A 51,314-nucleotide genomic window follows, 5' to 3' on the forward strand; every position below is an offset into this window, starting at 1 on the left:
GGTTATTTTGGCAAAACCTCTAAAATGTGGTTATTTTGTGGCAAAGGGTTGTGTAAACCGGTTATTTTTATAAATTTCCCTATTAAATAATAAATAATAAATTTAATAAAAATAGGGTGTGGAGGAAATGGAGGGAGTCAAACAAGCGGCTGTCTCCTGCACATGCGACACTGACGTCATTTATGTATCATCCACGTGGGAGCATCTGACACACACGATTTAACCCTCATACACTCTTCCATTAATTTCCATATACATCTAAATACCTTTCTTTTTTTTTTCTTTTTTTTTAAATCTAAATCATTAAATTACACAAACTGTTCACATTCGACCATATATTAAATAATATTATTATAATTAATATAAATAAATAAATAAAAAACCTAACATAATTTTTTATTTTAAAAGATTAAGTTATTAAAATATTTTTTAAATTAAAAATCCATATAATTTTCTAATTTTGGTTAAGATAAAAATGAGATGAAAAAGTAACGTATTTTAACTTGATTTATATTTTAAGAAATGAACTTTTAAAACTTTCATTCTGGTATCTGATATGTAATGTTTTAAATATGTAGGTACCTGGGTAACCGGTTGAAGTATTAATCGGTTAACATGGTGATGTGGTATCTAACTCAATATTATTTGTCAACATGAATAAGTTACTCTAAAGTTAGTTTTTATGTATTGTGATTTACTAGAAAAAAAGAGTTAATTCTTCAACCGGTTATCTGAGTACTTAAATGTTTAAAACTTTACATTTTAGGTATCAAAATATAAATTTTAAAAGTACGTTACCTAAAATAAAAATAAAATTAAAGTACGCTACTTTTCCATACAATTTGTCATTGATTTATTAAGTCTGCGAACATACTTTTAATAAATAAATCTTTAAAAATTGATTATTTACATCATTTTAACCCAAAAAAGCTAGATTAACCAATTACTAAAAGTTCAATAGTTTATTTATTTATTTTAAAAAATTCAACGTCTTTATCATTGAAAATATAAAAGTTTAATATTTTTTATTTAAAAAAATAGTTTAAAAATTAATTATTTCAAATAAAAAAAATTATTGGTTTTATAATTTAAGAAAATTGAAATAAATAAAACATTTATTCATTTCTTGTAACAGAGAGAGAATATTTAAGATGAAAAAGGGTCTACAGAGACGGCAATAAGTGCAGCCAATTAGCAACTGACACACACAACTTTTGGTGACGTTAGCTAGGCCCCACTCCTACTTATGCTGTCCTTGCACTTGTATACCATATAAATTTATTATGGAAGTGTCGTTTACCAAGCGTTTATCTGAGTAATTGTTTACCAAGTCACATTATTTCATCGAATGAATATAATAAGAACCAAGAATCTTACTTCGTAAAAGCGAGACAAGGACCAAGAGTCTTACCCTGTTAAGTGATGACGGCGACTCTTGCCACGGTAAACACTTATTGGGTAAATTGTTGCATACAATATCGTTTTGATGGACTAAAATCTTACCCGATAAGTAATTGATAGTGTTAAATTTTACTGGTAATCGCTTACTTGATAAATGTTTGGTAAACGGCCCCGAAGTGAATTACACTTTTAGGTCTTGTGGATGTCACCGACTATCAACTTCCGTTTCTCTTTTATTACTAGATCCGTTACAATAGACCATCGAGGAAGAAACCTTAACGTCTTTTTTCATCGGAGATTTTGCTACTTTATCGAAGACTATGAATCAACGTCGGCTAAACCCTTAGCCGGCAGTTGAAGCTCTGCAAACCGAACTAGGTCCATTAAGGATCTCAATGTCTTGTTTACTATGGCACAAACCCCCCATTCGAACTTCTTGAAGTGCAACACGGATGCAACCGCCTTCGAGAACAGCAACTCTGTTGGGCTAGCTGCGATTTTTTGACACACAAATAGGTCTTTTAGTGCTGCTCGTAGATATACCCTAACAGGGATTCCGTTTGTAAAGGAATTTGAGACCGTTGACCTCTTTGAAGTTGTGTCATGGGCAATCGACCTTGGGTATCACAGAGTTATCTTTGACTTTGACGCCTAACAAGTTGTTGTCGCTTCCAATTCCACCGGAGACGATGAAACAGAGTTCAAAGATATTGTCTCGAGATGTCGTGGATTATTTCTTCAACATGATTCTTATTCAGTTTGTTTTACCTGATGACAAACTAATGGAGTTGCTCATGTGTCAGCACAGACAGCTCGGTTATCTTCTTATCCCATCTCGTACTTTAATACGCCCCTCACGTCAATTCGCAACGATTTTGATCCCTCTAATTAACTGTCCTTGGTTTTTCTGGTAAATCTTGTTAAATGAGGGGTATCTTAGCCATTTTTACTATTTTTTGATATTATTTCATTAAAATAAAATAAAAACATATTATATATTAGGTATATAAAAATAATATTGTAAAGAGGGGAAGGAGAGGGGGTTGGTTATCTTTTTTTTTAATTACAATATTTTTAGTATACTCAATATATATTATTTTTTAATTTAATATAAAATTAAAAAAATTGTAAAAATGATTAAAATATTTTTTTATTTAACTGTAGTTAACAGAAAAAAGTTAATTATTACTTCATGCAGGGACCAAAATCATCAAAAAATTGACAAACATCAGACCAAATCCAAAAAATGTAACTTTAAAACGATATCCGTTAAAAATTATAAACATCGAGGTAAAATCCGAAATTTAATTTTTTTTCTATAATATTTATTACCCCATTTGTCTTAAAATAATGTATGTATTATTATTTTAATTTTTTAATAAATATATATTAATTTTTAAAAATAAACCATTTTTTTATTTTTATCTTTAATTACTAAGTGAAGAAAGCTTATTTCTCTAAAATTAAAGGTAAAATTATATTTTTATTATTTAAAAATTATAATAATTACGTATCTATACTATATTATAAAACATTTTATAAAAACTCTCAAAACCATTTTTATGCATGAAGTACTATTTATTGATGTATATATATTACTTAAAATTGAAGATTACAAGTAATTTTACGTAAGTACAACTTATTAAAGCTCTATTTTTAAATTCGTATAATTAACTACAGATAAATATAATCAAATACAGGATAAACATCCATTTTAAATATAAAAAATCTAAAATATAATTAGAATAATCATTGAATTTTAACAGAATCAATATATTTATAAAAATTTGATTGTTAAAGCAAAAAATAAACCACTTCACTATTTAAACTAAATTAAATTATAAAAAAAATTAAATTATAAAAATTATAAAAAACAAAAACTTTTAAACAGTTAATTTAATAATAATACCGATATATTTTTTAAAATTTATTTTTATTTAAAAATAAAAATATTATTTTATCTAAAATCAAATAAACCATATCATATCAACAGAAACAAAAAATAAAATTAAAAATTAAAAATTAAAAAAGATATATCTAGTTATATTATACGAATAGTTTATTATGAAAATATATTATTTTGGGGGAGAAGTAAAGTATAATAATAAATGGGGAAGGCGCCGTACAACAGGGTTACGCGGCTTACGTAAGGGACTGAGCAAAGACTGCGTGTGGTAGAAGTCACGGGACGTTAAGACTGCACACCATCTTTGACAAGTCCTATCACCCGGCGGCTGCCCCCTCCTCCATTCACTAAACTCAAATCTAATTCACATTTATTGCTTTTTTTTTTTAATATAAATTAGTATTTTAATTATTATTTTCCACGGTTTATTTACGTATTATTATGTCCGCGACTTTCACTTCCGTCACTTGCATACCTAGTTAAAATACAAAATAAATTTATCAGATTTGACTCAGGTCTACAATGTGATAAAAGACTTTTATCTACCTTCGTAAGTGGTAGACGTGAGATTTTTGGATGTAGTGATATTTGGGTAAATCATGGAGAAAAATGACTGGGAGACCAATTTATGTCTGATGAATGATTAGTTAGACCAATTTTACCTTTTTTTAATCAAATATCTACTTTTTTATTTCACATATATCTAAGCTTCGTAAGGTTGAGTTCCTGTGATTGAGGTTAAGGTGAGAAACGTAAAAAATGGTCTCTATCAATGGATGCACAATACGATGAGATGTACTGGAATTGATTATAAACTCCTTATACGATATCAATGTATACGGTTTTGATTATATAATAGTAGGAAGCTTCTGCTTGTATACACACATATATGGAATGGTTCAAACGAGAATGAAAGAAAACGTGTTTTTGGAGCCGGGTTTCGTATAGGGCCGGTTGGGTTGCCGGTAATCAACTTTTGCTCAAATACCCTTTTAATATAATCAATTAAATGTGATACTGAGTTAGAGATATTGGCGTCTTAGGCCATAGGCCAAGTTGTCCGTACACCATCAAGTCCCTCGATATGTAGCATTACATTTGAGAGGAGTGTTATTGTGTTTTCATAAACTGAATGTGTTCTGGTTTGAACCCCTAACTACACACATAACATAGAAACATGTTTTCTTAAGTCAGGCCTTGCAAAACATCGTGTGTAAGGTTTAAGACTCAACCACACCACACCTTATTGGTTATCAATAGATATCGTATGAACTATGAAGAATTGTACGTCTTGTTATCATTGATTGTTGCATTTGTCACGTAATTGTTCTTTGCCATTAACACCCTCTGTCACTTGTGTCCGTTATGTCATGTGCCTATCGCATGATGGGTTGTAAGTCAACATGAAACACAACCCGAATTTTATCCTCATTTTCCCAATGGCAATGGTGATGATGGTGTGTTGAGTATACATGCTAAGCAAAAGCTAAACGAGAAGATATGTGTGGTCGTTCGGTTGATGAGATGTGTATTCAACTCAAAGGGAACATGTTTTATTGGGGAAATTCGAGATCCTTGATGAAATGGTGTGGTGTATGACTGTTGACAAAAAAAATCAACAGTGAAGAACTTTGGTTGTAATCTATCATATACAAGAGAGACAACGAGAAAGTAACACGCAGAGACTTTAACGAGAACTTTGGTGATTTTGTTGTTATAGCCCGACGAACACCACCATAGTTATCCATCCATCCTCAGCACAGTCTCTTGTTGTAACTTTCCTCTCATGTGATTTTTCTTAAATCACACGTTACCCTGGACCATCTATTGGATTTTATAGGTTTTAGCGTTTACACCTATCTTTGTCAATAAATCTTTGTGCCTTCAGGGTTCTACAAAAAGTTATAATTATTTAACTTTCGGGGGTCAATTCTTTTTTGTTGGGGTTTGTTTTCAAATCTTTCAAGATGCAAAGGATTTTAGACTTCAAGATGAGTTGAAATTTGCTGCAAACTTTAAATTGACGTAATTCAAGATGAGTTGTTAGATCATAATCATGTCTTGATCGATTCATAGCTTTCCCGATGACAATATTCTTCTTCGAGATGAGCTGATGCAATGGGTTTATGTGGGGCGGGGNGGGAAGGGGGGGGGGGACCGAAAGAAGACAACAACCCTAAAGAGTACGAATAATTATTAGTGAAAACTCTCTTTGGTAAGCTATAAACTAGATGCACCTTTTGTACCAAAAACTCACATACTTGTCCTTAGAGTCTAGGTTTTGGTCCTTTTGCACCAACAACTCTCGTTCTCTTTTGGATTCTTTTTTGTGTATGTTTCGTAAGAAAATAAAGTGTTATTGAGATATTTGCACCATAAATTTGGAGTTTTAGTTCGAAGATTTCATCTCTTCACCAAATGAAACTCAAGATTCGGGGTAAAACCTATATTTAGATTAAATCTAGCAGGTTAAGTTCAAGTTGTTTTGTGAAAACTTTATACATGCCAAAAATGTATGTTTTGAAGTCTTAAAGTGCTTCCTTAATATTTATCAAGTGTGGGTTGATTACTTGGTGAAATTGCATCTTTCACACACTTGGTTTATAACATCACGAGAAATGCATATTTTTGAAGAGTTTGGACGGTTTAATAATAAATTATAAAGTGTGTGCAAAGTTTTTGATGTTAATGCACTTTTGATTTTATAAATCATACAAAAATTACACAGAGTTGAATTGTTGGATACATTTTGGGTGTCGGTGTTTATTTCTTAAATGTTTCCTTCAATTTGTGGTGTTGTAGTCAAAGACCTTCCAGCCTAGTGGTAAAGACTTGGGCATGACATAGTCATGAACCCGAGTTCGAGCCCTGGGAGGGGAATGTTGGCGACATTTAAGTGGGGCCATGTTTAGCCTCCAAATTTGTCGGGGATTAGTCGGGCTTTGGCCCGGACACCCTTACAAAAAAAAAAAAATTGTGGTGTTGTATTGGGACTTTAACCAACCTTTGAATTGATGATGATAATTATAGCCACATCTTTTGGGGTGTAACTGGTGTAAACATTGCGTAACTGTGTTTTTTTGGCTCTATACCAACTTTTATTGTACAGTCAATATAGTATAGATATATATTGATTAAAAAGTTTAATATATTAACATTTTTATTATTATTACTATCTATACTATATTATAAAGCATTTCACAAAAACTTTTAAAAACAAATTTGTATGCATGAAGTACTGTTTATTGATACATATTACTTAAAATTCAATAGTACAAGTAAATTGTGCGTAAGTACAACGTATTAAAACTTTATTTTTCAATTCGTGTAACTAACTGCAGATAAACATAATCAAATACATGATAAACATCTCATATTCAATATAAAAAAATTAAAATATAATTAGAATATAATTGAGTTTTAACAGAATACTTAATTATCATCCTTAAAAAATTTATATTATTAAACAAAAATAAATTACTTTGTTATTAGATCTAAATTAAATTTATAATATAAAAATTGAATTAAAGAAATTACACATAAAATGAGAACTTTTAGATAATTAATTTAACATTAATATCAATTTTTTTTTTCTTTCAATCGTTTTTTAAAATCACGTAAAATCGTATTATATCAACAGAGAAATGAATAAAATTAAAATTTAAAATATAGATATCTCATTGTATTGTATGAATACCCTTCTAATAATATTAAAGATGTTTTTTCAGTTTACGGTTGAAGTTTATTTTTGTACGTATTTAGCAAAACCATTTTTTGTATATTTTTAATTTTATTAATTAATAGTTGGAAAAAGCAATGTTTGTTTTAAGGATATACATACATAGGATTTGTTTTAAAAAAAGCATATCTGTGGTTAGTAGTTTGGTTCCACTCTTGTAATTTAAAATAAAACCGAGGCCAATTAAACAGCCGGTGAACCTCCACGTAAGCATGATCAACGCACTACAAACACCCTGTCAGAATAATCAACGGTCAACCTCAACCCGACCCCACTTCCTCCTCTTGTTTGTTCGCCGTCCAGCCGACGATTACGGGTGACTTCGTGGGTCCCACCTACCACTGCCGCTTTTCCACACACATCACTTTACCGTTTCAACCCTTTTTGGTTTATTCGCTATTTCTTTCTAGTTTTTTAATCTTTATTAAAAAATATATTTATTTTGGATAATTTAAGAACTGTTTGTTTGTAATTTTGGTCAGTTATATATGATTGTAGTTAAACGATATAAAATATGATTTATTCAGTAAATTTCTAAGGAGAAATTTGTATATATAAAGTCAAGTTTTTTTCAAACATGTCTGTCTCAATTAAAAAACACGTTCATTCCATTTGTGGAAAAACACAGGGCTTATTTGGCAGTTGCTGAATGATTTGGTGCAGAATGATTAAGAGACTTTCATGATATAGTGCAAAATTAAATATAATTATTTACAATGAAATTAGAACACTTAATGGTTAAGAGAGGCTCAGGATACAAAATCATTCAGAGAGTTTTAGAACCATTAAGAGAGATTTTTTTTTGCCAAACAAGATTCACATTTTAATGATTCAGATGTTGTTTCTTAATGAAACTATTAAGAGGTAAATAAACAATCCTCAATTAAAAAACACGTTCACTCCATCGTAAATTTGCAAAATGGTTTGATAGTTGCTGAATGGTTTGATATGATTCTACATCAACCCATTCAACAACTACCACACAGCCCCTAAAATATTTCAAAAGAAAATGGAATACAATTTAAAACATGTACATTAATTTAACTTTTAAAATAACTAAATGACACTTTTATTCTTAATAATAAAAAAATAAATTTTTATTCGTTTCATACTTAAAAGTAAAATGAAAAAATGAAAATTTATTCTTAATAATAAATATTTTATTTTAAACGAAAATAAAAATATATATAATTAATTTAAAAAGAAATAAATATTATTATTTAGGATTTATTAAATATATTTTACCTATATATTTTACACACACCATCCACCCCCTACCCTCCCTTCACACTCTCTTTCTTCTTCCCACATTTTCATCTCTCCAAAAAAGCTTTACTTTTTTCGTCCATGGCGTCGCCGGCGCACTACAGGGGCGTTAGAAAGAGGCCGTGGGGGCGTTACGCGGCGGAGATACGTGATCCCTGGAAGAAAACCCGTGTTTGGTTAGGAACATTTGACACACCGGAGGAAGCTGCTTTAGCCTACGACGGCGCCGCCCGTTCTCTCCGTGGCCCCAAAGCCAAGACCAACTTCCCTTCTCCACCGCCGTCTCCGCCATCTCTATCACTTGACCTCAACAACTTTCCGTCCATCCACCACCACCACCAACATATCAGGTGGGTGGCTGCACCGCCAAGCCGGCAAGTGATGGTTGGAAGGGAGTTGGAGTTATTTCATACCGGCGTGGTTAGAGATCGCCACCACGGTGGCGGTGGGTGTTGCTCCGCCGTTGTGGTGGGCAATGGTGGTGAGCGTGCGGTGGAGGAGGGTGGTTCAGATGGTGGGAAAACGGCGGGTTTTTTGGGGATTGTGAGACGTGGATTGGGTATAGATTTGAACGAGCCTCCACCCATGTGGCTGTGAGACGCATCGTAGGCTAACTTTTTCACCGTACGGCGTCGTCTGGTCACTTTTCCACCATGTTTATGGTTTTCCATTTTCCAATTTTCCTTTTACTAGTGTATGAGAGAGAGACCCATCAATCTCTTTTGTTAATATGAAATTTGATTTGATGATTAAGGGCATTTTTGGAATATACAGTTTTTGTATCAAAATTCCTTCTAATAATTGGGTAAATTAGCAACGGGTTAGTTTGCTTTTTAATTAGGCTTATTGGTCTATCTGATTTATTCGTACAACTCATTTGGGTTGTTTATTTACGCCTTATTCGCACAGAACATGACTTAATCGTACATATAGAAATGGTGCGTTGTCCCCATTCAGTCACAAAAATGACGCCCCTACCCCTTATTTAAAAACATTACCTCTTTCCCATATGAGACACCTCATCTTCGGTCTCTTTATGATTTTTTGTATTGTTGTACAAATAATTAATATTGGGGAATAAATCGGTCATTTATATTATTCAGATGGTTGGTTCAGATAAAAAAAGTAAACAACAACATCCATTTATCCGGATATGAATAAAGTCTTACCGAATAAGATGTTTTTCTATATTATTAAGCTAATATCAAACATACATGTATGGACCGACGGAATAAGCTCTAAGTCATGTTACTTCACTAATAATCAAACCTTTATATTCGATATTGCCATTTTGGCTCAACGACTTAATGATTAAGCCGTAAAAATCACTTGTATATAACTGAATGAATAAGTAATTCAAACATTTAACTCATTATGCCTTAATACACATCCCATGAATGTATTTGTATGTACTTCCAAAGTCTTTATTTTTTTAAAAATTATTTGTAAAAATAACCTTTCTAAATTATTTATATAATATTAAATGACCATCATGCCCTACCTTGTGGGTTACCTTGGATGCTCGTACATACGTGGTTATCAGGTGTTGTTTGTTTCTTGTGGAAGTGTACAATTGTACCCGAAATTAACATTAAAAAAAAAGTAACACTTAAAATTGGATTTTGGAAGATATGGTGAATGCCAAGGGCAAAAAGGTCATTTTGTTTGAGATAACTTAGATCGGGTGTCAACTTATGTTGTGATTCACGTTGCTTAAATATGAATCATTTAGACTGTCGATCCATCAAAAAAAGGAAAAACACTAAAATACATCAGACGATGGGATCTTTTGATGATGTGTTCGTGTGTGACAACATGGTGTATAAACGGGAATATGAATTTCAAGATATATGGTTATTTTCGCTTTTACATTTTTTTTTTGTGAAATTGGTTTTAAATTATCAAAAAGATGTTCTAAAATCATTATAGATGCGTAGAGTGTTTAACTTGAGTTTGATGTAATTGGTGAACCGGGATTTAATGTATTCGGCCATCACAAATTGTGGTACAACCTTTAAACTTGGTGGCACTGCCAATGGCTTCGTCTAAACAATTTACAGGGTCTAGTTGCAGTAATTGACATGTTTTAATGAGAAGAAACTATAAGGTTACGAGTTATATTTCTAAACGGCCGTTTATTGAACACTTATGGGGTAAACGCTTACTGGATATTAGTTATTGTTTATGGCAAAAATACTTTACATAAATAACTTAAGGTTGTTGTGGAGCTTTAACAACTGAAGATCATATTCTTCGATAAACACACGACAATCAAAAGAAAGTAAATAAAACACAAGGATTTGGTGACGCTATTAATCCATATCGAGGGTAAAACCGCGGACGACACTTAGGGGTGTTTGGTTTGCAAAATGATTTATGAAGGAATATAATCTGTCAAAGGAATTGGAATCTGAAAGAAATTGGAATTGAATGTTATCAAGTTTGACCAAGTGTTTGGTTGACAGGAATGAAATGTAATATGTTTAATGAATAGGAATCTGCATGTTTGGTTTGCAACATAATTGGAATTGAATGATAAAAATGGACAAAAATACCCTTTCTGGGGATTTCTTCACCTTTTTGTGAGTTTTTTTTTGGATTTTGATTCTAGGGTTTTTTCTTTCTATTTTGAAAAAATCAAACGAAAGCATCCAACTGAACCCTAATTTCATCATTTTCATCACAAGTGTTTTGATTTTTCACTAGCCTCTCTTCTCCGGCGTCGGTCACCCCTCCTACAACTTCGATGCTTACTTCTCTCACTCACAACACCTCTATCTTCAGTATCTTTTTGTTTTGTTGAAGCTCAACCCGAGTCGGCCTCTTCTTGGTTGTCTCTATCGATAGCAAAAAAGTGGTTGTATCTGTCGGCCAGGATATGGTGGATTTCGATAGCCGGAGTTCATCGGTTCTTCATTTGGTGGGTTAAGGTTTTGATTTCTCTAGCCCTTCTTCATTTGGGGGAAGCTTTGTCGATCTCATACTGATAGATCCAGGATTTTTCTAAAACAGAAATGGTGAAAGAGAAAACAATAGCGGGTTTGGATTACAATAGAGAAGAATGAAACCGACGAGTTCTCAGAACTGGTTCCATTCTAATAATAAAATGATGTGGTCTGATCAATCAGATTCCATAGCCAGAAATTAAGAAGGGAAACAGAGAGAAATTAAGGAAGAGGATTTGGGACAATTTTCTGAATAATCCATTAATAATCCAAACGAATACATATAAAGTAAATTGCAATTAACCACTACTCACATGGAGGAGATCATGGATCACCACTCCTTTATTTTAGGAACAACTCCTTGACACACAAGCTAAACATAAACTGAAAGAATAGGAAATAACTTAATTAATTTAGCATAAGGTCCCCTTTGTAACGTTGGCTCCGGTACACATCAATATCCCCATCGCTTGAATTCGCCTTGTCCTCAAGGCGAAAGTCGGGATACGCCTTCTGAAAACGCCTTTTAGTCTCCCAAGTAGCATCTTCGCGAGGAAACCCCTTCCATTTAACCAAAACTTCCGTCTTTGGCCTATACTTTCCCTTTTTTACCACCCTTTCCTCTAAGACAGCCTCAGTAGTGGCCTGGTTGGTGGCAGGACCGCTGGACTGGCTTCGGATGAAACTGGAATGGGAGGATCACCTTTGCATTCTTTAAATAAACTCACATGGAACACATTATGGATAAGGGCCTCGGGTGGAAGCTCTAACCGGTACACAACAGGCCCCACACGTTGAATAATTTTATATGGACCAAAAAACTTAGGGCCTACTTTGGCCGATAAACGGACTGCTACTGTCGACTGCCTGTACGGTTGAAGCTTCAATAAACCATGTCTCCCACAGAAAACTCCACTTCACGTCTCTTTGAATCAGCTTTAGACTTCATTCGGTCCCTAGCTACCAACAAATTGGAACGTAAGTCACACAATAACTTGTCCCGATCAATCAAAAACTCCTCAACAGCTTGAACTTTAGAAGTTCCTGGAACATACGTAAGAACCTGAGGAGGTGGGTGGCCATACACAACCTCGAAAGGGGTCATTTTGGTGGTCGAATGAACTGATGTGTTATAACTAAATTCTACCCATGAGAGCCAATCTGCCCATTTTTTTGGTCGGTCTCCCGCAAAACAACGTAGGTACTGCTCAAGGGTTCGGTTGACTACTTCCGTTTGACCATCCGTTTGGGGATGGTAGCTAGAACTTAAACATAAATCTGTTCCCTGTAGTTTAAAAAGTGCTTACCAGAATGAACTAATAAAGACTTTATCTCGGTCACTTACTATTGTGGAAGGAATGCCATGCAACTTGACAACAAGTGATACAAACTCTTTAGCGATCGTAGCTGCAGTAAATGGGTGTTTGATCAGCACAAAATGAGCATACTTAGATAGGCGGTCAACAACTACCATGATGGTAGTGAACCCGTTAGAAGGAGGCAACCCTTCTATAAAATCCATACTAATATCTTCCCAAATTCGAGATGGAATCGGCAGCGGTTGGAGCAAACCAGCGGGTCGGCAACTTTCTGTTTTGAATCTTTGCCATATATGACAAACTTGAATAAACCTTTTCACCCCTTCTTTGATCCCGGACCACCAAAAACTCTCCTTTACCCGAGCCAAAGTTTTGTGGAATCCAAAATGTCCTCCTTCAGGAGAAGCATGACAATGTTGCAATACTTTAGAAATAAGAGATGAGGTTGGGATCAACAAAATTACATCCCCACGAAACCAAACCCCGTCCCGTTGCACCAAGTGAGATCTGGCGTTTGTAGGAAAACACCCCGGTAAATTATGATAGTAAGTATCCCGCTTTACATCATGTTGCAACTCTACCCACCAGCCCGCTGTAACATGTGAAACGGCCAAGAAACTAAACTCGGGTTGCCTCGCTAATGCATCTGCCCCTATATTAGTCACCCCCTTTTTATACTCAACCCGGAAATCATAACCCATTAGCTTCGGAAGCCATCGAGCTTGGGCCGATGTGGAAACTCGCTGATCTAATAAATACTTAAGGCTAATGTGGTCCGTCTTGACCACAAAAGGCTGCCCTAACAAATACGATTTCCATTTCCTGACCGCCCTGACTATTGCCAACATTTCTTTTTCATAAGTGGACCAAGCCAACATGGACCCTTTTAGTGGGGCACTATAATACGCGATTGGACGACCCTGCTGAGTAAGGATGTCCCCAATACCCACCCCACTAGCATCACATTCCACAGTAAAAGACTTAGACCAATCCGGTAACCCCAACGTTGGAGTGGTCGTGAGAGATTGCTTGAGCTGTTGAAAAGCTTTTTCGGGTACTGAATTCCAATAAAATGGCGTTTTTCCCACCAATTTATGAAGAAGGGCTGCCATGGTACCAAAATGTTTAATAAACTTCTGATAATACCCCGCAAGGCCTAAAAACCCACGTACCCCTTTAGCATTTTTCGGGGTCGGCCAATCTAACACAGCTTGGACCTTGGAATGGTCAACTGCCACCCCAGAAGAGGAGATGACATAGCCCAAATAATTGACTTTGGATACCCCAAAACAACATTTGGTAATTTTGGCATAAAGCCTGTTAGTAGCCAAAATCTCCAAAACAGTAGACAAATGTTGCAAGTGATCATCTAAGGTTCTTGAATAGACCAATATATCATCGAAAAACACAAGTACAAACTTACGTAAGTGGGGCCGGAAGAGGTCATTCATTAAACTCTGGAAGGTTGCCGGTGCGTTCGTAAGCCCGAAAGGCATCACTACAAACTCATAATGCCCTTCATGAGTCTGGAAAGCTGTTTTACAAATATCTTGCTCACGTACTCGTATCTGATAGTATCCGGACCAAAGGTCCAATTTTGAAAAAAATAGTGGCTCCATATAATTCATCCAGTAGCTCGTTAATGACCGGAATTGGATACTTATCTTTGATGGTTATATCATTCAAGGCCCGATAATCTACACAGAATCGCCAAGTCCCATCACTTTTTTTAACTAGTAGCACCGGTGATGCGAACGGACTATGGCTAGGTCTGATTAAACCTTGGTGAAGCAATTCCCGTACTTGTTTCTCAATTTCTGATTTCTGGTAATAAGGCTGGCGGTAAGGACGAGAGCTCACCGGTCGGGCATTAGGCAATAAAGGTATTTGGTGGTCGTGGGAACGAATCAGCAGAAGACCCTGGGGATCCTGAAAAACGCGATCGTACTGTTTTAGTAATTCCTGGATGGCCAAACAAGGAACATGACCCGTCGGCTCGGTCACACCAAAAGGCTCAATCTATAAGAGATAAGCTAACCCATGCAAGGCTACTAGTTCATGGTCGGGTACCGCCTGTAGTTCGGTGGCCTTGAGTCCCTGAAGGGTATGTGTTGCACTAGCTAACTTGAACCCAATTGTGAGTTTCTGATAGTCTGTTTCCACCGGACCCAAAGTCTTGAGCCATTGAACCCCCAAAACAACAGGGCAAGCGGCTACAGGTAAAACCCAAAAGTCTGTCGAAATTGTATACCCCTGTATAATGAGTAAAAGTTCTTTAACACGGCCTGGGCATAGCTCCTTTTCCCGATTTCCTACTATAACCTCAAAAGTGATATCCCGATCAATAATTAGGCCAAATCGGTCGACCAATGTCTGGTCAATGAAGTTATGGGTACTACCTCCATCAATTAGGACCACTACATCTTTGTTCTTAATCTTGCTGAGCAACCGTAACGTTTGACGATGAATAGTACCTGTAATTGCGTGGAAGGAGACTTCGGCCTGGGGTTCACTGTAATCGGCAGCTGCTGACTCGGTGGTCGGAGGCGTTTCTTCGCCTTCCCCAACATCGTGTATCATGAAGAATTGAGGTTTGGTGCATCGATGGCCGGGTAAGTACTTTTCATCGCAATGGTAACACAAACCCTTCTCACGACGTGCTTTAGCTTCTGTGTTTGAGATTATGCGAGTAGGAGAAGGGATAGGTAAAACTAAAGTGGTGGTTGGGCCTGGGCCTAATATCCCAGCGAAATCGGTGGGAGTTAAACGGCCCACAGAAGAAGTGATGGAGAAACGGATGGGCTGGGACTGTTTTCTAGCGAGGCCCACTTTCTCTTATGCCATTCTTGACGACCCCATCGCATCGATAAGGGATAGAGGCTTCTTCATCTTGACTTCCAATCTGACCTCATCCTTGAGACCCCCAATGTAACATGCCATTAAAAAGTCTTCGGGAAGTCCATCCACCTGATGAGACAACTTCTCGAATGACTCCTGATACTGTGCTACCGTTGTCGTATGTTTTAGTCGGGAAAGAGCTTCGACCGAATTTTCATAATCCGTCGTCTCAAAGCATGCCAACAACGCCTGAGAAAACTCCGCCAAGTCACTGGTCCTTTAAGTTTTGTGAACCAACGGTGCCATTGTAGGGCAATACCGTCGAGATGGATCGAAGCCAAATTGACCTGTTCCTCCGGAGCAACACTCTGAAATTCAAAGTATTGGGAGGCCTGGTACAACCAACCAGTTGGGTCTCCTCCGCTGAAACGAGGAAACTGAAGCTTGTGGTACGGTTTGGCCGTATCACCCGAGGGGATAGCTTGCCACTTGAACTACCCTCACCGTGCTGTTCATGCTTGATGGTCTGGAATTCGTTCATTAACTGCTGGGACATGTCGTTAACTTTTGCGAATCGATCGTGCGTCTCCTGCTGGAACTACTCGAGCGTTTTCTTGTTACGGGTTTCCATTGGATCACGACTGCTTTGATACCACTAATGTGGTCCGATCAATCAGATTCCATAGCCAGAAATTAAGAAGGGAAACAAAGAGAAATTAAGGAAGAGGATTTTGGACAATTTTCTGAATAATCCATTAATAATCCAAACGAATATATATAAAGGAAATTGCAATTAACCACTACTCACATGGTGGAGATCATGGATCACCACTCCTTTATTTTAGGAACAACTCCTTGACACACAATCTAAACATAAACTGAAAGAATAGGAAATAACTTAATTAATTTAGCATAAGGTCCCCTTTGTAACGTTGGCTTCGGTACACATCATAAAATTTTGGAGAATGATTGAACCAAGCTTTTTTTGATTAATTTTATCGCTATTGGTTGTATTTTCCCTTTCTCCATCTCCGATGATGCTTCAACCAGAAAGGGAAGCTTCTTGGTTGCTGCTTCACAAGCCACAAATGGTTTAATATAGAGAGTTTGATTTTGGTTTTGCATTTACATTGGGTTTGATATTGAATCGAGAGTTTGGAGGGAGAGCATCATAAGCAGAAATTGGAAACAAGCAGTAATCGATCGATCGATGATGAAACTGGAAGCATCATGAGGGTATTTTTTTTGTCGTTTACACAATTTTGGATGGAATTGATTTCAATTCCATCATTTTTAGGAAGGAATGATGAAATCCTCAAATGATGGAATCTTTGGAATTCAATTCCATTCCATGGGTAGCCAAACGTTTGAATGGAATTTGGTCAACGGAATTGACCATTCCAATTTCACCAGATTCCGACGAACGAAACGCTCCCTTAAGATTGTCAAGTCACCAGTGACGTCAAACAGGGACGTCGTCCTTTGTATGACAATGGTCGTAAGTATTAAGATTATAATATGACTGTAAGTAAAGAAAACTCGAGTTTGCTTGAGAGCTCCAAGTGTGCTTTGAGTGAACTTCATATGTTGCATGTATGCTTCAAATGTAGCTTATGTCTTTCTTTATGAGCCTTGATATCAGCAACGGTCTTTGTCTTTAATGGTCTTAATGCTTGCTTTCAGTTATGTCCGTCATTGTTAAATATGGGAAGACATGTATTAAACACTATAGAACGTTGTTTGTCGATAGTTAATGGCGACAAATGTAAGAAACATGCAATCATCGTTACTTAATGGCGACCAATAATATAAGTATCTTTAGTCGTACATTTTGTCATACATTTATTGTCAATAGTGACGATCACTAGTCTCAATGTATTTGATCGACATTTTTTATCCACGATATATACTTGGTCGTTAGTTTTAATGTCGGCCGTGACTTTGATAATTTTTACCTAAACAGTTACTTTAGTAGATGAGCATGACACAGGCTAGGAATCTTAGCCATTAAAAGGCATAGCAAGGACCAAGAACTTTGCCCGGTAAATGAGGGAAAATACTCTTACCCAGGAAGCGCTTACGGGGTAAAAAAACGCTTCCCAACAATTCATTTTCATAAATGATAATGTTACCTAATAAGGTAAGTAAGAATGGTAACTTTTATCGATAAACAGTTACTGGTAAACATTTGGTAAACGGTCCTAGTGTACACTGTTTGGGAGATATAGATAGAATCATGGTATGTTCTCAATAGCATGAACCATGGTGTGATGTGTGTGATGCAGACAAACGCATTCGCGAACGCGTGCTTGTGTGCCAATACGTTCGTGAATCTATATGTGTGTAAGAGAGAGAGAGAGAGAGAGTTCCCCTGATATATATATATATATATATATATATATATATATTCATGTTTTATGGATGAACTTAATAAAACACGAAAATCACGTACGTGAAATATTTAGTATTAAGAAAATTTATTCTAATATTTTCCGTTGAATTTAATCCAACATAAAGTAAGTACATGATCGATATGCCGTGTGAACGTTATCATGCACCAATTCACTGTGATTTGGAAACACGTATTTGCTGACCACTTAGGTTTCGTCGCACCAAATGAAATCTTGAAACACGTGGAGGAAACACAAATAGTTTCTTGAAGTGCCAACGATCCGTTCAATGATGGGATCATTTGTTTTTTCCAGTTTTCTCTCTCAGATCTCGGTGAGAGAATAAAAGGGTATATGATTAGTTATATGGTTATCATCCTCCATCAAAAATTTATTGTATATTTTTGGCACTTAATCATAAATAATACAGTGTGATTCTAACTTTTAATGATATACAGTTAGAAAAATGTAAAATTAAGGGTCTACAGTTTGAAAAATATTTATTTTTCAAAACAACCTCCAAAAGACATTAAAATATACACTGTTAAATAGACAATGTTCAAACTATACACCGTTAAACATGACTTTTGAAAATATACGTTTGGTTATATTACGTGTAACGACAGATCAAAATCATCAATTAAATAAAGTCAGAGGCTATATATAATAGTACGTTAAATGATGTATGATGTGACAAATAAATGGTCATGCTGCGTTGTTGCATATTATATAAAACAGACGTATGTGGCTTTATGTGTGGGGCTTGTACTGAGACGCACGTAGTGGACAACGATAAATTGCAACTCACGAATGATATTTAATACATGCATCGAGAATGTACTCTGATGGTAGTCAAGACATGTGATGGAGAACACTTATGCACTTGACCAACTTGGACAACGTGACGAAACTGTGGCTAGGCCAAATGGATGTATGAGATCTCATATATGATGTCGCATTTATGCATGTTATGACTTAATATGCAGGATGGTTGAGTCGATGATTGTAATTAATGTTGTCAACATATCAAGTACATGTCTGTTATGTTTAGTTACGATGAATTACAACCATAAACTCAGTAAAGGCGACGTTAGCGTGTATCTCACAGTTAAGCAAAGGTCTAGTGTGAGGACATCTTGTACACTGTGTTAGCAATAGATCTTGTTTATATTCATACAAGGTGTTTCAATACAAACCCTGTAATTAGTACAAATCATACAAACCAATCAATTGAGATATTTATGGAAACAATAAGAGTTTATCTATTATGATCTGAAAATTATGGAAGATGATTAGAGTTCATTCATTATGATTAACGCTTTAGATCAAGAAATAAACAAGATATTTATGAAACCAAATATTAATCAGATTAGATGGACGGTTGAGATAGATTTATACTAATTAGAGAGTTTGTATGTGAAACTCACCCCGTATATTATGTTATGTTAGTAGAATCATTATTCATATTTACGAGGTTAATTGTAACGTTTGTTAAGACTTCCGCTATAATGTTTTACGATGAACAGACGTTTTAGGCTGAACGTATGTTTTAAGGTTGAAATGACCGTTATACCCTTAGCACATTTGTTTTTTAAAGAGTTTTTTCAAAAAGGAAATCTAATTACAAATACACCTTTGAGGGGCTTCTCATTAGAGTTTTCCCTCAAACCCTCTTTCCAATTCCGCCCACAATCTTTCAACCTCGAAAATGCCGACCTCCACCGCTGTTTCTCCGACCGCCGTGACGGCCGATGATCAATCTCCAACCGCATCGGACTCTGAAGAATACGAGTACGAAGAAATAGAAGTTGAAGAAGAGATAGAGGTTGAAGAAGAAGTCTCCGAGGAAGATGATGAAGAAGGAGTAGAAAGCGATGAAGTGATAGAAACCGGAGACGGTTTATCGCCGCCGATTGAAGACCGAGATCATGAAAAAAGTGAGCATCTTTCTATCTGAAGATCATAGCTTTAATTTACCTTTCTTGTTTCGGTTAAAGTTCGAATTATTTAGCGGTTCAAGTTATGGCATCGTATGCTACTTCAATTGGTGAACAATGCATGTTACTGTTTGTGTAAGTTGTGACCCCTTTTGATGTGTTTCCCCAATTTTGGTATTCTAGGGTTACATAATATGTCAATTGATCATGCATTCATCTAGGTCTTCAGTCTATGTTTCTCAACAATTAATCTGTTTCAACAAAAGGGCTGCACTTTGATTTGTGAAGTCAAATGGCTATTTTCAAATCTGAAGATGTCGACAATTAGAAAGTTCTGAAGAAAAAATGATGACCGGGTTAATTCTGTAACAAGATAAAAGTTGTTGATGTTCTCTCCAAAGAAAATTTTGTTGATTTAGAAGCATAAACACCCTAATCCAAATAAGTTATGTACTAGATTTGACATCAAGAGAATCAAGTGTAGCTCTTTTCTTTTTTGGATATTTGCAATGATCATATGTTTGCAATATGTTTCTGTTCTATGTATGTTTGATTGAGCAAACATTATGTTTAAGTTGGTTATGTAGACTTGTTGTATGTTGGGATGTTGTCAAGTACTGAACTTAGTTATACATGCTTTTATATAATTTCTAGCAAGAGTGCTGGAAAAGGATTATTCTCTTATGTGGCTCAATGGTGAGGGTTACAAGTACCTTCGTGTCCAGATTGGAGCTAAGCCGCACCAACATAGGCTTTTCATGGATCCTTTTTTTTGGTTATATCCTTGCTGTGTATTGTAGTGAACAACTTTAAGTAAAGAAAGACAAAGTGAAGGGATGGTTAGCTTCTTTGGTGGATGCTTTGAGGAATAGGCATAAACACTACTTTTCCTAGTGAAATATTAGAAAAAGGACATACGGGTTTAATCTAGCTTAAAGTTAGATCACCTTTTGTTATCCTAATTTTTGTTGGATATTCTGAAGTGTGGTCTAGTATATTAGACTTCACAGTATTGATTGCATGCATCTGATTTTATATATAGAAACCAAATTGCAATAGAAAATCCGGTTTGCTTTAATGACCAAAGAAGAAAACTGAAGGAATTAAAAAAAGAAGAAAAAGTTAATATTCCATAAACGGGAGTGATACCTTTCAACATAAATAATGACTCAACCGAGTCTCTGGTTCAAGAAATTGACATTGTTTACAAAATTAAGCTACATGTGTAGAACTAATTATGTATGTTGAAAATAGAAGGAGATAAAAAAGAGAGGAAAAAGCTAATATTCCATAAATGGGAGTGACACCTCTTAAAATAAAAAAATGACCCAACTGAGTCTTTGGTTCACGAAAAATGACATTGTTTACAGGATTAACTACCTATGCAGAACCAATTATGTATTTCTGAACTGAAATGATCTGATTGACATGATTGATTCTGAACTTAATCTCAGCTACGAATATCCATAAGAAACTCTGATGAACGCGAGGTGGTTAAACTAGCTAAAACAACCAACGGAACTACAACTCATTGAGGGTGATAAATATGACGATGACAACCCAAGTACCAAACTTTAAAATACATAGATACATTATAAGGTTTGATAGGGAAGCCAAAGAGCCGAAGTAAATGAGGATTAAAACCAAGGATGGAGAACATCTTAACCAAGCTTCATGAAGATGCACCATAATCCACCATAATTAAAAAACTAATACTGTTATTTAATAGATCTACCAAACATCTAAATAAACTTATAGAAAACATATTAATTCAACACGATTAAAACCTTGGGTTACATCCTTATATACAATAAAGTTACTATACTTAATAATAATGAACTATTAGTAATAGATTTTTGTTGCTTTAAAGCCTTTTTTATTTGCCACTAAGTGAATCACGTTTGTGCATGTTATGAATAACTTAGCTCTATAAAGTTAGGAGCATCACCTAGGATGCCATTGGATGGAGGAAAATATTGAATCAAGAAGTATTTCTCTTATACCTCTGATGTGGGTGTATGCGGAGCACAAAAAAGAGTGCACTAGATGTTGCACTTCACAAATGATTTAGTTGTTAGGGTGTCAAATGTTGTGCGTTTAGTTCATTTCCAAGTGTATGCACAACAACTATTTTCCTTAGGCGTCCTAATAACAAACATCACTGGACGCCTCTTATGTATTGGCAAGTTGCTTTCGTAATCCATGGCTGATACATGGCTTTGAGGAATTGGCTCTACTTTCATACCAAGATTCTTTATGGATTCTATTGGAATAACATCTTTGCTACTTCCAATTTCACTTGTTCGATAATTTAATTAACGAACATCCTTGTCTTCTATTTGGATGAAATTCCCAAAGGCACTTGTTTATCATTCTTTTTGCTGCTGGCTACAAGTAGTTGAAGAAAGATGTGTTATTAGCTCTTAGGTTGATCATCAACCACAATCTGGTCATAAAGTACCTCATTTAAGCCCAATTCTTCATCCACAATAGCATTTTTAAGTTTCTTAAAAATACCAACATGGTGGTGCCCATGGAGGTTATTCTAATGTCCATATCCATGAAAATTGAATCATCTTGTTGGAGAAATATGCTCTAGTTACCACTGAGGGATGTGTTTGATGACAAGGATTACTAATTTTACAAGAACAAAAACCTCTTATATCCCAAAATTTGTTTGAGTAGGCTAAAATTCCAAGTCTAAGTCCTTTGGTATATTTCATTTATTCGAATCTCTCCACTATCCTCCATGTTGCTAACATGAGGACATATTGAGCTTTGCATGCTACTATGGTCTTTCTAAATGGTTTATTTTGAATAGGCTTCACCATGAATGGTCTGAACTTTGACTTTAGTTGCACTCTTCTATTTGTTGTCGTCATTATCTTTGGAAAGATGAAATTTGTCTTCAATTTGATATGCTAGTAAAAAGGCATCTCTAGTGGTCACAAGCCTGCTAAGTGCAAACAAATTGGAATATTTTGATTCAAACCATTTCAAATACATGGAGATCATTCTTTTCTCAACCTAAGAAGACTTGGTACATGGGCATTAAATAAAACATTGAAGATGCTTACACCATCGTGCACAAATTTGCAATCACAAGGTTGCTTATAACAGATGGCACAAAGTGGCAACACGACTTCTTTCATGCCCACCATCTTCTCAACTCGCATATACAATTGGCTTCTTCTGTTAACTTTATCAGTCTCCTTTCTTTTGATGAGTTAGCGCAAATAAAACTCTCCATACTATGTTAACAAATTAGCTGTCTTGATTGCATTGATCATGATAGTTTACGACAAAGCTTACCATAGAGAGATTAATCGAGCCTGAAGCTGAGCTTTTTGTATGCTGTTTTGAGCATATCATTTCTATCTATATAATTGGTGTGGGAATATTAACATGAAAGGTGAGTATAGTAGTCACCAAGATGAAACTAGGTCATCAAACCTTTTATTGATCGTCTCTTGTACTACACAAAGGGCATGGGAACTTGGAATTCTAGATATTTTTTTGGTGAACTTGACCAGAAGACCCAAACAAAAGAGTTAAAATAGAATTTGATCATAACAAAGAGAGAAGGACATCGATATATACGTGATTTCTGGTTGAAGACAATTAAAATATTTGAAGTTTAGTAGGTTGCAACGAGCATAATGAAGTAAACAAGTACAGGTTAATGGCATAGGGAGATATGCGGCTATTGGCAATATGATGGTAGCTATTGGCATTTTGATGACTATTGTACAAAGGTGATGACTGAGTTTGGTGGCATGGCCTTTTGCCAGACACTAGGTTAATGGCGGATGGCAGTTTTTGTTGTGAAACCGCTTGATGGGGAGGTGGATAGAAAATAGGAACAATGAGAAGAAAAGAAATAAATTAGAATAATATATATTAGGGACATAATTTAAGCATAACTGAAAGCTCAAATCAAATTGCTTTATATCATAATGTCCATGAAAATGTAAGCAACCTAGGATTCTAGTAGCACATATAAATCTTCTCTCAAAAAGTAAGGAAACAATATGGGCTTTGTTTGTATGGGTGTTTTTTGTTATTTACTACCTGTGTTTCGAAATGTGTTTGTTTGCATATGTTGAAAACAAAGTCTACTCGCTGTGTGTTATAAAAGGAATCATGGGAAGTGAAAAAGTAAATAGTGATTTTGGGAAGAGAAGGAAGATGAGGTGGAAAGCCTGTCGTATGAATGAACCTTGCTATAAAATTTTCTAAGTTCACTTGTAGCCATAGGCAGAGTAATTCTAATGATGTTTGGTGCTCCTAGAAAAAGAGAAAGGAAGTCCATCATGTCGTTTTGCATCAAAACATGAGGTAAATGACCTTTGTGTGTCCAAGGCAATTGATAGGTAAATAGTTACTAGTTTGACACTTGTCTTCTTATAGGCAAAGTCTTGGATTGACATTCGACATTTGGTTATTCGAGAGGTATACTTGTTGGTTACATAATGACTAATACAGAAGCTAAATGCAGTTGATCCGTGTGATGTACTTGAAATTGATTTTTGAGTATCTTCTATGCAACATCATACTAATGTCATATTCTAAGTACACTTCACCCATTTTACGCAATTTCTGTAGACACATTTAGTTTCTCTACTTATTTGGAAAGCTTATATCGTTACTCTGTTGAATTAAAGTGCCAACCTTGAGAGTCAACAAGATGCTTGGTTTAATATGCCAACTTATTCACTTGTCGAAACCCTTTCTTCATGGTTGAAGACCGGCATGGAGTCTCCAAAATCATGCTTCTTGTTCATTAAGGAATACCGAGTAAAAAGGGAAGGCTGTTCGTTGGAAGGGAGTGACCTTTACGAGTTGTCAAAATCTATAGCCAGATATGCTTTTGGCTCACTTGGAAACGAGATCATTTGTCTTGCATAAACATGGAAACGAGATCATTTGTCGTGCATAGACTTGGAATTCGTACTTGTGGAGTGTCATGACATAATAATGTAATGCAAGCTCTTGATAGAAGAAAAATGCAATATTATGATGTTACATAAAGTAATGGTGTTATAAACCCTCGAAGCATGTGGTGAAGCCAAATGGTGATAATCTAAGTATGTTAAACAACTCAAGGGATGAAGGCATATCTTGTGATATTAGAGGGAAGTTAGTAAGATGTGGGAAAGGATGGCAATGTATGTTCAAACTTGCAAGAGTATTGGTAAGCAAAAGCAGATGAAGCATATGTCAAACTAAAAACACGGGTGGTACAAGGAGGTACAAACAACTATCAAAGAGAATGGATTGGAATTATATAATATTTATATACAACAAATACTCGCATGCACTCCTCGCCTTTGGTGGGGTTTGAATCTTTGAGTCTTTGACCTCTTGGGCGCTTGCGTTCTATCGGTAACCCATGTACCATTTGTCAATGCCCTTTTTGGTGTAAGGAGTATTACATGGTTGTAAAAATGCATAAAACATAGAGAAGTAGAAACTAGCTGCTGGAAAAAGCTATTGGAAGTGTAAAAGAAGCTAAAGTTTAAACATATGAGGAACTTAACAAATATTAGGAACAAGTATGACAAAATGTATACAAGTTGGTTGGCAGTAAGGAAAGAAAAGCCTAATGACCTAAGAGTAACATTTGATGAAGTGTCAAGTTGAGTTAGGGATTAAGTGACCTTCTAATGCTTAATTGTCCAAGGAGGCACTAAGGGGCTGTTTGGCAGTTGCTGAATGATTTAGTGCAGAATAGTTAAGAGGTCAGAATGGTTAAGAGGGTCAGAATGGTTAAGTGCTGAATGAAATAATGTTGTTTGGTAACTGTTCACTGAATGACAGTAAAATTACCATTTTAACCCTCTGAATGATTTAGTACTGAATGAAATAAAGCTGTTTGGTTGATATCTGAATGGAACAATAATTTTACAAAAATAACTACATATTTCATATTAATTCAAACAAACGTAACATTATTAGTTCGAAACAAGATTTCATATTAGTCCAACCAAACATAAATTTTCAAATTCATGAATAAACAATAACATAACAATCCAAATTCCAACATGTACAAGTTCCTACTGTATAGTGTACAACCCAGTTCAGCCTAACTATTCTGCATTTGGAGATTTTAGCTCTGCATTTTTTCTGGAGAAAAATAAACCTAACTTTACCATTTCCCTTCTCTCTTTCTCTGTAACCCACCTCCAGCTCCACCATTGTTTCTTCAGAACATGATAATGGCTGCATTCTTTCTTGAACCCTTTGTTTTTTCCTCTATGAAAACCCCCCAAAGGATTATTTTCTTCTAAAGTCTGTAAAACCATCCACTGATTCCTTTCAAAACTCATTCTTTATACTTGTTTTTTTGGGTGCATTATGGGTTGTGTTGCTACAAAGTTAGAAGAAGAAGAGGAGGTGGTGACTATTTGCAGAGAGAGGAAGCATTTCTTGAAGTTAGCTGTAGACAGAAGGGGCAGTGGCTTGTTTACCCCACACATTGTAAACAGATAGTGATAAACAAGCTAAACATCAATTGACATCAATAGTGAAAGCAAATACCAAAAAATATATAAAACCTAGGAAGATGTATAACACACGATCGATGAAGATGAGGAAAGAAAAAACATAGGATCTATAAAGTACAAACCTGATACAATCGAGACCCACGATGGTGAAGAAACCGGCGACYGACGAGTAGCTGAGGCAACCGGCCACCGACGAGGCTGTGGAATCGGCGACTGAAGACACCTTCGCCGGAGAAGAGGGAGGCGCCGACTTGGGTTGCTGAAAAATGTGCGGCTGTTTTGTGTGGAAGGGTAAAGATGGAAAAAGGATGATCTGAATGGTTTAGTGAGCTCATACCCTCAAAATGGTTAAGAGGTTTGTGTAACCATTAAGAGGGGTTTTTTTTTTGCCAAACACATCACACCTCTTACCGATTAAGAGGCAGCCTCTTAATGTCGCCATTAAGAGGCAAACAAACAGCCCCTAAACCGCCCTAGTTAAGACATGACTAGAAGGGAAAGAGTGAGGTAGGCGGATGAAAGAATTGTGCAAGGTTTTATGGTTTTAATTAACATGAGTAGTTTAATAATCTACCAATCTTTTTCATCTTCCTGATTTTGTTCCACCTATTTTGGTGGGACATAAAAAATGCGTTTTTGGCGCACTCAATCTTGTCCTATCTAAGTCTATTTGTCGCACCAAATGAGGGACAAGTTATTGTTCTGTCTTGTCCCATCTGTCCCATGTACCAAACACACCCTCAGAGTGACATGGAGATGCTTAACGCCAAGGTAGACACATAGTTGGTCTTAATCTATGAATTTTAGAACGTTGGCCAAGACACGTCAAATGCATAAAGGTTGAAAATAAAAAGATTGGAGGATGACGAGATGCAAGTGTTATTTTGGTCAGAGCTTTAATGGATGGAAGCTTGTAGGAATTGTACTAGTTATTTGATGGCTTTTGAACAAGGTTTCTATGTAGTTTGAGAGTATTTAAGACAAAGGAAAAGGTGAAACAAATTTTAAGGTCCGATAATATTTATATAGAACTTGGTTGACATTTCGATAGGCGGCCAAAATATTTCTTACTATTTCGTTTGATGTTATCCATAAAACTAAGAAGATGCCAAATAAATGAAGGAAGAGATATTCTATGTTATACGAGTTATGGATTGATGAATTTTATGACTAATGAGGTGTATCAAAGAAACTTTCATATTAATGGTTTAAACTAGGGTGTTGAAAATGCAAACTAATTGTTATGCCTAAGACGTTATTAGAGACACCGACACTTCATGGAATATACAGAGAGAAAAGGATTGCAAATTGTGTTTGCCAATATGGAGAAGACATATAATAGACCGTCAAGTGAAGTGATGGGTTGGTTGAACAAGGTACAATATATGTGAATTGATTTAGTGAACTGATGACATGATAATGAGAGTGATGGCTGTAAAGAACGGTTGAGGTGCCCAAAACTGTACTTGAGGAGTTGCCTCTTAATGTCTGATTGAGTCATACGCCTTGCTTGGGTGACTGGTGGTGAAACGGTGAGGCGGTGGTCTATAAAGAGGCGTACACCTCTGTCTTTGTGATGTGCATGCGAGTGTCTCTTTTATTTAAATAAAAGACTAAAAAGTCAAACACTGAACTTACGTAAAAAAGAAAGGCTAATTCTTATCTCTCTCTTAGCTGGATTTCTCGATCACTCTATAAAACCTCCTTTCTTCTCTTACACGTATGGCTTGTGAAAACGTATACCTAGTTTGTTTATAAATATATATAATATTGTATATTTTTTTTAGCCTTCTACAAGTACTTTCTTTCAACTACAGAGTGTATTATATTTTTTCTTGGTTAGTATTATATATATATATATATATATTCTTTGTTAGTATATTTATATTTGTCTGTGTGTTTTATATATTTTCATTGTCGGTACATTTGTAATTTCTATCCGGTGTATATTTCTCTTCAATATATTTTATGAATTATGTTGGATATGTTTTTGCCTCGAGGCTTACACCACGGACCGCCTAGAGGCTTATGCCTCTTCTCACGTTTCAGTACTTTAAAACCTTGATTGTGACAACTAGACATACTTTCCATATCACTTATACAATGCACATAGGGTGCATGAGCACTTTTTTTTTTGTGCTTTAGCATGGTGAGTTGACTAAAGGACATACTTGTCGATACATAATTGTCTACTTGTGTCCATCTTATTGATTATTGAGGTTAAACGTGTTAATTGAAAGTTGAAGACAAAAGACATATAACATGTATGTTAGTGACATGTAAGAGTGAAGCGGATGAGATGTTTGACATTCTTCAAGGATATCATGTGATTTGAAACCTTCGGTTGATGGTGAAAGTTAAGTTCTATAGGATGGTAAAGAGACCTGGGGAACATGTTATTAGGCTATGAAGCTCAGGTGGATGTGTGGCCAATAAGTTGAGGGGCAAGATTAAATATTAAGAATATCGGAGATAGTTGGACTGAAACTAGTTGAGGAGAAATCCATGCAAGAATTGTTCTTGTCATGGCTTTAAAAAACGTGTAAGGCGCATGTCTCAAGGTGAGGTGGCTTCAAACCAAATGTGAGGTGGCTCCTCTCTAGGTATGGTTGGGTCATACTTCTTTGTTGGCAGAGGCGAGGACTGAGTTGGTGAAACGGCGAGACTGTAATGAGGTGGTCGCCTTTATTGACCATTCCAGTTGTATGAATCCACACAAAAGCAAGGTGCTTTATTCTCTCTCGACTGTAAAACCACTTGTCGCCGTCCCACTTTGTATATATATTCTTTATGAGTAGTGCACTCATATATAATATTGTATATAATCTAAGTCTCTCACCGTCCCACTTTGTATCACTTGGTATATCTTCTTTGTGAGATGTGCACTCATATATAATATTGTATATAATATAAGTCTCCCATCATCCCACTTTGTATCACTTGGTATATTTTCTTTGTGAGCAATATATATATATGTGTGTGTGTGTGTGTATATATATAAAATTCAATCTCCCACCGTCCCACTTTCAATGTGTATATAAGTGTATAGTAGCCTTATATATTTTGTGTATATATATTCAGTATTTGTCTTTGTGTATATTGTATTCAATCCAAAGTATAATAATCTTTTATATATATATATATATATATATATATTATTTTGTGTATGTATATTTAGTATTTATGTATTTTTTGTATATTGTATTCCGTCCATAATATAATAATCATTTGCATATATATTTGTTTTTTGGGGCTTACGCCTTGACCGCTTCGAGGCGTATGCCTCACGTACCTAATGGGAAAACGCCTCGAGGCTCGTTTCCTTTCTTTAAAACCTTGGGTCTTGATGGTTTGATCCTCTCTTACGTATGCATTTGAGTGCACCCTTCAGAAAAGAAACTTTTACCCACATGAATTTGTTTGTAGATGTGGAGACTTACCAAGGTTGACATGGTAAAGTAGTGCAAATGTATTTGAGTGTGCTGATTACAATGAAGGAATTGGCCTTAGATTAGAGCACATGGAAGGATTAAAATTATGTCCTTGAACTTGTTGGGGGGGGGGGGGAAGCTTACTTTATGCTTCTATTGTGTCTTTCTTAAGCCTAAACAGTTAGTCTACGATAAAGTGGGTGTAGATATTGATGTTTGGTTTACTTGTCTAACATAATCGAATCTACCAACAAAAATGCACCAAATCATTTATGGATGAAGCAAATTTAAGGATAGCCATATGTGTAAGTGGCGGATCTAGAAACTTTTATTATTCGGGGCACCTTTTAAGGATGTCAAAAAAAATCTGAAACCGAATAACTCTTTCGAACCATACGATTTTGGTTATTCGGTTTTCGGCTTTAAGGTCCACTTTAATTGAACAAAAATAACTTATTCATTAGTATTATAGCAAACAAAACAAGAGAAATAAAATGAATTTTAAGGGGTTGACACTTTAGAAGTTAGAGGAATTAGAGTTTAATTGATCAAGTAATGACTCCTTCAAGTAAGAGTTCTAAAATGAGATGACAAGAATCAGAATTGGGTCTAACTTTTATTTGTTCTAGGCCTATTAATAATTTTAAGTTAACAAAAATATAAATAAACTGCTCTTGGGGTTTGTTGGGGCCTGTGCCCCCTACCCCTTTTGTTGTGGATCCGCTAGTGTTTAAACTTTGATACATCTTTAGTTGATGTTGAACTTGTGATGGAGGATGTCAGTATGCGATCATTCTTTGCAAGTGCTAAGTGCTTCTTCATGATCGTTATTATTAGTGAAGGAGGTTACTTCTTTTTGGCATCAAGGCATCTCATTCTTACAACATGTTGCTGCAGTTCTAATATTTTTCTGTGAGCGGGCATCCTTGAGAGGTTATCTCAACCGTGGATCATCCAAAGAAAAGGGTGACACAATTTTTAGCATACTGCAAAGAGTCTACGGGAACTTTTGTCGGCCACACAAGAATTTTATGTGGTTTGCATGTGCAGTAGATTTATAACCACATCTTTACTATTTTAGTTAAAGTTATTTTAAGTTAGTAGAGTCATTGTACTCTTGTTTAGTCTAAGCTTCCAATATGATCATCGAGAGAGAACTTTGGCCCTGAAAGCGCTATTCAGTGCTTGGTTACTATGTTCTAAGAAATCCTCGTTGTGGGATTCATAGTGGTCATTTTGAGAAGTTTAAGGTGAACTCGGTTGGTACAACAACTTTTGCCATCTCGATGGTTTGGTCTGATATGGAGAGGTGGTCCCTTGTGTTGATGAATTGATGAAGACAAAAGGGGTTCGTGTGCAAGTACACTGCACACTTGTACTTTTTCTGCCCAAAAGCATCTTTATCTCGCCTCCTATCTCTCTTCAGCTCTAGTGTAAAAGGATGGGTGCAAACCGTCATTTGTCGACGCTAGGGAAAAGCTGACAAAGTGGTTGAGCTTGTATTTTTCTGTTATTTACTTGCTGCATTTCCATTTTGTATTATAGTTCCTTCTGTTATGGGCATTGCACTTTGAACTTAATTTAAGCTTTTGACATTTCTTCTTGCAATCTCTATTTCTGTTTCTTCTACATTTCTAGCATGAACTAAACACCATTATGATGTGGGTGTGAATAGTACCCATATTTGCTTGTGAGATTTGAGGTGTACTTTTGCTTCTTAGGTGTATACAACATGCTAGAAATTTTACACGACTCATGTGGCAAATGATTTATAAGGTTGCACTCTTGCTTTTGAGGTGTATACAACAGTAGAAATGCAAATTTATGTTACGAGATCTTAAAAATACTGACAGAGACGACCCCACTGCCATTCAATCTATTCGTTTTAATATCTCTGGCGTGAAAGATTAGCTTTGGAATTGCAAAGCCTCGCACATTTTTTGTGATTTCTTATATAGATTGAAGAAAAAGAAGATTGAAGACATGAGGACTCGGCCTCTGAAGGCTACCTTGTTTAACTTCAACTTACAACTTCCTTTGTTTCTCTTGGACCTTTCATTTAGATGAAAAGCAACATTTAGTTCAATAGGCTACAAAAATTTCGGACCAAACATAAGATGAGAGGTTGTAGGCTTAATCAGGGGAATGTCTTTGGACCTTTCTTTTTGGATGAGATCTTCTGGGGGATTCATCTTATTAAGGGAATGTTCTTGGACCTTGCTGTGATTTTGGATGAGATCCCCTTGTGGGATCCAAGGAGTGTCTGATGATGTATGTTATTTGTTGATGACATTGTGTTCGTAGCGGAGTCAAAAGTATAGGTCAACGAGAGGTTGAAGCACGGGAGGGCGGCTTTGGAATCACAAGATTTGTGAATTAGCTGCTCTAAGACATAATATTCTTGGTGTAATTTCAGGGTAGAGCATATTGAAGTAGGGAAAGATCAACGTTGGGGCGCAAAGGGTCTCCAAAGGGTCGAATGCAAGTTTTTAGGTTCCATGATTAAAAAAGAGAGAGTGGTTGAGGAAGAGGTAAGACTTTGCATAAAGGGAGGTTGGCTAAAGCTGCCACAGAGTGGGACAAGAACGTTTCACTAAGACTAAAGGGACTGTTGAGAGGAGGTTGGAAGTTGCTAAATGAGGATGCTTAGATGGACCTGTTGTAGGACCATGCTAGAAAAAACCCTCCAAATGAGGTTTTGACGAGTTGGTGTTGCCCTCGTAATAAATAAATTGCGACAGGGGAGATTGCGGTGGTCTAGGCACGTTCATAGGAGACCGTTGACAACACCAATGAGGAGAGTATTAAGAGTGGCGGTTGAAGGAGTTAGAAGGGGAGGGCCAATGAGCGCGTGAATGAGTAATTGAGGATGGATATTGTGGCCTTTTGACATTTATGAGGACATGACTTCCGAAAGGAGTATTTGGAGACGAAGGAGTAAGGTGGCAGACTAGATCGCGGACTTGAAGCTAGCATGGTTGGGCAGAGAGGAGTTGGAGAGGTTGAGGGGTGGAGGGTTGACAGTGTAGGTTAGGGATGTGTTTTTGCCTTACGTGCTCTGTGTGTTATGTCTTGCTGTGTGTGATACCTTTTGTATGTTCTCGTGGTATCTACTCGCCACTTCTTATTTTTCTCGTTCTATGTTCACCATGTACTAGTATTTGTTCCTTCTACCTATTTGCTCACATGCTTGCACAAGTCGGGCTCTTCACGGAAATATCTGCTCTACTATGAGGCAGAGATCACCTCTACTCTGAGGTAGAGGTCTGCTCTCAGGTAGAGGTCAACTCTGCGTACATTTCATCCCCCGAACTCTACTTTAGAGTGAAATTTACTTGGTCGTTTGTTTTTGGTTTGGCTTGGTTTCTTGTAGGCATGAGCAGTCCGTTCCCCAATTTGTTTGCTTAGTCATAGATACACATGGAGAATTATTTGAAGAAATCGTGGATATATGTCCTTGGATATTATTATTTCTTACATATGTTTAGATTTGATATTAGATATAATTCTTTAATTGGCAGACTTTGGCTCCATGAGTTTTTAAAGGTCACACTTATGGTCATGTGCTCTCACTACTTCAATTGGGGATGGAGTGGTAGGGCTCTAGTATGTGTCTCTTTATGGTTCGTGGCATCTTGACTGATCTGGTGGGTAAATATTAATTCTCTTTTGGTTTTAGATGTGGAGGGTGTTTAATGGTGGTGCATTCCCCAGATGTGCTGTTTTACAATGTGGGTTTCCATGGCTTAACATGCCACTGGGGGAATTATTAATGTCCAATAATTAGGAAATAGTCGATTGTTGTTCAAAATCATGAACTTGGATTGCTGATTATCGATACTCTGGACCCTTGCAGATGATGATGGCAAAGCTCCTCAATGTGATGGTGGAATGATGAGTGCTGAGACCAATAATACTTTCAACGAAACCAGTAAAGAAGTGACTGGTGGAGATTCATTGATCAGTCTCTACAAATCTAATAAAATTCCACATTCTGAGGAAGAAACTACAAAGATGAGTGCTAAGGATGTCAATGATACACAAAAGGAACCCAGGTGCAATGATGTTGGTGTGGTACTCTTTTTCCAAAAAAAAGTTGGTTAATATATGATTACCACAAAACAGAAATGTGGCTATCAGTGGCTTTAGTCTTATCTATAGTTGTTTAGTTTGTCTTTGGCTTCTCCATACCCTAGAAAGAGTACTAATATCTTTTAGGTTTTCCAGATTGGAAGCTCCTCTGATAAGACCTAGAAGTTCGTCACCTGCGGTGGAAATTAATGAAGGAAACAAAAGACCGGCTCTTATATGCAACTTTTTTGCAAAGGGTTGGTGCATTAAGGGAAACTCTTGTCGGTTTCGTCATATAAAAGAATCTATGAATGCCAATGACCAACAAAAGGAGAACTCTGTAGCTGCATATCAGAAAAGTGAACCTCAGGATGATGAAGGTAATTTGTATTTTCTTGGGAAGAGTTAATAGCACATGGTTTTTTTGACTTGTTAAGTTTTGTAAGTCCTTGTTGCCATGTCAGGTTTAAGAGATGGTGTAGAAAGATCTGGTCTGGCAACTCCTGTAGCTGTGCCAACTACTACATGTTCTTCTGAAACCATCTTGCTTCAGGATACCAAAGAGAGCCCAAAGCATAAAATTAATCCCAAGGAGTCACAAAAAGAGGATCCTGTAAACATCTCCTTGGTTGATGATGATAAGGAGACAGGGGGTTCGCGAGAGAATCAGTACTTGGACAAAGAGCATCCTCCTGTTAATGCAAATAGTTTGCTGCATGAAACTTCTTCAAGTAACCCGTTCACGGGTTCAGACATCCGTAAAAGCAATTGGGTTTCTTCTTATGCAACAAGTATGGAAGAACTTGATGGTAGAGAATATCAATTTAGGTTTCACAATCTGAAGGTGCCTATCACTAATTATTCCCCAAATTATGGCTCAAGTTCTTTTCAGTCGACTTCTCGAATTTCCCCATCAAACCATAGTTCGATGTGGCCTAGGACTTCAACGTTGTTAAGTTCCTCATCTTGGAATTCTGATTCCTTTGGAACCGTGAAGCATTTGGGTGGTGATCGAGAACTTCATCCGATCTTTCGACCAAATGTTACTCCGTTTTCTGGTTCTGAATCAGAACATTTATATCGTGACAAAGATGTTCTCCCACACTCAGCTGGATTTACAACTAAATTTTCTTCGTATGATTGGGAGCCATCAAAACCTTTCCGGTCATCTTTTCTTATTTCCCAAGGAATATATTCTCCAGCTAGCCAGTATGATCCCATCCGTGATAGCATTGAACAGCCAAAGGATGGAGATAAGATCTCCAAATTTTCTTCTTCTAGTCGAACGCCATCCATCTCAAGCATACATTCGTTGATGGATGTCAATGCACCTCTAAAAGAGAAATTTGGAATGGATCATGGATCTGATAGATTATCTCTTGCCAGTCATGTAAACGGCCATGACAATGCTATGGACGTGAACAGTAATGCACGTGAGTTGGGTACTGTTGATACCAAACAGGAAAATACAAAACGTGAAGCTAAAGGAAAAAAACATCCGATTCATGCTCATGTTGGGGATGCCATACAATCACGTGAACTACAAGTTAATCCCGAGTTTGTGCAAGAAAATGATGGGCCATCAAAAGAAATTAAAATAGGAGATGATAGTAGCCGATATCGTGGTCAAGATTTTGACATAGAAGGGGAGGGAACTAGAGAATCTAAAGCCCTTAAACATTTTCGTGCTGCTCTAATAGAATTTGTAAAAGAATTAGTCAAGCCGACATGGCGTGATGGCAAACTGAGCAAAGATGCCCACAAAGTGATTGTTAAGAAGGCTGTTGACAAGGTCATCAACACTTTACCAGCAGAGCATATTCCAAGTATGCAAGAGTCTATAGACATCTATCTTTCCTCATCTCAGCCAAAAATTGTGAAACTTGTTGAGGTGCGTTCTCTCGGTATGCTGATTGGTAATCCTAGGATATAGAATATCAGATGATGTGGCATTTGACAGTTTGGTACATTTGCTTGCAGGGATATATTGAGAAGTATGGTAAATTGTGAGATATTCAGACGAGGACTCTTTCGTTGCAGTTTTCCTTGTAAATAGATGATAATCATCCTGGTCAGATGCTGTGTTTTTTATGGAGGTCTTCCTTTTTTGCACATGGAGAACATGATAGTTGTGAACTTTAATGTCTTATGCTGTGCTTCCATTGGTACTTTAAACAGTAAATGACCTTATCTGCATGTCAAACCTGTCTTGGAAGTTTTTGAGCACTCATCAGTAAAACATGTGGAACTGGCTTAATTTCCCTAGCTGTATCCATCTGTAGTTATAGGACTCTGTTTTCTGTGATATTCTTCCTTTGACTTCTGGCATAATTATCTCCCCTTTTGACCATGCGAAGGTGTTTAAGTTTGGTAATTTAAGCCTGTTATGAAGGATGGTTCTTCTTTGTTCTTTTTAGGGTGGGAGTAGCTCTTTCAAGGTAAAGCTGCGTTTGTTGATTAAAAGTTAAAACCACTGTATGTTGGTTTCGATAGTGGTTTTACTTGAGTGGATTTGGAATGTGGAACGGGGATGGAAATTAGTTAGGAGCTTACAAAAAATGAGGTTATTACCTATGCTGTTAATTGTGTCGCTATTACCTTGCAGTAGCGGATTGTGGACTACGGTAAAATTGCGATGGTCAAATTGCGGTGAACATTGCGTTTCCAATATTTGCCGCGCAATTGACCGATATTTGAGCTATATTTAAGGTGAAATTGCGGACCAATATTCTGATATTTTAGCTTTGGCCTCTTTAGAACTATGTTGACTTGGATGCTGAACCTATTGCTTGTGATTAGCTCGTTTATGAAAACTTTTCCTATTTTGTTTTGTGAAACTTGTTTAGGTTGATGTTTCGAGGTTGAACCTATATTTTTAATTAATACATATGTTTATGTATGCATATATATATATATATATATATATATATAATTCTAAGAAATATTATATGAACCGCTATACCACCGCGATAACCATTATTTCAAATATCGGTCCTGACCGCAATTTTGTATTTTCACCGCTATAACAACATAGGGTATTACTTGTATAACCAATGAAATAGAGACTAAAGATGTGAAATAGTTTCGTACAAATAGTTAGTTATGTTGGAAGACTAATTAGTTCATGATGGATCAAATGGACCTAAAGGGTAATATTTCCTTTGGAAAATTTTGTTTTTATACCATGAGTACATAAAGAGGGATGGTTCTAATTGCTATCTTTTGAAGATTTTAGTTTTATTCATCCTTATTTTTATGTTCTTGATCTTTATCTTCAAAAATTTCTACAAAGTATTTGGGAAATTCTAAGTACACCAAGTTTCTCACGTAGTCTTTTGAGAAACTAAGCACAAATAACCATCTCCATCATAATGAAGTGAAATGGAATAGAAGATCATAATATGTGATCACTATAGACATCAAGATCTTTAAACCATAAAATATTCGTCTTCAAGGAAGTGTTTTGAGTTTTCGTACTCGATTACTAAGATTTTCCTTGAGAATGAATGCCAATTTGATCATCATAAGGCTAACTCTATGACGAAGTTTTGTTCCATATCGAAGAAGCTAGTATTTGGAAATGAATTGGATTTTAAGGAATTGGAATGAAATTTAATTAGGTTGACCCTGTGTTTAGTTGGCAGAACTAGGAATGAAATCAGTCAATAGATTTGGAATCTGTCTGTTTGGTTCGCTGAATATATTCGGGATTTCTATTAAAATAATGGTAAATAACCAAAACACCCTTTTATGACATTTTCATATTTTATTGTTTATATCATTAGTACTATATAATGATAAAAATAATAATAATAATAATATTATTAATCGGTGGTGGTAGCTATGACCCGGTGGTGGTGGGAGCGACAACGATGATGGTGATGCTGGCTGTAGTGGTGGTGATGCTCATGGCGACGATGACGACAAGGGCGACAACAATGATGGTGGTGGCGGCGACGACAACAGCAGTGGCGGCGACGACAACCTTGGTGGTGGTGGTAGTAGTGGAGGTGGTGGCGATGGTGGCGGCGATGGTGGTGGGGACAATGGTGGTGGTGGTGGTGGCAGAGACAGTGATGGTGGTGGTGGTGGTGGCGGTGCTAGTGTTGAGGATGGTGGTGACATTGTGGTGGGATGGAATTAACTAAAGTAAATATAAGTGCAGAATGGTGTTTCTTAAAAGATGAGATGGAAATGAGTTGGAATTCCTCACTAAATTCCAAGCAATTTAAGTCATGCCATATGTGGAATTGGAATTCCATAATAAACTCAATTTATGAACCAAACACATGAATTGAATTTGGTCAAATGGAACTGACCATACAAATTTCTTCAGAATCCGTCGGATTCTGATGAACCAAACAACACCTTAGTTTCAATTGTTTTAAGCTTTGATGTTGAGCAACATAGTAAATCCCTCGTCATCAAATACCCAAAACCCCAAGCCAAACTTGTCAAATGGGGTATGGAACTATGGATTGAATCTGCATTCCGTCCCCTCCATGTTCGATAATATTATAATAAATGATCATCCAAACTTATTTATAATGCTATAGAAACTTGAAGGCACATAGGGTATTCTCTGCATATTCATTCATTCAGATAACGATATTGGCCAAGAACAACATAGGGATTGTAATATGTATCTAGGACCTCCTCGCAGTTCTCCAAAACCTCAATGGGAATGAGTGAATGACAATCGATAATAAGTTGGATTTTCCATGTTGCAATGAACATTATAATTGTTTGAGATTCTTTATTACTACTACATCAATTTAGAACGAGTTAGCGAAGAGATTTGTTGCAATAGACGGTCACACAGTATTGCTTCAACTTTAAGTTTCTTTTACCTCATCAAGTATGTTTGCAACCGCCCTTTCAATTGCAACAATGGAAGAGCTAATGAAAATAGAGAGCAAAGGGAAATACTTTCAATATCTTATGGGTTCAATGATATATACACCATTGTCAAGAGTATAACATCTCATGACTTGTCCTCTGACTAGTGTATGAAAGGCTTATGTAATCTTGAGTCAAGAGAAAAGCAAAGTCAAGGAAACATTTCTATTACTTTTATACTTGCTAATGTCAATCAAGGAGGTAATAGGTTGTAACATAAGTCCATGCAATCTAGGCTTATATTGTTGGGACCGTGGGATTTTATTATCTTATAAAGGTATTAATCAACCGATAAAGTAATATTTCTTATTTAAATAACTTTTTGGTTGCATAAAAGATCATTGTATCTTACTAATTTATGTATGGACAAATTGCACCAAAAACTAATTTTGCTTTTACTCTTATTTCGGGGAACCATGAAACAGAATCTTCACTTTGGGGAACCATGATTCAGAACTTGTGGAGTTGTAGGTGTTAAAAGGCACAAGAAGGGAAGTTAGAAGTTGCGGTGCTCGAACCATAGTGGATAAATATCGAATGAGGTCTTTCCAATAGACTTCACATAAAAATTGAGTGAAGGAAGACTATGGTGGTTTGGACATGTTCAAAGGAGGCAAATGTCGGTACATTGAGAATGTAACAACCGAGGGCATGAAGAGGGACATTTTGAGGACGTGGGATGAACATATGAGACCAGACATGGCAACTTTAGGCATTTTCAGAGACATGACCTCGTATAGGAGTGCATGTATATGTAGGACCAGGGTAACAAATTTTGTATGAGGACTTGTGCCATTGTGGTTTGGGGGAGGGGGGTTGTGTTGCACCCAAAAATTCAACCAATAATACTTGAAGTATACGGACATCCTTCACATGGCAACAAAAGATTTTCAACAATCAAAAACATCGAACCAACCACATTGATACAAGTCCAACTCAAAGCAATACAATATCACATAACTTAATTTGCATATTCTAGGTTGAAGCAACCTAGTCATACCTCCTCAAATCGTACCTTTGCTTTTGCTGCTCTCAATCCTTGCTACGTCTTGAGATACACGCCATTATTTAACTTTACGCTTAGTGAGATCATGGCTTCATTCATAAATAACATATAGTGAGAGTGTTCATAAACACGTCAAGATTTCCATAACACATGTAAAACATATGCTACATTATAAAGTACAAGTTTTCATAAACAATCATGATAAGGAATGTATCATGCCTATGTGCGACTCATAAAAACATCTAATATATGTTTGCTTCGCATGGTAGGAGCTTCATAACTTGTCAAACTCAGAGGTGCTTTCAAGCACATTTCTTGACTACCCTCCATTAATACAATGTGTGATTTACTTCCTGGGTATCGACTATCATTCACAATCTGTGGTAGTTGTCCACCACCGGCTTCTCGATCCCACGCACATGGCCATATTCCTTCCATCTCATTTCATCATTTTGTAAAAAAAGTGCAATGTGTTTTGCATGCATAACATCCAAGACATAAGCGTAACATGCTTATACGTTCATCATTTCGTACAAAGTCTAACATGCGTACATGACATTTGTAAACACAACTTCCAATATAGCATGCTGAAACAAACATCGTAATCGTACTTCGAAACATATACATACATGCATGTATCCTATTTAAGCAAGTGACATATTGTCTTACGTGCGACTCATAAAAACATCTAAGATATCATGTGCCCATTTGGCATGGCTGGGGCTCCATCTTTTTGTCCTGTAACTAGTCAAGCTCAAGGTGCTTTCAAAAACACGTCTTGTCTATCATCAATTAATACAATCTATGATATATCCCTTCTGATACATGTATCAACTATCATTCGTAATTTGGGTTGTTTGTTGTCCACCACTGCGTCCCGGTAGAAGTCCTACATACATGACCATATTTCTTCCATTTTATATGCATAACATCCAAGACATAAATATAACATGTTATACGTTCATCATTTTGTACAAAGTCTTGACAGCATGCATGACATTTATGAACACAATTATAAATATAGCATGCTCAAACAAACATACACATAAACATATATACATGCATGTATCCTATTCAAAAAGTTTTGTCAAACTTGCTTGAATTGTCTTAGGCTTATACATCACTTGCATATTTCCATTCCTACATATCCATCAAGCACATGCACTAAGGATGTGTTTCGTTTGATGGATGTTTGTGATGAATTTGGATTTCGTGGAAGGATTTGGAAATGGGAAGATTTGGAATTGGAAGGATTTAGAATCTTTACTATGTTTGGTTTGTAGGGTTTGGAAAGGAATTGAATTCCATTCTTTATAAGTAATCTATAAAGCAAATTATTGAAATTATAAAAATGATAAAATTACCTTCTTATTGATTGATTATTACAAAACAAGTGTTTTTAACATATTTGAAAACATTATTACAAATAAATTCTATGAAATCTTGTAAAATACCAACTACCCCATAGAATTTCTAAATCCCATGTTTGTGGGATTTCACTAAAATCTTGGGATTTCAAATCCAAGCATTCCTTCAAACCGATTGAAATGGAATTCAATTCCAAATTCTATCAAATCTCGCAAACCAAAAGGTTGCTCAGTACTTGCACTACATTCGTAACACTTTTACCCAATTGACTTAACTTAATATCCCAAACAAATCCTTTGTCCTTCTTGTCACATTGAGTTATCATTACACACACACACACACACATATATTGAAGGTATGTCAGGGGGATGCATAATATGTACTTTGGGAGATTGAGGACATGTTTGAGGACTTGTAATACAAAGTTTTTTTTGGTAGAGATAGGGCTACACCAAGGATTGGCACTAAGCCGATGCTTATTTTAGATGCGATTTGTATCTAGGGGAGTAACCCATGGTGTATGTTATTCGCGGATGACATTATGTTGTTAGTGGAGTCTAAGGTGGAGGTGAACGTATGCATGAACAACTCTAAGATTGAATGCTTATGGTGCAATTTCAGTTGAGAGTGTAACGACGAGGGGGTGGAAGCCTTGGGGGTAAAGGCATGATCCTGAAGGGGGTGAGGTCGAAGATGACATAATGCATCACATAAAGACAATGTGGTGTTAAGTATTGAGCTGTTATGGGGGTGTTTTGTCACAAAAAAGATCTAGCTAAAAATTAAAGACATTTTACATGGTACAAATAAGATTAAGAATGTTGGTGTTGTATGGGTTGGCGTGTTGGGAGATAAGAAAGGTCGATGAGATAGATGAAAATCGTAGAAATGAGAATGCTTAAATGGACTTCTGGTGGAACTGTGGACTGAATACTGAATGAGGTCTTTTAGTGAGTATTAGGAGTTGCATTTATCACAAATAAGTAAGAAAGGGAAGATTGAAGTGGTTTGGCCATGTTTATTGGATAGAAAGTGTAACGGTTAAGGGGGTGAGGAGGGGTTTATCGAGGAGGACGTGGGATGAGCAACTGAGATTGGATTTGGTGGCGTTGAAATTTCTGAGTACATGACCTCTCATATGAGTTTTTTTAGATTCTAGGTAGGGGGATCTAGGTGAAAAAAGGGAGCCGAAGTGGTGGAGGTAGGGACGTACGAGATAGGGTTAGTGAGTCGGGGTTAGGTTATGAGAAACCTAAGTTAGACTAGGGGTGCGTTGTTTCCACACCTTGCTTATGTTTTTTTTGTACTTGCTCCTATTTATATTGTTGTTCTTGCTTGTACTTGCTTCTAGTTTTATTGATGTTCTTTACTTTTATCTCCCTTTTCATTTTTCTTAACATACGTGTTTTTCTCTTTTTCACAATCTTTTTAACACTATAGTACTAGATAGCACTACCATTAGCATAGTTAATAACATATAAAGTCATCTAAACAACTCAAATTATTGGTTTTACCGCTACAACAATGGCGTTTCGCTCAAAATTCGCAATGTAGGCCATGGTTGACCTTCCACACTCATGCCATTTGGAAGAACGATAGAAGACTGAATTGGTGACATGTTTGGTGGCCGTAGTTGGCCCTCTACATGCATCAAAAAAGATTTTGGAGTTGTGGCTTGATGAAATATAACATTGATAGTTAAGTCGAGGTACAATATCAAACAGACTCGATAACCTGAGTATCTTTCGACTAACCTAGAGAATGGAAATATATTAAGCGCCACAAACTATACATGGAGGAGAAGGTTGTTTATGAGTGGTTTCTTTAGTACCAACCGTGTGAATATAACTAGAGAGCTAGTTTTGGAGAAGGCAAGAATATGCGCACAACTTTTCTCAAAGTTGGCTTGAGATACTCAAGCTAAGCGGTTGTTTACTAAACACTTATCGGTAATTAAACACTTGTTGCCTCTTAGAAGGTAAGAGACGCTTACCGGTCAAAGATGATGTCTTTAGCAACAATCTTAGAGACTAAGAATCTTACCGGGTTAGCGCTTACCAGGTAGAGATGATCATTTTGCGGTTTTGAGTTGGGTACAGAAGGGCCTAATCTATTTTTAGTCCAACGGGCCTAATATAGCAAACCCAAGCTCGTTTTCGCAGGCTTGATAACTTGCCCTTGTTCGACTTATAAAGGACCCATCGTCTAACGGGACGGAAAAAGGACAAAACTTGTATAAAATCATTTAAAATACATAATGTTTTTCCAACATCAAGTAAGATGTGAAAACATAACATTGTACATAGCTTAATAAAAAATACTTTTACCAAATATAGAGTATGAACATTTTCTCTCCGAGGACATATCAACCTCCGAAGTCCGAATTCATCAATAACCAAATATTTCAACACTTAGATTTGAGAGGTAGTTTATGACATCACATATAGTATATATGTGGGAGGCGGTTCATACTCAATAGAGGGAGTTCAAGTCAAATCCAACAATTGAACTTCTATAGTTTTTCTAAATAAAAAAGTATAAAATTATTAATTATATATAAAAAGTAATCCATTACCAAAATATAGGGTTGGGCGGTCCGGGGTATAGTGGAATGTCCTGTTCGTGGAAATCTCTATCATCGGATGGAAGATGCTTATACTTTGCTATTTTGATGACTGAGAATCTTACCWAGCATGGTGAGTGAGAGCGGGCTCTTACCCGACATTACCTGTTTTTGTTGATAAATGACTCCCAAGACATTGGTATCGTCATTTTATCATTTTGAAGAGAGTGGTTTGCGGTTGATATACAAGACATGGATAAGAAATTGGAAATGGAAAAAATAGACCCGTTCCAACCGAGCATTCTCTTGCTACTAAGCAACATGAAGGAAGAAAAAATGACAAAGAAAGCACTTATCGTGTAAAAATGATACACGTTCGGAGATCCAAAGCTTAAAAGAAATTATGGATATCATCCTCGAAAATAATGTTGTTGATGAAGTTGAACATGACATAGGAACTTTTGAGTTCGTGGACATAACATATGAACTTTTAGATGTAGTAAGAGAAGCTAGAGATGAGCTCCAACTAGATTCAAATTTTAAGAAAAAACAAATAAAACTAGAATTATTTTTCTCTAGTTGTCTCGGTAATAATTGTTATCTTAAAGAATTATTAATTTATGATGCTAAAGGGACCATAAATTTATATAGGGGTCTTCTGAAAATATATTACTCACTYTGTCCCAAAATAAATGTTCCCAATGAAAATGGCACAAAATTTTAAAATTATGTGCTTGTTACACTTTTTAATTAAGTAAATGACAATTTTACCCTTAATAATAGAGATAAGTTTTCTTCCCATCTAATAGTTAAGGGTAGAATGGTAAAATAAATGTTTACTTTCGAAAGGGGACACTTATTTTGGGACGAACTAAGGGTCTATTTGGTTGGTTWTCYAYCAAGTCATGTAYGGAYAAAACTATCTGTGTGGATTGRKAASGTTTTTGTTTRGGAGGRTTTTTCATAGATGGYAGGAGYRTATTCTTCAATTGGGAGCCAGGTTTGGAAAAAACTTGACTTTGTGCGTAAAGCTCCCCCTAGAAGYTTACTGAATAAGTCACTTTCTATATCATTAAGCYACCACCAAACAACAATGTATRGCTGACCGAATAAGCTATGATTCCATTAGCCCTAAAAGRGAAATGTGGGCACTTATTTTGGGACAGAKGGGGYATTATATTATCAWRCTTGGTAATTTTTTCAAYYGGCCCATGTMSRGACCRAGAAGTTATTGTTGTAGGGGGSGTTTTTGGTTTGATGGAATGGTTTTGAGGGATTTGGATTTCGTGGAAGGACCAGGAATTGGAGGGATTTGGATTTGGAAGGATTGGTGTGTTTGGTTTGTAGTATTTGGAATGAAATTGAGATCCATTCTTTATAAATAATTATAAAAATAATTRAATTACCTTTTTATTATTTGATTATCACAAAACAATGTTTAAAATATTTTTACATACAAATCCAACGAAATTCCGTGAAATACCATCCCTGTGGGATTTCAAAATCCTATGTTTATGGGATTTAATGGGATTTCAGTGAAAACCYGGGATTTTAAATCCGGGAGATCCTTCCAACCAAAGGACTGAAATGGAATTCGATTCCAAATCCCATCCAATCCTGCAAACCAAATGAGACCTTGGAGAGTTTATTAATATACCGAGCATTAAAAGAGGTTTTACTTTGAAGAAAATACTAAATTTCACCATAAACGAGCAACATTTTGTGTACACTCGTCTAGTGAGAAAATATTGTAGACAGTTAAAGATTTTAGAAAGCTAAAGAAAACTATTWTCAAATGTTGGTCCATTTATTATGGATTTTATGATAAAATTCAAATTTTAGGAAAGAAACAAAGGGATTGTCTTGGTTTCCAAATTTKAAGTACACTTTTACAGTAAAAAATAGTAAAAAAAAATTAAACCATGATTTCTGAATGGTAATTAAGAACTGGCTCTTAATTAAAATTTTATATTACTATATTGTCCTTGTAGAAGTATACATCAAACTTGGAAACTAATTTAGACAACTTGAATGTGAGGGGAGGTTTTATGTTTATATATAATTGTCTTTATGATGCTTTAAATTTCAATTATTATTTATGGAAAATAATTCAATGCTTCCATTTGTATTGTGTGTGTGTGTATATATATATATGCTTTTAACTTTATATGTTTTTATCTTATGATTAATGGGTGGGTTTGAGATTAAARGTGATCAAGGGTTTAGATCACTTCTTACGCTTCTTACCTTAACTCTCCTTTTCACACGATCCTTCGCCTAATCTTGTATTTCTATTTATGTCAAGATTATTACTCATTGTCTTTTTGCTTCTAACCCTCCTCTCCTGTGGCACTGTCCATTGTTTCACTTAAGGTACACTCCATACATCCCCTAGTATCCATCCTTTATGTTTTACCCCCCCCCCCCCCCCCCCGGAGGCGGGGGTGGAACAACAAGGCTATCGAGAGGAGGGTAGAGAGTAGGCAAATAGGCTCGTGGTGTGGGATAGTTGGGCTCAACAGGACCTAACTTTCTTGATTGATATTTTATGCTGGTGTAACTTACATGTTTAAGTTGATATATACTTGTATTACAAATTTTTACCTGATTACATTGTCTGCTTGCACACCATTTAATGTTATTCTACATCCCGTCTTATTACATGCTTACACACAAATTTGCGTTGTGTAACAAGCCATGGTCTTCACATAAACCACCTCTCCATGTTAGTAGTTGAGGTAAGGTTTGCATATATCCTACTACCCAAGTGGGATATGCTGCATTTGATTTGGTTTTTGTGTGTGTGTATATGCGGGTAGGTTCAGGAAAACCGCAAAAAGAAAATGAAAAACTGAGGAACACTCTAGTAACCATTCTTCTGTATGACATCACATGTGTGTTAGTGCGTACAAGTAATTTGTCTGGTATGCACATGTGCCATAACATGCACACGCGCATATAAACCAAGAAACAACTTCAATTACTTGTATGCCCATATGAATATTGTACAGATGAATGGTTACTAGGGTGCTCTGGTTCTGCACAAGGCTGTAATTGACTATAAATTTCTGATTGAACCCTCCCATATGCTCCTTGTTTTCATTCTTCTCACTTCAATGTTTTAATCTTCTTAGAAACTTTACGGTGCTCCAACTATTGCTCGGTGAACTCTTGTCGCTGCTTTGAGGCTGCAAAATGTCGTTCACGGTGACATGTGACATAATTGTTTGAGGCAAGATTTCATTTCTTTCCAATCTTCAGCTACTACTGTAAGGCTTTGAATCTCTTTTTCACGGTTATGTCTTGTATACCTTTGGGGTGGAGGTCAGGTCTGCGTACATATCACCCAAAATCCCACCTTCGGGTGGGTTAAACTGGGAGTTATCATCATAAATAACCACATCAGGAGAAGATATATATATATATATTTTATAGCCACCTGATTAAATTTTCTCGCAAAATAGCCAAGAGACCGCAAGTCAATGCTGCAAAGCACTTTTTCTTGCGGTTTCGAGGCATGTGACTTGGCTTGTTTTTGTGCGTAGACACAAGGGACTACAATACTGCAACTTGTGTGGGCCAACTTTTTCACACGATGTGTCAAATGTTAGAAACCGCAAGCAAAAGTTCCTTGTGGCGTTGACTTGTGGTATCTTGGCCCTTTTTGTGAGTTTTTTTTCCGAGGTGGCTATAAAGTAGATGTTTTTCATGAGGTGGTGATTTGAGATGATAACCCGGGCTTGTTTGGTTTGGTTTATGTTTGTATACCTGCGAGTTGATGAACAAGTATCAAGAATGCCAAATCTTTTTGTCGGTCTTACTTTGGTTAAATGGTGGCAGAATTTGGCTAGGATTGGATTTGGACTTTTGTTCTTGAATGCATATTAGGCCGTCGAAGGAGAGAGAATCGGTTGAGCCCATCTGCTCAAACATTTCAGGATTTCATGTTCATTGGCCTCTGATCACGATTGAGGTATGCGAATAACTACTATAAATATAAGATTGTCATTAGGCAAAGGATCGTGTGAGAATAGGAGTTAAGATGAGAAGCATAAGAAGGGATTTGGACCGTTGATCACTTTTAATCTATGCTCACCCATGAATTGCACTTATCATGGGAATTGATCTCAGTGCACCGCGTTACTTACTGTTGATCTTCGATTAGGATTAATCCAAGGGTGGAGATCCCTTCTCACCTTCTCACCATAACTTCCATTCTCACTGAACCAACCCTATATATATATAGAGAGAGAGAGACGGAAGCATGTCTCTTCATGCACTGGCTCGTTCTCTTTTCATGTTTTCTTTTCCCAGCCATGGAGATTCTTGCAGGACACCATTTTATCATAAATTTTTCTTTATTTAAACCGTCTTCATAAATTACAATTGCCATGGCATTTTTTGCACCATGCCACTATCTTGTGAAATAAGGGTATGCCAAAATTTCGAAGTTTCATCAAGTCAATGACTGAAACGGAGATATATTATCTTTTTGGCCGGAGGTCCTATTTTTCGGCCAAAAAGCWTAAGGTGTATTCATAATAAGGGTGGCAACATTAAGAACACAAACGGGGTAGTTATTTTTGTCGGCTATTTAACTAACCCGTTTGTTCTTAATAATCATAAGGAAGTGAAGTGGGGACTAAGGAGAATTTGGGCCCTGAATTGCTTGTCCATTTAACTTTATGAAGTCGCAGGATGTGTCCAAGCAGGTTTAAACCCTTTGTTTTGGCTAGGGTTTTAGGGTTCTCGCAATAGCTTTTTCTGTAAGGCGATCTTTTAGCAGACTCGGGGGTGCATTTTGGAGGGTTTAGCGTTGAAGATTCTACGACCATTTCCTCCATATAATCTCTTGCATTTATTTGTTAGATTTGGATATTGGTTTTTGTATTTATATCTTGTTGGTAGATTTGAACACATTTGGGATCCATATATTCCGTATCGATTGTTGGGTTTCAAAGCTTTGCATATTTTGATTATTCGTTTGGGACTTTTGTGCATCGGTTTGTGGAAATTATCCCCGACAGGAGGTTGGGCTCTACCGATGACCCATTGGTGCCCAGGGGTATTTATGGAACATTCCTGCAAGTTTGCTTAGTTTATTTAGTTGTTTCCAGGTATCTCATGGAAAAAATAAACCCATTTTATGCACCTTATGAACACATCTAACTATATTTGACATGTTCTTCTCCACAGGTTACCAGTTCGAGTCCTACCAATGCCACTATGGGATTTTCCAATTTTTTCTCGAGGGTCTCGTGGGATTGGTCCAGGGGAATCGACAGTGAATCGACAGTTTTACCCTTGCAAGCTGGGCCAGACATGTTAACAAAAAGAACTTGTTTCTTGTTGGACATACARTAGCAACTAAATTGACGGTTTTAACCTTTCGTCATGAATAGATGTACGATAGAAACAGACGCACGAGCTAAACAAACTTGTTCCAAGTTGTGTAACTCTGTGAGTAGTACGAGGAGGACAAACAGGTAAACTTTTGATGTTTGTTGTGGCTAGTAACATCGAGCCATTAGCCGCAATGTCAGTCCTCCTTTGATTGAGCTACTTTAGATGGTTCGGTTTTGGTTTGGATGAGTTCTAATCTTGTAGGAGAAGTTACGGTAACCGCACTGGTTGTAGGTTCTAAATGAGATTGATATTTTTTAAAATAAAATTAGGTGTCCGGATCAGTTTGTGTGCATCTCGACTGATCTCATGGACCTCGAAGCAAACCCAAGATCATACCGGTTGAAGAAATGACCATTTTGATATTTTTATCTGCTGGGTTTGGTTTTCGCAATAAAAATCGATTTTATGATTTTGGTACATGTGGTTTTGATTAGGTAAAAGACAAAAAATTGTTAAAAGGATGAAAATGCCCTCATTTTAACGGATTCTTTTAATGAGTGTCAAAAGGAGGGACAATTATGGACGTTTTTGCAAAACACGATGGTTATCTTGTAATTTTAAAACTGTACGACAAAGCACATAAACCAAATTTGTAGTTGACTCTCTTTTATTTATATTAAGGTAAAACAATCTCGGCTAATTCATTAATTGTGTTTTGATGTTATCAAAATTAAACTACAAGAAGATTTACTTAAAAAAAATGTTCGATTAGGATTTACGTGTTTGGTTTCAAATCGAGTCAAAAACCAAGTCGATAGGGGGTCAATTTTACTCGAGTAAAATTGTTATTTTATTAATTAATTTTTTTTTACAAGTACCTAGATGGCGAAAGCCTAATAGCCAAAAACATCACTAGCTTATGCTCTGATCCGAGTAGCACGAGACACGTGGAATCTCGTGTGATTCAACAAGGACCTTCTTGCAAAGCTAAATGCTCCTGGGTGACCGATAGCGAAGTATTACCGCGAGGGAATGGTAAAAAGAACCCCAATGGGGGAGTGAAATAGAACATGAAACTGTAAGCTCTAAAGTAGTGGAAGGAGCCTCGGGCTCTGACTGCATGTCTATTGAAAAATGAGCCGACGACTCATAGGAGATTGTGACGTGGTATCTTTAGATAAAAAAAAACTAAATCCTACATTAACCTCCACTAAATCAGTGTCTCTCTTCCTCATTTGCTCCTCAAACAACATCACCACCAATGATGGCGACACACCAACAACAAAAACGAGACAACTTTTGATTTATAGTATATTACAAAATGGTCCCTCAACTATGCCTCAGTTTACACTTTTCTCATCTTAGTTTAAATCATAATGTTTCTTGTTATAAAAACTATCCAATCTAGGCAAAAATTTGATTACTAACAACATTAATCGGATCCACATGGAACCCGATTCCAAGAAAATGTCCAATTTAACATCGTCACTATTACTTGTTAGCTTGGTCATATACATTTTTTTGTTAGTGCTTTTGTTTACATATATATTGTCATATGCATTAAAAACTAATATCGGGATAAGTGCAGAAAAAAAAAAGAATCGTAAAGACTCGTACAAGAAATTATCAAGAATCAATAATAAGATATACGTCTTATGCATGGAAAACRATATTCCCATGAGATTAAGGCAGAAAAGAAAATGTATCTTTTAAATGACGTTGTACCAGTTATTGAGAAACCATTGTCYTGAAAGTGAAATTCACTGTGAATATAGGTGAAGCCTAGAAACCGTTTGCTCCATAAGGTTTACATCACATCAAACTTGTGCACTCGAGGTTGMGGGTTTGGAATACGTAGAAACATATTTCAAATTAGGGATTAATAGAATTTTTGATTGGCTGGTAGCCTTATCGGGTTTCACTGATTGGTTAGATACGACATAAATCTGGCCCTAATCTCACTCTTATCGATTTGTACATTTTATAAACCAATAAAACATCACGTCAGCTCAGGTTGGCTTTTGATGGACGATCAATTATTGTTTGCCCTATTTTTAACCATTAAAGGTTAACATCTTATATTTTATGCCACTTTGAGATAATCGAAAATTGGATGACATTTGTAAGAGTTTCAAATTAAAGTAATAAACGTGAAGGTTGACATATTTTACAGGGACTATTTATTGTAATTATAGTAACACGTGTATAACGGCCGTCATCTACTGGTTACTGAGAGTGAAGATACTATCTTACTGGGCCCCACCTCTTCATCCTTATCCAGGTGTGTCAAAATAGAGGTCTTGTGGGACCCACATTCATTCATTGAAATTTTGTTCGATGTATCTTCAACTTTTTTTTAACGCGGTTATATAAGTTTTTATTA

At 36.3% G+C, this 51,314-nt stretch overlaps 2 protein-coding genes and 1 long non-coding RNA gene across 4 annotated transcripts; all 3 read left to right on the forward strand.

The window, feature by feature from the left end:
• Positions 1–8,343: 8,343 nt before the first annotated feature.
• LOC112526910 (ethylene-responsive transcription factor 12-like) lies at positions 8,344–9,126 on the forward strand. Its single transcript, XM_025137353.1, has one exon. It carries the CDS (start codon positions 8,394–8,396, stop codon positions 8,907–8,909), a length of 516 nt encoding a protein of 171 aa, XP_024993121.1. The 5' UTR covers positions 8,344–8,393; the 3' UTR covers positions 8,910–9,126.
• A 10,347-nt stretch (positions 9,127–19,473) lies between these two features.
• On the forward strand, positions 19,474–35,944 carry LOC112526369 (protein FRIGIDA-ESSENTIAL 1-like). 2 transcript variants are annotated; one of them, XM_025136652.1, is made up of 5 exons: positions 19,474–19,741; positions 33,535–33,733; positions 33,906–34,129; positions 34,214–35,640; positions 35,730–35,944. In XM_025136652.1, the coding sequence occupies exons 1-5, from the start codon at positions 19,513–19,515 to the stop codon at positions 35,757–35,759; spliced, it is 2,109 nt and encodes a 702-aa protein (XP_024992420.1). In that variant the 5' UTR covers positions 19,474–19,512; the 3' UTR covers positions 35,760–35,944. The 2 variants fall into 2 exon arrangements, with proteins under 2 accessions (XP_024992420.1, XP_024992419.1); XM_025136651.1 differs by having other exon boundaries at positions 34,214–35,944.
• An 11,481-nt stretch (positions 35,945–47,425) lies between these two features.
• On the forward strand, positions 47,426–49,147 carry LOC112526370. The gene is made up of 2 exons (XR_003070599.1): positions 47,426–47,558; positions 48,782–49,147. It is a non-coding gene; the product is annotated as an uncharacterized LOC112526370 (long non-coding RNA).
• Positions 49,148–51,314: the final 2,167 nt, after the last annotated feature.

The sequence above is a fragment of the Cynara cardunculus genome, assembly GCF_001531365.2.
Source record: "Cynara cardunculus var. scolymus isolate 2C chromosome LG 14, CcrdV1, whole genome shotgun sequence".
NCBI classification, from domain to species: Eukaryota; Viridiplantae; Streptophyta; class Magnoliopsida; order Asterales; family Asteraceae; genus Cynara; species Cynara cardunculus.

What these genes read in the sequence shown, in the direction of transcription:
- LOC112526910 (XM_025137353.1), top strand. Translation starts at nt 8,394, where the DNA reads ATGGCGTCGCCGGCGCACTACAGGGGCGTTAGAAAGAGGCCGTGGGGG.
- LOC112526369 (XM_025136651.1), top strand. Translation starts at nt 19,513, where the DNA reads ATGCCGACCTCCACCGCTGTTTCTCCGACCGCCGTGACGGCCGATGAT. An exon ending in GATACACAAAAGGAACCCAG is followed by an intron (nt 33,734 to 33,905) that starts GTGCAATGATGT and finishes TAGGTTTTCCAG; the next exon opens with ATTGGAAGCTCCTCTGATAA. An exon ending in TGAACCTCAGGATGATGAAG is followed by an intron (nt 34,130 to 34,213) that starts GTAATTTGTATT and finishes TTGCCATGTCAG; the next exon opens with GTTTAAGAGATGGTGTAGAA.